Source organism: Rhinolophus sinicus, chromosome 1 (assembly GCF_057876585.1).
Source record: "Rhinolophus sinicus isolate RSI-liver-muscle chromosome 1, RSI-T2T, whole genome shotgun sequence".
Classification (NCBI taxonomy): Eukaryota; Metazoa; Chordata; class Mammalia; order Chiroptera; family Rhinolophidae; genus Rhinolophus; species Rhinolophus sinicus.
In genome coordinates, this window is record NC_142501.1 from 13,003,294 (window position 1) to 13,074,767 (window position 71,474).

The 71,474-nt window shown below is 48.4% G+C and overlaps 1 protein-coding gene and 1 pseudogene across 1 annotated transcript; both read right to left on the minus strand.

The window, feature by feature from the left end:
- Positions 1 to 6,343: 6,343 nt before the first annotated feature.
- On the minus strand, positions 6,344 to 29,495 carry LOC109445821 (polycomb group RING finger protein 6-like; annotated as a pseudogene).
- Positions 29,496 to 29,849: 354 nt separating this feature from the next.
- Positions 29,850 to 43,767, minus strand: ISX (intestine specific homeobox). Its single transcript, XM_019728487.3, has 5 exons — positions 43,764 to 43,767; positions 41,805 to 42,119; positions 32,822 to 32,973; positions 30,998 to 31,114; positions 29,850 to 30,089 (listed from the first exon to the last, which is right to left on the minus strand). The coding sequence occupies exons 1-5, from the start codon at positions 43,765 to 43,767 to the stop codon at positions 29,850 to 29,852; spliced, it is 828 nt and encodes a 275-aa protein (XP_019584046.3).
- Between the last annotated feature and the right edge of the window lie 27,707 nt (positions 43,768 to 71,474).

A 71,474-nucleotide genomic window follows, 5' to 3' on the forward strand; every position in this document is an offset into this window, starting at 1 on the left:
TGGTGACAGAGCTCTGGGCCTGAGTTCTGGTCCTGGGGGTGGGCTGTGTGTGCGGCCTTGGATATGCCACCTCTCTGGGCTTCGGCCTTCTCATCTGTAAAAGGAAGCGCATCATAAAATGTTGTCCCAAGGATGCAGTGGACAAATGGCCTGAAAGGTGCCTGTGGAGGCTGCAATCCTCAGTACGGGTTCGGGAGCTGCTGGGCTTGGGGCTCTGCAGTGCCTCTCGGGGTGCTGGGGCAGGGCCCAGGGGGCTTGGCCTCCCTGGGGCCCTGGAGACCCCTGCCTGAGCGAGCCCTGGATGCTCTGCCTTGGCCCTGCTGAGCTCACCCCTCCTCCAGGCTGTGACAGCACCACTTTATAAGCCCTGCGGGCGCTTTCCACCAGAGCTACACCCCAGGCACATGTTTTTATCCTGCAGCCATAAAGTGGGATGAGGGAAGAATTTACAATCAAGGCTATAAAGTAATAACAGCAAAGAGGCTGTTTCGTTGGGTTCAGGTGGAGGTGAGCGAGGAGTTCAGAAGTTCAAGACCTCCAGGCATTTCCTGGCAGCTGATAATCCTCCCTGGGCGCTGAAACCAGCTGGTATGCCAGCCACAGAGGCTTCTCGAGGTCTGAACAAGGGGGGTCATTGTTGATGGTTCTCAGCTCAGACTGATGAACACCTGTGGACTCGGGTGGTGCCCCCAAGGCAGGCACTGGGGGTGGGGTACCACCTTCTGGGATCAGGTGTACGCTGTCATGGTATGATGTCTTCTCTGGCTTCTGCTCTACTTTGAATACGTAAAAGGAGGGCAGAACACAGCCAGAGAAGTCAACCAAACCGTGCCACGTGGGGTCCCATGGCCTTAGGTTAGTGTCCTGATTTCCACTTACTGGCTGTGTGACCTTGAGAAAGTTCCTCTACCTCTCTGGGCCTGATTCCGCATCTGTTCATGGGGAGGACAATATCTTCTGTAACTGAGATCCCAGCTTGGCATGCAGTTTACGGGAAATGAAGGAAATTCCCTGGTCTTCCCTTTACCATCCTTCTCTTCTTTCTTGTGGGGCCCTCCATCTTCCCAGGACTCAGAGAAGTGGATCTCACAAGGCACTGGAATCATTCCTGGTGTGTGTGTGTGTGTGTGTGTGTGTGTGTGAGTGGTAGAGGCACGGACCCAAATAACTGGGTCCTAGTGCCAGCCTGGATACTTCCCAGCTCTGTGACCTCAGGCAAGTTTCTTAACCCCCCCGAGTCCCAGTTTCTACCTTCAGAGGAGGCAGATTTTGGTATGTGTTCTGAGGCTGTTCACCTGGGCATCCCACCGGCTGCTGCACCTGTCCTCCAGGAAGCTTTCCACAAGTACATTTATAGGTGGGAGAATGAGGCCTGAAGAGGCGGGGGGACGGTCCCAGCCTCTGAAGAAGGAAGGTGCTTGTTGCATGTCCAAACTGGGTTGACTCGAGTTTTAAAAGCCAGAATCGAGTGTCGGTGGCGAGACAGATTAGGTGGAGTGGTCAGACGAAGTGGCCAGTCACAGAAACCTTAGTGTTCAAATCTTGTTTCTTATCACAAGAGTCCGGCAGTTCTGGGACCCTTTGGGGCAGGGTTTAGCGGAAGATGGCTTGTGGGAGAAATCTGGACCACAGCCTACTTTTGTACCTAAAGTTTTAGAGGAACAGCCATGCCCATTCATTTACATAGTGTCTCTGGCTCCTTTTGAGCTCCAACGGCAGTTAAATAGTTGCTACAGAGACCATAAGGCCTGTAAAGCCTAAATATTTACTACCTGGCCCTTTATAGAAAATGTTTGCAACCCCTGTCCTGGTGGCTGGGGGCTCTGAGGCTGGGATCTGTGTTCAAATCCACTGTGCATCCTTCATTGGACAGGTGAGGAAGCCGAGGGTCAGTGACTTGCCCATCACCAAACAACAGCGAGATGGCTTCTCAGAGTTCGGGTACAAGGTGGTTAGCACAGTGCTGTTCTCACCCAGGGGTCACACCAGAGAGGGGACGTGGTGGCGATGGTGGAAGGGCTCTGCCAGTCCCAGCAGCTGCCCCACCATGTGTGAAACACTCTGCAGGTGGCGTAGCACGTTCCAATCCCCTATTTGTTTCCTCAGTCCTCACAGCAACTCTCATAGGCAAGTATTCATATCACTGATGCTGAATGAATGAACAGAGAAGGGAATCGCCCTTGTCTATTTCAGAGGGATCGCTGAAGTTCCCATGGGTAACCTTGCCACATTGGAACTGAGATCCTGGCCTGTTGCCTGCTGGCTTCTCCATCAGGGTAGAGCCCTCAGTGTCCCTCTGCACTGGACAGGCAGGCCAGGGACAGCTGGGTGCGTGGTGTGGGGTGGTGCTCTGGCTGCCAGCCTGTAATCTAATCCTGATCCCTCATCCCAAACTCTGCCCGAGAGTCTCCTTTGTTTGGGTTGTAGGCCAATGGGGCCCACATTGGCTTTATCCACTCGTCACACCCCGAAATGCAGAGTTTTACAGAACTCTTTATAGACACCTCCTTGAGTGAGTCATTTGAGAGTGTTTTCCCGTCGTAAAAGGAGTGTTGGTGGCGTGCCAGTGCTGGCTGCATGAATCTGAAGCTCTGGCCGGTGGATTCTGTCACTCCTTCCTCCCACACCCACCAAACTCTGGAGGCTCCTCGTCCCAGATGGCCCTCGGAGAGCACCTGGCTGCCTTTGACGGAGAGCCTGGCTCAAGGCCAGCCAAGGGCTCCAAGACACAGCTGGAGTGAGGAGCTGTTGCTTTGGGGTTTGCAGTGTGGGGCGGAAGATGGCAAATGCCACAGGGCCAGGCAGTCCTGGGCTGGAATTCTGACCTTGTCACTAGCTGTGTGGTTTTGAAGAAAGCTATTCCTTTCTTTATCTGTAAATGGCGTCAGTGAGGATTCTCCCATTGGTCCAACTTATGTATCCTGGAGTGTCTTCCCGATGCCAGCAGCTGCCACAGGGATTCAAGGCCATAATTTCCCCAAAGGGCCTCGGCCCAGCAAGCCCCCATTTGACAGCTGTTTGTCTTCTTGTTCTTGTTCTTATCCTCAGTCCTGGCTTCCTGATCTTTCCTTTCTCTGGGGCCATAAAAATGGCCGGGCTGTTGGCACAGACACCCCGGATGGGCCTGTGGGAGGATGACACATAGAGCGAGGAGTCTGGAGACCCTGGGCTGAGAGGAAACACAGAGGATCCAGGGCTGCTGAGCTGGGGAATACGAGGCTGCTGGAGACACAGTCCCTTCTGCTGGTGCGCAAGAGGGGGTGTGGGAAAGGAGGGCACGCAGAGTGGCAGCCAGCACGTGGGCTCTGGAGCCAGGTGGCCAGGGTTCCAAGCTCCCATCTGCCACCTGGTATCTCTGCAGCTCTGGGCAGGTGATCGCTCAGTGTCTCACCTTTGCACTGGTGATAATCTAGACCCTTCAGGATTAGACGCATGTGTCCATCAGAATGGAGTGTGGGAAGGATCCATAGATGTGAGTGTTATTCTAGAGTTCCCCAAGGGTGGAGCTTTGTGAGGAGGGCAGGGCGTACAGTGGTTAGGTCCATTGCAGGCCTTGGCCTTTGGGACAGACCGTCAGATTGAGGGTGTAAATTCACCATCTGCTCCTTGCCAGCTGGGTGAGCATAGAAAAATAATGTGATTTCTCCCAAATCAGCTTCCTCGGCTATAGAAGAGGCAAATGCTGACCATATGCTTGAGACGTTTTATTGAGATCATGTATGGGAAATACTTAGCAGAGAGGCTGGCACACAGTAGGTGTTCAATATATGGTTGCTATCATTATGACTTTTATTAATAGATGAATGGGCCAGGGAGATGAATTTCAGCTCTGCCTAAAGAAGGGCTCTGGATGGAATGTCACCTCCAACAGTGGGGCTGGGCTACCCTGCAGGTAATGAATGCTTTGTGAACAGAGGCATTCAAGCAGGGGCTGAGGCATCACTTGTCAGGACTGGAATGGAAGAAATCCATTAGTGAGGGGAGGCTGACTAGATCACACCCAATGTACCTTCCAGCTTGAAAGTAAGGCTCTTTACCAAGGCTCATTCGCTTGTCCAGCCAGAGAGGTTAACTCTTGGTGGGGTGGGGGGGTGGAGGGGTGTTACCTAACTGTGCGGGGGTAAATATTAACATGAGTCTCTAGGAAAAATGTTCTTAGTCAAATAAGCTTGGAAAGTGCTGTATTCTATGGTCCATCCTAGCAAGTCATGTGCATATCAGTGATTTCAGGGCTCTGAAAAGGGCTGCAAAAAAAAAAAAAAAAAAAATAAATAAATAACCCAAGGACTTTTATTTTGTTTTTAAATTGAGCCTCTATTCAGATATTGCGAGGCCACTGTGTCCAACATAACATACTCTAGAAACATGGATCCAGGAGACTTCCCACCTCTGGGGGGACCCACATTTCCAAGCTGTGGTTAGGTGAGTTGTCCAAGTTGGCGGCCCCAGCTCACACTGAAACCTGGACCCTCTCAGAAGCTCCTGGGCTAGTGAGGTCTCCTCTCCAACATCCTCCAAGAGGGTCTGTCTGCATTTGTAACCTGAGGTGGCTTCTGGTACTGGTTCCTGTGAGAGATGGTGACCCAGGGAGGTAGGAGCAGTGTCCTCCAGGCCTCTCATTCCCCTTATAAAGACACTCAGCTCCTTGGGGGTGGAGGTTGGCTCCCTCTGTGACGTCTGCCCTGCTTGTGCCCTGAGCTCCCAGGGCAGATTGCTTTCTGCATCACACTTTCACCTTCGTGCTGGTAGCACAGGGACAGTTTAGGAATTCCCGGAACTGCAGAGGAAGTTGTTTACGATCTGACTCCCCTCCCAGAAAGCCAGCTTAGACAGCACAGTGGCCACGTCCATGACATTTGCTGCCAAATCCCAAGCACTGGGGCGGCTTCTGGCACACAGTAGGTGCTCAGTGAGTGCTGGAATGAACGTGTCATTCCTGAGGGTCATCTGAAAATTGAAACTGAACTTTGCTTTAGGGCCTTACATGCAGTTTCAGAGATCACCTGCTGGATAAGAATACAACTTTGTCCTGGGCTTGATTGCATGATTGTGAAATTTTCAAGGAAGGACCCAAGCCCGGAGAATCAGAATCAGAGCGCCTGGGATTTCATACCCAACTGCTTCCCGACTCTGTCCCATGAAGGTCAGCTGCTGTTTTCCCACCAGCCTTCTCTTCCTGCCTCGGGTTTTTTTTTTAGGTTAAATTCAATTTTTATTAATTTTTTAAATTTAATATTAGAAGAGATTTATATACAACTCACAAATGCTTTACAAAACTATCGCCAATCCTTACCCAATTAATAATTGTTTCTATGCAGACTTAGAAATTTTGCAGTGAAATAGGGTCTACAAAATATTTCTTTCAGAAAGCTATCACGATGCTAATTTTAGGCAAAATAATGTTTAAAACTGAAATCTCTGTATGCAAGTGAGTGAGGTCTCAAACCCCCGTTCTTTATCCCAGTGACAAAGTCATGGGAAAATGAACATTAAACTGACTTACTGAGGAAACAGTAAGTGTCTGTTAACTTCTCAAATTTTTCATTACTTTCAGCAGCAGAAGTGTCATTACAAAGTACGGACAACCACACTATGTACTTAAATAAAATGAATACAAATATTGTTGCAAAGAGACACCCCTTGTAAGACATGAGAAAGACTCTATTACACCAAAGGCTTATGGTATGGGCCATAAACCTTACAGGAGACAGTTTCTTCACACAGAATAATGATAATTTATCCCTTTTAAAAGTGAATAACATCTCTTTAGTAGTGTTGCTGGTAAAAAAAAAAAATAGATGCAAGTTCAAGATAAAAAAAAATAGATGCAAGTTCACAAAAGTGGCTGATGGTTTTGGTCTTTGTCTGAGAGGTACATACAGTCTGTCGTTTAACAAAGACTGGCTTTGACTCTTCAGTTCAAAAGCATACTTCTTTCCCAAAAGGATGCCTGTTCAACCGATACTAGAGAGCAGAATCTGAACCACCAGCTTGAAAGGGATGTGGCTTAATGAAGAAGAGAATAGTAACCGATTTACGTCAAAGCTTGGGAAGCAAGATCTGGTCAAAATGTCTGAAATCACGACTCTAAAAATTCAATGCTTTGAAAATTTCCCCCTGAGCTATGGGTGCTTTTTCATATACAGTCTCTAGTAAAACAGACGCATTCTGTCATACCAAGTTGTACTTAGAAATCTTATGATGCTTGGTGCTGAAAACAGATAAGTTACGTCTCGCACTGCACAAAGCGGTAGCAATTCCGTTTCATGGTCAGGTTTGGTGAGATGAAATCCTGTAGAAGACGCCTTATTTTGTTTCCCTGCTCCTAATACCCCTAGAATCTTCAAGTAATTTTCAGAGGCGAAACCACAAGACCACAGTGAGGGCCCAGCAGACCATCCTGCATTGCTGCCTCACCTATTGCACGTGGCATTTCCCTTAGCGTTTGATGCCGCTTTAACGGGTCATCGCCTCACGTGATAGCTATCTGACAAGCTGGATCACTACCCACTTTTCTTCTGGGGAATTTTTCTACATGCCCCACAGTTGCTTTTTCTGAATCATGGACAAGCTTCTTTTCCAGTGGCTTACAATGGCCTGTGCCTTCATTAGTACCAATGAGCTCTAGGAATAAAAAAACGTATCAAGTTCAGGTGGAATCCAAAACACCGATTCTACGACTGGCTTAGATCTTCCTTTTCTTGGAGGGACTGGCTGTGGAACAGCAGGTTTAGGCACTTCTCGACCTCTTTGTTTTTAGAAATCATGCATTTGCTTTTTTTTCTCTTTCCTCTAGATCGATCACTAATTTGTACACTGTGTCTTGGAACTGCCCGCCCAACCTTATGTTGTAAAGAGGTTGTGTCTGGTGTACTGCTCTGTTGCATTTTGGACATCTGTTGCTACAGTAAAAATGTCTTACAGTGCAGCTTTTACAAAATGTATGAAGGCGTTCTGTAATGGTAGTTGCATCTACTAAGTAACCTTTGCAAATGGAACGCAAGATGTATGGGGTCAGCTCAGAGAGAGCAATCAGGTGTGGTTCCTGGTCCTCTGATTCCCGCAGCTCCCTCCAGCCTCAGCAATAAGTGGCTTATCTCTTCCTCCTTCTTCTTTCTTCTCCAGCTCCTCATCCTCTTCCAGCTCCTCATCGTTCTTGAAACAGCCCCTCAAGTGGCCCAGCCTTCACTCTGCTCCAGCTCTGGGGCTTAGGGCTCCACCCCTGCCCCTCTCTTATCCCTCCCTCCCTCCCTCCCCCTTTTCCCCTCCTCCTCCCTTCCCCTCCTCCCTCTCCCCTCCACTCCCCTCCTCTCCCTCCCTCTCTCCTCCTCTCCCTCTCCCTCCTTAGGAATCTACCCCACCTCTGTGAAACCTTTTCAGATGCACTCACCTCTCATCCTGCCCTGAACAACTCTGACACAGTTAATTTGGCCATACTTGTAGGCCCTTACCTTGGGATTTAACTGTTGCACTGCTTGTTTCCCCAGTGAGATGCCACATTTCCTGAAGGCCATGTATCACACCTTCTTATCTCGGAGTGTGGCCCAGTACCGGGCACATGGGAGCTGAGCACAATGCCTCTCGGTGCCATTAACTGAATGCTTGCTGTGTGCCCAGGACGATGCCAAGTTGCCTTATCCACGCCTTATCAAGCCAGCAGTTCCCTCACTGTCCCCATTTTATAGATGAGGACACTGAGGCATGTAGCAGCTCGCACAGCTGGGAAGGGGTGGTTGATCTGGGACACAAGCCCGAGACTTCCCAAGTCTGGGCGCTTATCACATTCAGTGGGTTTAAGCCCACAGGGACCACCCAACTGGGGATTGTCCTCTCCTTTCTTCATTTCTTGGACTAGGGCCACTTTCACACGAGGAAAATGTATACTATATTGGAAAGAACCAGGGCTTTGGAGCAGGGGGTCCTGGGTTCCTGACCTGGCTTCACCATGCACTGCCCTTTGACCCCAGGAGGCTGTGTTGCCTCTCTGAGAATATGGCTCCTGTTCTGTTAAGTGAAAACAACAATAGCAACCCCACAGGGCCATGGAGAGGAGCAGGGGAGACGGGATGTGTGGGGTGGAGCGCAGAGAGAGAGCCTGGCTCCCTGGGAACATCTGACACGCCTTCGTCCCCTTCCCACCCCCTCCCTTTTAATGCTTTAAGCACTTCTCAAATCTTTATCTGATTTTGATTGTGCTCTCTGCTAATTTTGCGTTTTAAACAAATTTCCAACTCCTAGCATATGCTAAGTGTCCCACAGTGGTTTATGAATTGATGCAAGTTATGTTCAGGAGACATGTGGAATTTCACCTACACACGAGACAGTGGAGGTAGAAAGATCCAGGTTTGACACGTACCCTACGTTTACCTCACACCGACTCTGCAACCACTGGCAGTTCATCAACTCATGGAGCCTCCGGCCCTTAAATGTGCCATGGAGGTCACAGAGCTCATTTCATTGGGTTATTTTTTTCCCCTTCCTCCCCGCCCCAACCCCCCGCCCCCAGCTCCTCAGCTTTATAGTTGGCATGTAACATTGTGTAAGCTTGAGGTGATGATTTGATAGGTATACGCGTATATATTGCAAAATGATTAGCACAGAAGAGTTCATTACCACCTCCATCACTTCACATGGTTACCACTGTTTTTTGGTGAGGACATTTAAGATCTACTCTCTTAGTAACTTTCGAGGACATGATACACTGTCATTCACTATAGTCCCCGTGCTGTGCATTAGATCCCCAGAAAGTATTAACCTTATTACAGGAAGTTTGTACCCTCTGACCACCATCTCCCTGTTTCCCCCACCTCCCAGCCCCTGGCAACCACCGTTCTACTTTCTGTTTCTTTGAGTTTGCCTTTTAAATAGCCCACATATAAGGGAGACCGTACGGTGTTTGTCTTTCTCTGTCTGATTTATTTCACTTAGCATTCCTTGAGTTATTTTAAGAATTAAAGGCGGTAATGAGGTTAAAGCAATTTGCTCAGTGCTTGGTGTATACTTTTTGGTAATACTAGTTATTCCTATTTTCCTGCTAATTAGTCAACGTGGGAGAAACTGATGTTAATGATGACATATATAGAGCAAACAATAAAAAAGGCATACAGAGGCATTCTAAGAAATACTACAGTAAAGTCAAAATGGAATTCTAACATATGGTCCAGTGACCCCCCCCGCCCCCACACCCAAAAATAAGAGAAAGAAAACAGAAGCGGCCATTGCCCTTTTGAGCATTCATCCCAGAGAAGGCTAAGGTCCAGTGAGAGGCAGGACCTGTCACTGAGTGTAGCCTTGGGCCCCCTGCCCTTCCTGGCCCTGTCGGCTGAGGACCCCTGGACATCCTGCCTTCATGTAGGGGCTCCTTTCCATGGCAGGAGACTGTGGGCTCTGGAGCCTAAATGGGGCTACCTGTCTGATGGAGCAAAGGCAGGAAGGAGACCAGCCAGCGCTGGTTGTGGGCAGCACCTCCCCGGAGTCACTCGCTGAGTGGTTTTGATGTGGTACCCAAGGCCGCAAGAGAGGGATTATCTAATCTTCTCTTCCCATTGTACAGATGGGAACACTGAGGCCCAGGGATGTGGGGGCTACTGTCCAGGTGCATCCAGCATGCGAGGAAAGCTCAACCAGAATTCAGAATCTTCCATTGCTAGCCCAGGACCTGTCTCCTTTGCCTTGGGCTGCATTTTCCCAGAGGGCTTTGGAACACCCTGGAGAATGAGCTGTGGGACAGTCATACATGTTAAGTGGTTGACCCCACATATGACCTGAAACGCATGACTCTCCAGCCACTTGTGAGCCTCAGGGTCATAAAACATCACACCAAACTTCCCTGAGGGCAGTGCACTCAAAGATCTGGGTCAGTGATTCAAGGAGGGAAGGCTTCATCGCATGTGAAGGAACAACTTTTAATTCTGGTTTTAAACTCATCAGAAGTGTACTTGGGTGGCATTTCCTGCTGCCATGGAAAGGACTATGAACCTGGCTACAGAGCACAGTTTGCATCTGCAGAATTGTGAGCTGTGCTCACGGCTGCCCAGGGATGCTGCAGGTGTAGCCTGATCTTTGCTTTGGGTGTAAAATTCCAGTTTCGCAGCACTTGAGCTGCAGAACTTCTCCCTCTGAAGGGGTGAAGAAGCCTGAAGTATTACAAAAGGAAAGCAGCCTGTGAGGTGGGGTTCTTACCTTTTTCAAACCATGGACTCTTTTGACAGCCTGGGGAAGCTATGGGCCCTTTCTCTGAATAATGCTTTGTAAATTGATGAAATAAAATACAAGATTGTAAAGGAAAGCAATTACACTGAAATTCAGCTACCAAATAGTAAAGCGTTTGTGATTCTGTGGTACATACATGTGCTCCTTCGTTAACACATTTAATGTTTTGAGAGATCTGCACTAACCATAAAGGGAGGAAAATGTCTGGGGGGACGAAGTCACAGATAGGTACTGTGAATACACCACTGTGTAGTGTCATGCTGCATCTTAGGGATTTGTGAAAACACAGATAGATGCACATGCCCACAGGATGTGGGGATATAATGAGGAAATAGTCTGAGCTCAAAAAAAGTTTAGTGTTTGGAATAAATTGATAGCAGTTAAGGTTAAAGGGAACGATATTAAATACTATCCTCGTGTGCTTTACAAGATCTTTTTTCCTGGATCCTTTAAAAACTTTTTAACATTGTAAAACGTGTTAAATATATTGTATAATGAAGAGCACTTTTTTTTTTTCAATGTACGAGGGAACATAAATTTATTTCACCTTCTCTTAAGCCACCGTTAAGGTATAAGTGTACTGTTTGGTTCTCATGACCTGGATGTATTACATTCCAGGTCCAAGACCCACCCGCCCCTCCCCACAAAGAAACGATCTCTTGAACGTTAGATGCCCTTTCCCCTGGGTCCCCCGAGAGTCTGCTTGGTGCAGTCAGAGGAAAGCGCTTTGGGGAATGAAGCTCTACTACTTATTTGATGACATTTAGTATTATTTTATATTAATTTCAGGCGTACAGCATAGTGGTTAGAAGTTTATATAATTTACGAAGTGATCCCCCTGACTAGTACCCACCAGTTATTACCATATTACCATATTATTACTGTCTTATTTCCTATGCTTTACTTTACATCCCCATGACTATTTTATAACTACCAATTTGTATTTCTTATCCCTTCACCTTTTCACCCTGCACCCAATCCCCCTCCCATCTATCACCCTGATAGACCTAGTACCCATCTGACCCCACACATAGTTATTGCAATATTATTGACTATGTTCCTTATGCTACAGCCTCATGATTACAGTGTAAAAACCAAATTGTACTTCTCAATCCCGTCCCCTTTTTTACTCACCCCCAACCCCACTCCCATCTGGCAACCATCAAAATGTTCTCTGTATCTGTGAATTTGTTTCTGTTTGTTTATTTTGCTCTTTATATTCCACGTGTAAGCAAAATCATATGACATTTGTCTTTCGCTGTCTGACTTACTCTACTCAGCACAATACCCTCTAGGTCCATCCATGTTGTCACAGATGACAGAATTCCATTCTTTTTTATGGCTGAGTAATATTCCCTTGTATATATGTACCACCTCTTCTTTACCTATTCATTCATTCAGGGACACCCAGGTTCCCTTCATATCTTGGCTACTGTCCAATGAATAATGCTGCAATGAACATATGGATGAGCACGTCCCCTCGAAGTAGCATTTTGGGTTTGTTTGCATAAATACCCAGAAGTGGGATTACTGGGTCTTTCTTTGTCTCTTGTTATAGTCTTGTTTTAAAGTCCATGTCGTGCAGGGCGGCCTGTGGGGTCTCTGGTCCCGCTCCCCACGTAAGAACGCAGGATATGGTGAGGCCAAAAAGGAACACCCACAGAGCCATAGGTAGGGGAGTCATACAACTATATTCTTGCTGGCGGCTGGGTTGGAGAAACAGGAAGCAGGAGCCACACAATTCTCAACCCTCACTGTGCCGCTTGCAGGCTCAGCCACCATCTTCTTGCTAGCCCCCATTTTCTGCTAGCTCAGCCATGGCAGTTATATTAGTGGCCAATAGCTCACTGGTTACAGCTGACGGCCAACTAGCCACAGCTGACGGCCATCCAATCACAGTTGATGGCCATTTACTACCCGAGCCAGCACCTTTCCACGTGAGGCCAAGAGCCTGGAAACTGCACTCCTGGCTCTGTCCCCACAGTCCATTTTGTCTGGCATAAGTATTGCTACCCCAGCTTTTTGTTGTTTGTTTCCATTTTCATGAAGTATCTTTTTCCATCTCTACTTTCAGTCTGTGTGTGTCTTTCTCTCTGAAATGATCCTCTTGTCGGCAGCATGTAAGGGTCTTGTTTTCTTATCCATTCATCCCTCCTGTCTTTTGATTGGAGCATTTAATCCACTTACATTGAAAGCAGTTGTTGATAGATATGTAGATATTGCCATTTTATTATTCATATTTTTGATTTTTTTTTTTTTTTATCTTAAAAAAGTCCCTCTAACATTCCTTGTAATACTGGTTTGGTGGTGATGAACTCCTTTATCTGGGAAGCTCTTTATCTGTCCCTTGATAACTTTGCTGGGTAGAGTAATCTTCATTGTAGATCCTTGCTTTTCATTGTTTTGAATATTTCCTGCCAGTCCATTCTGGCCTGAAAAATTTTGTTGAGAAATCAGCTGACAGTCTTATGGGACCTCCCTTGTAGGTAACTAACTGCGTTTCTCTTGCTGCTTTTAGGATTCTCTCTCTGTCTTTAATCTTTGGCATTTTAATTATGATGTGTCTTGGTGTGGCCCTCTTTGGGTTCATCCTGTTTGGGACTCTCTGCGCTTCCTGGGCTTGCAGGTCTATTTTCTTTGCCAGGTTAGGGAAGTTTTCTGTCATTATTTCTTCAAATAGGTTTTCAATTCCCTGCTCTCTCTCTTCTCCTTCTGGTACCCCTATGATGTGAATGTTGGTACCCTTGATGTTGTCCCAGAGGCCCTTAAACTCTCTTAGTTTATTTGGATTCTTTCTTCTTTTTGCTGTTCTGATGGGGTGTTTTATGCTACCTTATCTTCTAAATCATGGATTCAATCCTCTGCTTCATCTAATCTACTGTTGATTCCCTGCAATGTACTCCTTTTTTCAAAAATTAGTTTCAGGTGTACAAAACAATATAATGATTAGACATTCACACCCCTCACCGTCCCAAGTCTACTACCCCTCTGATATTGCACATAGCTATTTCAATACCATTGACTGTAATCTCTATGCTGTACTTTACATCCTGTGCTATATAAATATAAAATTTATTATAGTTGACATTCAGTATTATTTTATATTAGTTTCAGGTGTGCAGTGCAGTGGTCAGGCATCTACACAATCTATGAAGTGGTCCCCCTGATAAGTCCAGTGCCCATCTGGTGCCCTACATAATCTTTATAATATTATTGATTATATTCCCCATACTGTATTCCACATCTCCATGACTATTTTGTGACCACCAATTTGTACTTTCTAATCCCTTCACCTTCTCCCCCATCCCCCAACTTCCCCCTCCTATCTAGCAACCGTCAGTTTTTATTTTTTTAAAAATCTCTGTGTCTATTTCTGTTTTGTTTGCTTGTTTATTCTGTTCTTTAGATCCTGTAATGTAATCTTCATTTATGTTATTGTTTTCTTTATTTTTTGATTGGCTCTTTTTTATGTTTTCTACTCCATTTTTATGTTTCCTATCTCTTTGTTGAAGTTCTCCCAGAGATCAATGAGCATCCTTATAACCAGTGCTTGGAACTGTGTTAGTAGATTGCTTATTTCCATTTTGTTTAGTTCTTTTTCTGAAGCTTTGTTTTGTTCTTTTATTTGGGAAATGTTTCTTTGTCTCCCCATTTTAGCTGCCTCCCTGTATTTGTTTCTATGTATTAGGTAGGGCTGCTATGTCTCCTGGTCTTAATAAAGTGGCCGTACGTAGTAGGTGTGCTGTAGGGCTCAGTGTCACAGTTTTTCTATTCACCTGAGCCATGCGCTCCAGGTGTGTCCCTTGTGTGGGTTGTTTGTGCCCTCCTCTTGTAGTTGAGCCTTTGTTGCTGTTTGCACATCATTGGGAGGGACTGACCCTGGGGTTCACTTGTTGTGAGGACTGGTCGTGAGTACAGTGGAAGAGTTGTGGCGCAGGGGCTGACCCTACAGAGCACGATCTGCCTCAGCAGGGCTCTGAGGCCTGCCAATCTGCCCCTTGGGTGTATCATCCTTGGAGGCAGCTGGGTGATACTCCAGCTCGTTTGGAAGCTGGCCACTGGGGACGCCAACCCCAGGGCCACTTGGGAGGGTACCTGCTACAGGTCAAGTTCAGCTGCAGTCCATACCCCACCTGGGGCCACCTGGCAGGAACCACAATGCAATCCACAAATAGCCACTGCCTGTGCAGTGCTTGGAAGTACCTCAAGAGGCCAAGCTGCAAACCAAGGTCAGCTGCCGCTAGTGCTGGACTTAGGACTGCCCAGCCAGGGTAACGTGACATGCTTAAGCCAGATGCTACTTGTCTGGGTCCTGTGAACCTTTGAGAGACCCTAGAAAAGTCTGCAGTATGAGCCATGGAGGTGGTTTGTATGAAAAAGCCACTGGAAGTGGCTTGGTGGGGCAGGGTCTCAGGGAATCACTAAGGCGGGGCAGATGAAAGGTGATAGCTAGTTTGATGGAGACTCAGATGTGGCATCTGCCTGCATCTGCATGCAAGGAGGGGGAGGAACCAACAAAAAAACAATGCTTCTGTCAGCTCCTCCATCTGGAAGAAAGCTGCCTCTCTAGCCCTCATCCTGAAGCCAAACAACTCAGTTCCCTCCCATATGTCACTGTTGCCTCTCCAACTGCTGCCCCAGCACTGGAGCTCAGAAACAGTGATTCTGTCAGTGAGTAAGTCCTTGTGCAGTCCCTTTAAGAGGAGTGCCTGGGACTCCAGCCACCCTCCGTCCCATTCAGACACAATCTGCTGGTTTTCACAACCAGAAATTATGGGGACTTCGCTCCCTGGCACTGGAACCCTGGGCTGGGGAGCCTGGTGTGGTGCTGAGACTCCTTCCTCCTTCAGGGGGGACCTTTGTGGCCAATATATCCCTCCCGATTTTTGATGGTCACACACAGGTGTGGGACCAGCCTATTCCACGTCTCTGTCCCTCCTACCAGTCTGGAGGTGGCTTTTTTCTGTATGTCCTTAGTTGTAGGGCTTCTGTTCAGCAAGATTTCGGGTGAGTCTTAATGATGGTTGTTTTGTAGTTTAGTTATAATTTTGATGTGGTTGTGAGAGAAGGTAAGCATAGCATTTACCTACTCTGCCACCTTGACTGGAACTTCCAAGTTCAACTTCTTAAGATTCTACATATAAGTGAGATCAGACAGTATTTGTTTTTCTCTGTCTGGCTAATTTCACTTGGCATAATGTCCTTCAGTTTCATCTATATTTTTGCAAATGGCAGAGATTTCCTTTTTATGGCTGAATAACATTCTATTCTATTCTACACACACACACACACACACACACACACACATCTCCTTTATTCATTCATCTTTCATCCCTAGATGGTCACTTAGGTTGTTTCTGTATCTTGGCTTTTGTGAATAATGCTCCAATGAACATGGAAGTGCACATATCTCTTCGAGATACTAATTTGATTTCATTTGAATATATACTCAGTAATAAGATTGCTGGAGCACATGGTAGTTCTATCTTTAATATTTTGAGGCACCTCTGTACTATTTTCCTTAATGGCTGTATCAATTTACATTCCCACCACCTGTGCACAAGGGTTGTCTTTTCTTCACACCCTCGCCAATACTTGTTATGTGTTGTCATTTTGATAAAAGTCATCCTAACAGCTGTGAGGTAATCTCATTGTGGTTTGATCTGCATTTCTCTGATGATTAGTGATGCTGATCACTTTTTCATGTACTTATTGGCCATTTGTACTTCTTCTTTGGAAAAATGTCTATTGAAGTCCTATGCCCATTTAAAAATTCAGGTTATTATTATTTTGCTATTGCATTGTAATAGTTCTTTATATATTTTGGATATATTGGATATATTATGCTCAAATATATAACCCCTTATTGGATATATTATGCTCAAATATTTTCTCCCATTCTGTAGGTTGCCTTTTCATTTTGTCAGTGGTTTTCTTTGCTGTGCTGAAGCTTTTTAGCTTGATAGAATCCTATTAGTTTATTTTTGCTTTTGTTGCCTGTGCTTTGGGTGTTATATCCCAAAAATTTTTGCCAAGACCAATGTCAAGAAGCTTTTCCCCTATGTTTTCTTCCAGGAGTTTTTGTGGTTTCATGTTTTACAGTTATGTCTTTAATCCATTTTGAATTGATTTTTGTGAGTGGTGTAAGAGAAGGGTTCAATTTCATTCTTTTGCATTGGATATTCAATTTTCCTAACACCATTTATTGAAGAGACTATCCTTTTCCCATCGTGTACTCTTGGTACCCTTGTCATAAATTAGTTAACCATATATGTGTGGGTTTATTTCTGGGCTCTCAGTTCTGTTCCATTGGTCTATGTGTCTGTTTTTATGCCAGTACCATACTGTTTTGATTACTCTAGCTTTGTATTATAGTTCGAAATCCGGAAGTGTGATGCCTCCAGGTTTGTTCTTCCTCAAGATTGCTTTGGTTATTTCGTGTCTTTTGTGGTTCTATACAAATTCTGGGATTGTTTTTTCAATGTCTGTGAAGACATGCCATTGGAATTTTGATAGGGATGGCTGCAAGATTCTTGATTATCCTCACTTCTGGAGGTGAGTTTTATCTATCAGTACCACATGATTCAATTGAATAATTTCCTACTGAGAATTTACAAGGACATACAGATGCTCCCAAAGTGGGGGTGAGGGAGCAGACCACAGAGAATACTGTGTTTACAACTTTTAATCTAAGTATACAATAGCTCTGATGTACTTAGCACCTACTGTGTGTTAGACACACAAGGAGACTCCCTGTGTCTCTGTTTCCCATTGATAAAATAAGAATGCTAATACTATCTACCTCCTAGGGTGGTTAGGAGGGTTCAGTGAGTGATATTTATTGTATAACGTGTGTAGGATAGCACGCAGGACTGCATCTGGTCTTGCTAAATAAGTACGTCGTCACTTATCTCACAAACTAGGCTGGTGGCTTCCAGTTGTCGGATGAGGAAACCGAGGACTGACCCTGAGGTTGTTGACATTATTTTTCAAGGGAGAGGGACTCTGCAGTCTCATTCTGCTCGGTCAAGGGAGCCATCATGGATTCCCAGAACTGGAAGGGTGCGTGGGGTTTTGTAGGCCACGGGATGCTGGAATATGCTGTGCCTTTCTCCCTCATCCAGTGTCCTCCTCCCACCCACCATGCTCCACCACTCTGGCCTTCCTTCCATTCTTCCCACATTATTCCCACTAGATCGCCGTTGGACTTGCTCAACTGTATGCCTGGGACGTTGCCCCTCGATCTCAGGCCTGGCACCCTCCTGTTGCTTAGGTCTCAGCTCAAGTATTTCGATCCCATAGAGGTTTTGCTTGGTCACCTGAACTTAATTAGCCCATTATGATCCTATCACCCACTGAAGATCTGTATAGTTCTCTGAAATTATTACGTTTATTTTTGTTTCCTTGGTTCTTATCTGTTTCTCTTCTCTCCCCATCAGGGTATAAGCTCCAATACAGAAGGAAATTTATCTAACTTGCCCATCGTTATGTTTCCACCTTCAAATAGTGCTTTGAATGATATAGATGCTCAAATATTTACCAATTGACTGGATGCTACACTCCTAAGGAGCTGTTCAGCTTCAGCTCGTACACATGTGCTGTCAGGAATCTCATTCCTTCCTGAAGCCATCTGTTCTGCTGTCTGTGGCTGTGACAGCAAGAAAGTTCCTTCTTTCACTGGATCAATTCTGCCCGTTCAGTACCCACAGAATAAGTCTCTTCCTATCACCTTTAGAGGAGAGTTTTAGTTGGTGGTTCCATCTTTTGTTTGTCAAAAGATTCTCTTTGTCCTTTCCCCACTTCACATGGCCTCTCCGGCAAGACAGAAAAATGGAGACTGTCCCATCCTCCCATCTCCCAACGGTATCCACACAGGGTGGAGGGCCCACTGTCAAGTGCAAATACCTGTCTTAACCAGGGGCATGTGGTGTCATGGAACAGAAGTCCACTCAGTCTTTTAGCCTAAGAATGAGAAGGGAACTTGGATAAATAAATCCACGTTTCTAGAGGTTTATTGTGCTATTAATAGATTTCCTGTGGGGGTGAAAAGATTTCTTGGTCAAAGTCTGAAGACACACTAGGTTTCATTACGTTAAGTGTTCCTGTGGATCCCGGTTTCTTTCCTGTAGGTCTTCTACAGGATGCAGTGGGCTCTGTGATTCTCTAGGAGGGTGCCAGCGTTTTCAAATTTTCCAAATCCATTCACCCTAGGAATACATTTATTAAACACTTACGAACATCTCAGAACCACAGATGTCCAGGGTTTCTAATTTGGGAAATACTTTCCTAGATGTTTCTTTAGCCTTTCTAGCTCTAAAATGCCATTATTCTGGAGAGGAACCTTCTAGGGATAGAATGTTTTTCTCCTACTAAATGCACAAGGATAGGCCTGCCTTGCCCACAGCTGATGAAGGGAGCGGGCACACTGATGGAGCTTAAAATTGTTCTCTTTCCCATCGCCATGGGCAGCCATCTTTCTTCCTTGTCTTCCCTCTGGTCATTCCCCCACCCACCAACCAGGTTCCTAGTTTATGACCCTCTTCACATAACATCTTAGGATTCTTGACGTGATAAGAATCACCAGGTAATTGTTTGGGAGCTGTAAATGACTTAAATTGGTTAGGAGTCTAATTACCACGAAATGAGTTTATTGCCTCCTGGCGATAACAGGGCTGTAACCCTCCTCCCCTGGGGAGTACAGGTCCCCACCTCCAGGGGTCATGCAGCGGTCAGGGACCTGGCAGCCGGGGCAGAAGAGAGAGGCCTTCTTCTCCGAAACCCCCACACTCTGGCAGCGCCCGGAGCAGCCTGTGCTGTGGAGGAGACTACATGGGACCTTGTGGACTCCTCTTCTCCCTCTGTCACTCCATTGACTTCCTGAGGACTTGGCAAATCCCTGCTACTCTCGGAGTCTTCACACTTATCTGCAAGGACCAGTTTCCTATCCTATATGGAATGCTGGAGCCTAGTCCTGTTTATTCCAGCTGTTCAGAAGTTTACTGTGGTGGGGGGAACACATACATAAGTAGTCATAAAGCAGGATTTATTCATTCATCTATCCATCCATTCTCAAATATTTATTAGGCATTTATCATAGCTAGACAGTGTGCTAGAAAGGAAAATAGACACAAATAAGGAGAGGAATACACCCCCACCCCCACGCACGCACACACAAACACCAGTTATACGTTCACGTTATAACTTATGCACGTAGTGGTTAAAAGCTGTGGCATCAGGGAAATCTGCGTTCGAATTAGACCTCTGCTGTGTGACACTGAGTACGTTGATCCCCCTCTGACACTTGTGATGCCTGTGTCATAGGACTGGTGCGAGATTAAAGCATGTAGCACATAGTAGGCCCTCAATAGACGGGGACCACTATGATGGGAACGAAGGTGCACAGTATTGCAGGAGTGAAAAGGAGGAAGCATTACAGAAGATAATATATAATTTATCTTTGGGGTCTCTCTGTAAAGATAATATAAGCTCTTTCTAAACTACCAAGTCATATGCCTATAACAGCCACCAGTGTATTCTAAGCAATTGTAAGATGTTATTATTTCAAAGGGGAGATGGCGGGCAGGGGGAAGTAGAGGGCCACCTTTGAGTTAAGCCTTGAACTATGAGCGGAATTCCAATACCTGGGCAGGCGGTGGGGGCATTCCTAGCCAAGGAGAGCACAGGGCGAAGTGCGTGACCTAGGAGCCTACCTGTGTGTTCCAGGAGCCTCAAATGGTTTAGGGGGCTACAAAAGAGAGCTTAGAGCGGTGGGGGAGAAGGGAGCTGTCGTGCAGGGCGTCCGGCGGGGTCTCTGCTCCCGCTCCCCACATAAGAACGCAGCATATGGTGAGGCCAAAAAGGAACACCCACGGAGCCATAGATGGGGGAGTCATACCACTATATTCTTGCTGGCGGCATCTGCCTCTCTACAATCCGCTCTTGCTAGCTCAGCCACCATCTTCTTGCTAGCCCCCATTTTCTGCTAGCGTAGCCACAGCAGTTATATTAGTGGCCAATGGCTCACTGGTTACAGCTGACGGCCAACTAGCCACAGCTGATGGCCATGCAATCACGGTTGATGGTCATTTACTACCTGAGCCAGTACCTGTCTATGTGAGGCTGAGAGCCTGGAAACTGCTTTCTGGGGCTCTGTCCCCACACTGTACCCCTACAGGCTCTCGCCTCACAATCTACGCGACAAGCGTCTTCCGCGAGGGGCCCTGTGTGAGGAGCCTGGAGGTGAATGCAATATCCTGGACACAGCCAGGCTCTCTGAACACAGCCAGGGTTTCTCAGGGCACCACCAGTACTTCTAGGCACAGCCAGACTTCCTGGGCTTCTTAGGGTACCACCAGTCTCCCCGGGTACAGCCAGGGTTTCTCAGGGCACTGCCACTCTCTCTGGGAACAGCCCGACTTCCTGGGCACAGCCAGGGCATCTCAGGACACAGTCAGACTTCCTGGGCTCAGCCAGGGCTCTCAGGGCACTGCCACTCTCTCTGGGAACAGCCACACTTCCTGGACATAGCCAGGGTTTCTCAGGGCACCACCAGTACTTCTGGGCACGGCCAGACTTCCTGGACTCAGCCAGGGCTCTCAGGGCACTGCCACTCTCTCTGGGAACAGCCCTACTTCCTGGGCACAGCCAGGGCATCTCAGGACACAGCCAGACTTCCTGGGCTCAGCCAGGGCTCTCAGGGCACTGCCACTCTCTCTGTGCCTCTCAGGGTACCATGCTGGAACAACAGTGACTCACAATCAAGGTGCTTACATATTTTCAATGGCGGCCGGTCAAAACACAAAAGCAAACATCCCCCAGTTCCACTACATGGCGGTATGTTCCCAAACTAACAGTCAAGCTGTCCATTAAATTAGGGATGGAAGGCAATTCCCCATAGTCTATAGTCATTTGCCAGGGCTGTCCTAGGGGTGAGGGACGACCTTGACCTCACCCTCATCTCCCACAGAGGACTCAGCAAGCGTTTCCTCCTGGGACTACAAGTCCCGCATCCAGGCTGCCTGAGCAGGAACTTCCCAGCCCGCAGGGCTGCAACGACCTTTGCTTTCTCTGGCCTGTGCTGGTTGGGGAACCGTCCACATCTTTCCACCTCTCCACGGGGCTCTATCTCTCCAGCAGCTGCATGGCTTTTCCTGTGCTGGTGGGAGAACCGTCCATGTCCTCCCACCCCTCCACGGGGGTCCAGCTCTCCGGCAGCTGCTCCTCCTGGTCTTCCTGAGACTGAGTGTTCATACACACAAACTGCTCTGCCACTCTTCTGAGAGCCTTGGCCGGCACCATATCCTGCCGACTACGCCAAGTGTCGTGCAGGAGACCCTGCTCGCTGCGCCATTTGTCATGTGGGAGACCTAGTGGGGTCTCAGCTCCTGCTCCCCCCATAAGAACGCAGCATATGGTGAGGCCAGACAGGAACACCCACGGAGCCATAGATGGGGGAGTCATACCACTATATTCTTGCTGGCGGCATCTGCCTCTCTGCAATCCGCTTTTGCTAGCTCAGCCACCATCTTCTTGCTAGCCCCCATTTTCTGCTAGCGTAGCCACAGCAGTTATATTAGTGGCCAATGGCTCACTGGTTACAGCTGACGGCCAACTAGCCACAGCTGATGGCCATGCAATCACAGTTGATGGCCATTTACTACCTGAGCCAGCACCTGTCTATGTGAGGCCGAGAGCCTGGAAACTGCTTTCTGGGGCTCTGTCCCCACAGGAGCTTTGCGAAACCTTGCCTGCTAGATCTTTGCTTGTCTTCCTATAATTTCCATATTGGTCCCCATGTTGTCCTCGGAGGCTGCAGAGAGCAAGTCTTCCCTCTTACTTCAGGAAAGCCCTTCAGACATTTGCACACAGGGTTAGATCTCCAGGAATCCCTCACCTGCATCCCAAACACTGCTGGTTCTTTCACCCTTGGGAGACCTGGTTTTGAGAACCCATGCCTTCCAGATCGTTTTTTTTTTCTGTTCTGTTCTTCCTTATTATATTTTTAAATGAGTGGCTTCTGGATTAAAATTTCTTTACTGTGGAAATTTTCAAGCATATACAAACTAGAGGATAACTTACGAACTCCCACAGGCCCATCAACACATCTCACCAAATAGCAGCCCTTCTCTAGCCCCTCTTCCCTGCCTATGTTCGTCTGTTTCTTTACGGGAGTATTTTAAAGCAAATCCCAAACGTTATATCCCTTCATCCACAGGATTTTAGCATGCATCTCTAACGAAAAGGGACATTATAAAACCAGGCCACGTGATTTTGACCATGAACACAATTAGCACAAAGTTTCAATATCCTCTATTACTCAGTCCATTGTCAGCGTTCCTTGATTGTATCTAAGGACTTTTTTATGGTGATTTTTAAGAGATCGAGTCCAATAATATTCATATATTGCTGTTGCTGGTTCTATTTCCAAAGTTTCTTTTATTCTGTAACAGTTCCTCCCCCATTGTTTTCCATGTCATAGATTTGTGGGAGAAACTGGATCATTTGTTTCTGTCAACTATCTCCTATCCTGAATATGGCTGATGGCTTTTTCATGGTTCCGTGTTTCCCTGAAAATAAGACCTAGCCAGACAATCAGCTCTAATGCGTCTTTTGGAGCAAAAATTAATATAAGACCCGGTCTTATTTTACTATAATATAAGACTGGGTCTTATAATATAATATAATATAATATAATATAATATAATGTAATGTAATGTAATGTAATGTAATGTAATGTAATGTAATGTAATGTAATGTAATGTAATATAATATAATAATATAATATAATATTATACTGGGTCTTATACTAATTTTTGCTCCAAAAGATGCATTAGAGCTGATTGTCCACCTAGGTCTTATTTTTGGGGAAACAGGGTATTTAATTTGTTCTTTTATCCTCTAGACTTCCTGTAAATAGGTAGTTAACTCTAGAGCATGACTGGAATCAAGTTTAATTTTTTTAGGCAAGAACAATTCACAGGTGGTGCTGTGTGCTCCCCACTGCCTACATCAGCATTCATACAATGGCAGGTGTTCCACTTATAGCAAGATGAAGGCTGATGGGGGTTCAGGTGGTGTCAGCCTGATTACTCCACAGGTCATCATTCTGATCAGGGTCCAGTTGGTCTATACTTAAGGGGAAGTACCAAGAAGGGAATGCATCATTCCAGCTGGGGTTAGGCTAGAGAGGAGTATCACCTCCCTCAGTTTATACCTAATGCTTCTATTGATGCAGCTCAAGGCTCCATTAATTCATTTGGGGTTGCAGCACACTAACTCCCACTGAGCTCACCTTTGAATAAATCCCCTAAGCTTTTTTCACCTGGACTGTGCTAAGCTACCTCTCTTTCTTCATGAAATTTCCTGGTTGGTTTGGTTTTCGTATCCTAAGTGAACCTTATATTTATATTATATTCACATATACATTATATATAACATAATTTATGTATATAAATATTTGTATGTACTATACATAACATTTATATATAATTATTTTACATAATATATATTACCTCTATATTATTCAAAGTAAAGCTTCATCTTGTTTCAGCCAACATCTTCAAGGTTCATTTCCGTTGTGATTTTGTCATCATAGGAAGACTGAGAGGAGAAGTGCCTGCCAAGAGCATTGATTTTAGTTCTGTTACTTTATAGGGGACGAAAGTGAAGTACAGAGAAATTCCTTTTTTTTAAATTAAGTTGCTCAGGGTCATGCACCAGGGGGTAGATTGTTACACTGAAGACACACTTCCTGGTCTTCCCTTGCTTATGTTGTCCCCTCCCACATGGGTCCCATGGGTGGCCATGTGACTTTCTTTGGCCAATGAGACATTAGCAAGTAATGTTGACAGAGGCTTCATACGCTCCTAGATCCTGGTTTGTCGCTTTGGAACCCTCACTCTGGGCGTGCCCTTGTACTTTCTGCTTTGTGCTTTTGGACTCCTGTGACCGCTATATGAAGGAGCCTCGTGAGAGACACGTGACCTAGCTACCCTGTCACGTCAGCTAACAGCCTGCCAATCCCACACCTGTGTGTGAGTGAGGCCATCCTATTAGGTTGGTGCAAAAGTAATTGCGGTTTAAAAGGTTAAAAATCATTACATGTTACTTTTGCACAACCTAATAGATCACACAGCGGCCATAACTGAGCAGCTGACAACAGACCCATGTGGAAGCCCCGCTGAGGTCAGCCAAGTCAGCCAGACCAGATGAAGGACCAAGTCAAGCAGAGTCCTGAGCCAAGAAACTGTTGTTGCAAACAACTAAGGTTTTTGGAGGAATTTGTTATAGAGACAAAAGCTAATGTACGTAGAAACCATCAACACATAGATGATGTTTTTACATATAAGGATATCGTCCTCCTTTTGTTACTCAAATGACATCACAATACTGTTCTGTCACTTACTTTTTCCACTTAATGACATGTCTAATGCTAGTTTGCCATGAGGTACATTTCAATCTCTTTCATTATTCTTAACAGCTGGATGAATGCACTGTAATTGGCTCAACCAGTGTCCTATTTAGGTGGTTTCCCGTTTTTGTTATTACAAAGCCTCGGTGAACATTCTTATATATGGTATTTCTATGCATGCGTATTTATCAGATGAGTTCTTGCAATTACAACTGCTGGGTTAAAGAGATTTGCATTTAGAATATTAATAGTTGTCGAGTTATCTTCCAAAATAATTTACTAATTCATACTTCCGTATATACGAGGGTGACTATTTCATCAACCCCTCACCAACAGTAAAATATTTGCCAATCTGAAAGGTTAAAAAAATGTATTTCATTACTGTTGTATTTATGTTGTAGAATTATGGATGAGGTTGAGCATATTTTCATGTGTAGTATCCATTTATATGCTTCTTTTGTGAATCTTTTATTTCTGCTCTTTGCCCATGTTCTACGGCTTGTGTAGTCTCTTTAAAAATTGAACTACCCTCATCTACTACCTCCTTTTCCCCCTTACCCTCTGGTAACCACTAAACTATTGTCTGTGTCTATGAGTTTTGGTTTCTTTATTTATTTGTCTTGTTCCTTTGTTGTTTTCAGTTTTATATCCCACATATCAGTGAAATCATATGGTTCTTGACTTTTTCTGTCTGACTTATTTCACTCAGCATAATAATCTCATATAGATGATATATTACAGAATTGTACAACTAAAACCTATATAACTTTATTAACCATTGTTATCCCAATAAACTTTAATTAAAAAAAAAATGAACTACCAAAGGTCAATGGATATTGAAGAAATGTTACTGAATTTCTAAACACTTTCTAGATACAGACTTTTAAACTTGAGTTCTAGAGGAGTTTGAAAGGCAGTAAATAATAATTTCCTAAATTCATAGTGTTTGACAAATACAAAAACACTTTACCTGAATCATCTAACATAATCTCACAGCTAACTTCTGAAGCAGATCTGTTACCCCCATTTCATGGATGACAAAAGTGAGATTCAGAGAGATTAGTAACTTTAGGTCAGGAAACATTGTGAAAGACTTTGAAATGGGCAAAAAAGATGGCTGGGTGTTCTGTCTAGCCCACTCTTCTAGGATTTCAGCACCTTTTATTGTCTTTGAGCTATTTTTCAACTCTTCAAAGGACAGAAAACTGGTAATAATGCAAATGATTCATGTCTGTAGAAATGCAAATGATTGTGTCTGGTGGAGATGCAGTTGATTCTTTCCCTATGGCCATGGAGTCTTTTTTGTCTCTATTTGTAATTCATTTCAGCATTCTTGATTGCCTAGATAGGTGTCTGTTCTTTGAATTTTCCTTGGAACTCTTATGATACATTACTGGTTCCCTTATTAATTAGTGAGTTAAATAAAAATTTGGCTCTTGTTCATTTTACATTTGTATGATTTTTATCTTTCAAAAAATGACCTCTTGCTTCTCTCAATATGAGCCTGTCAGGATCTGACTCAGGGGTGTTTGACAGGAATTATTATTATTTTTAGCCCCAGAGCTCTTTGAAAAGCTGATGAAAGCAACGAACACTTTCTTTGAGAAAAATAAACACACAAACAGACACACACAATTTTGCATATACTTTTTGCAGAGTTCCTTGACCTCCTGAAGTCTGGTTTAAGAATTCCTGGGCTAGAGTCTAGGATCAGAATAGCTGCTCAAATTCAAAAATAAAAAGAAGTAGAAGGGAGAGTTGGAAAATGACTTTTATCTTAACACGTGTTGAGTGCTTACCATGTGCCAAAATGTACTCACTTATTTCATTGTCTTAGAAACCCTAAGACACGAGACACTGTTGTTCTGCAGGGCACATGTACACAGAGGGGGCATGTCATTTGCCCAAGTCACACAGCTGACAAGAGTTTCTAAACTGATTCCTTTGCCCCATAGATACACGGTAAAGGGAATAAAATAGTTCTTGGGGGGAAAAATAAATCCCTAGAGAGGAAGAGGTGGCCCCTCAAAATCACCTTTTATATCTGTACTGAAGCAGATGTAACGTTCTAGTCATAGGAACTTCTTACGGCTGGTTAAAGTCTGTTTCTAGAGGATTCTGGAGAAAGGAGGGTATATGACTGGGGACGGCGATGGTTAATTTTACACGGCAACTTGACTGGGCCACACGGTGCCCAGAAAACTGGTCAAATATTCATATGGATGTGTGTTCTACAGTGTTTCTAGATAAGATTAACATTTGAATTGGTAGATTGGGTAAAGCAGATGGCCCTCCCCAGTGTGGGTGAACGCGAGGCCTGAAAAAGTGGAGGAAGGAAGAATTTGCTCCTTTGCCTCACTGTCTTTGAATTGGGACATCGGTCTCCTGCCTTTGGACTCAGATGGGAGCTTATACTCTCCTGGGTCTCCAGGAGAGTTTGACGACTGCAGGTCACGGGAATTCTCAGCATCTATAAACCCAAGAGCCAATTCCTTATAAAAATGTCTATCTCTCTCTATATTTTTCTCTATGTCTTTGTATCTATTTGTGTATCTATGTATCTATCAATCAAATAGCTCCTCTCCTGTAGGTTCTGTTTGTCTGGAGAACCCAGACTTGTGCAGGGACCCTGAGCAGAGTGGACCCACCCGTGCCTCTCCATTCCACTTGGAAGTCTGGAGGTGGCCAGTCTGGAAGTGGCTGCGAGACACTTTGAAAGATAGCCTGCTGCCTGGCTGAGGGCTTCCACAGCCTCAGTGGCTGTTGGGAAGCGGTCAGCTTTTCCTCCTGTCCATGAGAGATGACCTGGAAGACAGAGACAGGAAGTAGGGGCCTTCACAACTGGGGTGGGCAGGCTGCAGCAGAGGATATAGAGTGAGCCCCCAATAGGATACTGAATGGGGTGGGTGGAGGGGTCACACCCCCGGCCAGACCAGCTGAGGCACACGAAGTGGATGCCAGCAGGGGCTGGGAGAGACAGAGGCTCAGAAGTGGACACCCCCTCCCTCGAGAGACTGACTACAGCACCATTTGTATAAACACTTTCCTAACCCCACCCTCCACCTAGTGAAGACCCCTGTAAGAAGAAGGGGAACAGTGATCTCAAATGTGCCCGAGTTTAAACCTGAGTGTTGGAGGAATCATAACATAGAAGCTACCAGAATCAAATTTCTGCCAACAACGTAGAAATCCAGTCGTAGCAAAATGATAAAAAGTTACATTTTGCACATTTGAGTTCAGGGCCGCAAAAGAGGTACCTGCTACCGGAGTCAATAGGTTAGGAGCTGTATTGTGTGTTAGGAGCCTTTGTTTCTTAACTCACTCTTTTGCTCCCCGAAGCCGTAGCCTTCTCTTTTCATCCAGAGTTTGCTGGAGACTAGGTGTCAGTAATACCATTCAGGGCTCGGGGCGATTTGGCACTTCTAAGTTTGCAAAGCACATTCACATCGTGGGCTGTAGGCTGTGGTTCCCGCATATTGCCTGCTTGAAGACAGAGCTACTGTGTTTCCCCGAAAATAAGACCTAGCTGGACAATCAGCTCTAATGCGCCTTTTGGAGCAAAAATTAATATAAGACCCAGTCTTATTTTACTATAAGACCGGGTATAATATAATATAATATAATATAATATAATATAATATAATATAATGCCAGGTCTTATATTAATTTTTGCTCCAAAAGGTGCATTATTGCCGATTGTCCGGCTAGGTCTTATTTTCGGGGAAACACAGTATTAATAGCATTGCTGCCTCCGATTTACAGATGAGAAAGCTGAGGCCCAGAGATCAAATGGCAAGGTGATGCAGCAAATGAGAGAGAGTGCAGGAGTACGACCCAGGCTGCCCTGGTCCCCATCTGACTCCTGGGGGCCAGAAAGCCTGGCCCTCATCCCACCATTGACAGCAGTTGCTTGATGTAGAAACGTCACTCTGCTTCTTAGATTGCAGGGGTTCTGGGAAGTGGGGCAGATTCCTAGGAGTTCCAGGAATGCGCACAGAGGTCATTCCAGTCTGCCCGGCTCAGGGTAGCAGGCCCTGTTCTCCCCCAGCAGGGCACTTCTCAGCAACACTCATGCTGAAGGGAAGGTCAGTAGACGCCGCCCTCTCAGCAGGAGTGACTGATCCCAGGCTGGGACTCGGGACAGCCATTTTCTGGTGGAATGGGAGACAACATCACTCTACAATGGGCCCGGCCCTCGCACTTGGCAAAGCACTTTTGCTTCTTTCCGGAGCCTCCTGACTGCTCTGTGAGGCAGGCCGGGTAGACAGGACATTTTACAGACGTCCAAACTAAGGCTCAGACAGGGCGTGTGGTTTGCCCCAGGCATCACTGCAAGGAAACAGCAGAGTCAAGTGAAACCCTAGGCTTTTCAGGATGGAGTGAGGCTGGCCTTGCCGCTGGGCCCCTCACACGAGTCCCAGGAAATTAACTCCGAAAAGAACTTGCTGTCCTTCTCTTCATTCGGATCAGAAATGACAACATTCCTCCCCCATTCAACAGAATAACCAAAGACACCAAATGCTGTTTAAAAGTTGAAAAAAATGTTCCTATATTTCTCTCTCTCTTTAAGACATTCACATCAGAGCCCTACAGAAGGAGTTAGACATAGGCCCATTGCAAGGTCATTGGCGAACGTTCTGCTTCCAGGGGAAGGTCAGCACTATCCCTTTGACCAACCTGGACTCAGCTTGTAGGGGCAGAGCCTCAGTTGTTCATGTCAATATCCAGTTCCACTTATGGAGCGCACAGTAGGCACTCAAGAAATGAGTCATGAATGAAAGAACAAACATCGTCTTCTTGGTTTTTTTATGCCTCTGCTCTCACCATGGTTCACTTCACCAAAGTACAGGCCAGAAGGGACCTCAAAAGTCATCTTGCGCAACTGTCTCGTAGTATAAATGAGGTCCAGAGAGGGTGAGTGACTGGCTGGAGGACACAGAGCAAGTTAGAGGAAGTATAGGTGCAAGAAGATGACCTCCTTGTTCCAGTGTTCATCCTGAGATCTGACACAGCCTCTGTCATTGAGCCAGGAGGGCCACCTTCACTGGCCACCTTGCTGCTGAGTCTGATGCAGCCTTCCATGGGGTACACTGGGGGTGCTTCCTGGGCTGTGGGCCATCATTGGATCATGAGATTGATTCCCTCGGAGGCCTGGGTGCCTTCCTGCCACGTACTTTCACCTGGAGAGGAGAGCGGCTCCATTGGGGAGAGAATGTCCATCTGGTCCCTATGTGGAAGTGGCACAGATGCTGCCCCATTTGGGGTGCAGAGGGGGAAGGCAGCAGAGTGTCGGAACGCAAGTCTGCTGGAGGAGAGGGCCTGGCAGAGGCTGTGTCTCCCATGGGTGGTGTGGGAGGAGGGTGATCCAGGCAGGGAACCAGGCGGAGGCCAGCTGACCCTGAGCCGATGGATAACAGCCTGGGGGAGGAGCCAGCCTGGGCAGTGCAGGGGGCAGCAGCAGGGGACCCTGTCACAAGGAGAGAGCAGGAGAGAAGTGAGTGCTAAGCTTTACCCTGGGCTGTCCTGCAGCTTCCCAACTTTCCCCCCCATGACTTGGGCAGCTTGGACTGGGTAGGGGACCAACCTGGGGAGAAGTGTGTGCCCTGGGGGCCAGAAACCCTGGTCCTCATCCCACCATTTACAGCAATTGCTTGATGTGGAAAAGTCACTTTGCTTCTCTGAGCCTAGTTTCTGCATTAGCCAAAAAAAAAAAAAAAAAAAAAAAAAAAAAGAGATTAAAAAAAATCCTGCCTCATAGCATCACTGCAGGTCTGCACAAACCTTTAGCCATAGGACTATTTTGTGTAGTGCTGTCTCCCCAGAGTGGGGCAGCTGGTACACACCCCAAGTATGTGTTGACTCAGTGGACAGCTAATACTGAGGGAGCACTTCCTACGTACCAAGCATGCTTCACCTCACATCTCAGTCATTTCATCCTCATCAAAACTATTACTGTCCTTTGAGGGGCACAGGGACTCTTCCAGGCCATCCTGCTGCTCAGCGCAGAGCTGGGATTCGAACCTGGGCAGTCTGACTCTGGAGCCAAAGTGCGTGACTTCTGTGTACCATGCTTTACTCCGTGACTCTATTCTGTAAACTGAAGTTGTGCACAAGTAATACAAGCCAGTCCCCAGAGGAGGAAGAGGCACTGTGATTGTCACTCCGTGGGTGAGAACGTGGGGACAGAATGAGACAGTGACTTGTCCCACGTCCCATGGACTTCTAGAACATCCTTGCCCATGCTCTTTCTAAAAGAATCCCCCTTGCACCTTTGACTGTAGACAGAGCCCCGAGGTGTTTCCTCCCATCTGAGTCTGTGTGGGATCTTCCCAGACAGTGGACCCCCCCAAACTCCTTGGTGCCTCAGCTACTCACACCCATGTCCGGATTTGTGGCCAGGGCTGAGTTGGCGTCACTCAGTTGCTGCGACACCCCAAGGCTGCCTAGCTTCTCCTGTTTCCGCCACTTGGCTCGCTGATTCTGGAACCAGATCTGGGAGAGGGAGAGAGAGGATGGAGATAAGCGACATGTGTTTTCTCCATCGCGTACCTCCCCAAATGTGTATAATAATGACATCTTCCAAAGGACGGGCCCTTTACAGTTTAGAAGGCTCCATGGCAGCCAGGGTTTCTTTGGCTCTGCAGGTCAACCTTCTGAGAGCGGAGTGGGGGGTCACAACTCTCAGAGCCTGCAGGGCTGGGGGCCCATCTGGGAGTGAAGCATCTGGGTGGTACAGGATTCGTAGTGGTGGGGTTGGCGGTGCACAGAACGTAAGGGGCCAGCCTCTCAGCTTCCATGTGGGAACGTGTGCCCAGCCTTGCAGGCTCAACCAATTTCTAAGGCAGAAATCTTGATTTTTATGTGAAAGTTCTGAGTTTTAAAATATTGTGCAGATCAAATAGAAACCACCTGTGGGCTGTTTCCTCCTGGTGGGCCACCCGTTTGCAATCCCCACGAGCCGCCTGGCGTCTATGGGAACACTGACAGTTCCCCGTATTCATGAGTGCCCTGATGGTCTCGGACACATGGCCATTTGGACTTGGTCATTCTGCTGAGGCAGCTGCTGACTTCTGAGCTGCGGGTGCCACCCACTTAGCTGGTGACTGATTCCAAATGGGAAGAAAAAAGGGGGAAGTCTAGGCCGGGGTGCTTTGTAGCCAGAAGAAAAGTAGGTTGGGTTAAAACGAAGAGTAGGGCCCTGGCTCCGATTTTGCATTTAAATGAGTCCATCATATTTGTTAAGAAACAAAAATGAATGACTTAAAAAACTGTGTTAGAGAGATGCAAGCATTGGGTCTGGGTTTGCTAGCATGGTGATTGCAAAATTGGGGAACTGCAAAGAAGGCAGGACATACACCCCTGGTGAGTGACAGGGGCTATTGTATCTCTAACCACAGATGAAGCTATAGATACTCAGGTGTGAAGAAATGAGAGGACAAATTAGGCAGTTGGTGCTTTAACCACGTCTCAGACCGTGGACCCAGAAGCCTTTCCACCTCTCTGGGCCGCCTCCGAAGTTATGCCCAGGTGGCCCAGATCAGGGGTCGGCAAACTAAGGCCTGTGGGCTAAATCTGGCCTTCCACCTGTTTTTGTATGTGTGGCTCATGAGCTAAGAATGCTTTTCACATTTTAAATGGCTGGGAAAAAATCAAAAGAAGAATGTTTTGTGAAACATGTAAGTTGTACAAAATTGACATTTTAGTGTTCATCGATAAAGTTTTATTGGAACACCGCCATGCTCATTTCTTTACGTATTGTCTATGGCTGCTTTTATGCTACAATGGCCGAGTTGAATAGTTGTGACAGTGACCATATGGCCTCCAAAGCCTAACATACTTGCCATCTGGCCCCTTACAGGGAAAGTGTGTTGACCCCTGGTCTAGATTGTCAAGACCTATTTTGCGAATGAGGCTGCATGGTGAATATGTTCTAGAACTGTGGTCATGTGGAAAGGAAGGGTGTGGAAGCAGATGTCGGGGACCATCACCGGTGCCATTTCCAGCCCCCAAGGAGAGAAACTGTCTTATAACTATGGTAACCTCCTTTCCTGGAACATGTTTGGCACATGTGACTACGCTCATAGGACAAAGCCAATGGAGAGTTTCGGACGGGGTATCCCGGAGGGTGTCGGATCCATCGTGTCTCACCCATGGCCCCAGGTGCCTTGAGGTGGGGGCTGAGGGTGGGGGTGGCTGTACCTGTACCCGAGCTTCTGGGAGGTTGAGCCTGGCCGCCAGCTGGCTGCGGATATGCACGTCTGGGTAATGGGTGAAGTGAAAGGTCTTCTCCAGCTCGTGCAGCTGCTCCATGGTGAAGGTGGTTCGGACCCTCCTCTTGCTCTTCCTCTCTTCTGATTGGAAGAGGGGCCAAGGTGTGTTAGTGACCTTGGTGTTGGATTTGTGTGGCCTTGTTCCACCCTTTCAACCTCTGCGACCACTACCGGGCCTTGGCCCCTCGCACTTGCAGTTGTGCAGTATTCTTTTTCCTAGAAACCCTGACCCTAGGCTGCCCCTCTTCCCGTCCATCCTAGACAGTGAGGCCAAGGTAACCTTCTAGAAACTCCTCCGATTGTCCTCCCACTGCTCAGATGCCTTCCATGTCTCCCCTTTGTCTACAACAGGGGATGGCAAGCTACAGCCTGCGGGCCCAATTGTCTGTTTTTGTCAGTAAAGTCTTCTTGGGACACAGCCCCACCCATTGGTTTATGTACCGTCTGTAGCTGCTTTTATGCTATAGCAGCAGAGACCATAGGGCCCACAAAACCTAAAATAATTACCATGTGGCTCTTTACAGAAAAAGTTTGCCAACCTTGGTCTGCAAAGTAAAGACTGAACTCCACAACAGTCAGCCCCTGGCAACCTTTTTCCAACCACGGGTCCAGCCTCATGTCCACTCAGGGCCAACTACATCCTATATCATGTGTGGGGCCTAGTGCCAATTGAAAATGTGGGACCCTTGTTCAAAAAGCAGGAAGAAAGATTTTTCCTTTCTTCCTTAGTCTTTCTGACCTGTCAGGGTGTGTTTGTATTTGCTAGTTAAGGCCGTGTTCCCTCAGGCATAAGGATACTAACAGGGACAGTGTGGACCCTCACAGGGCCCCGAGGACCACGCTTCCACTTGGTGCCTGGCTGTGTGTGCCTGACCTTGACCATCCTCACACACACGCCTGGCCCATTCCTCCACCCCAGGATGGAGGAGGCAGTAGTCACTGGCTCCAGGTAGGAAAAGTGGTGGCTACGAGCCCACCCCAAGGAAGGGGATGAGCATGAATCGAGGATCCAGGCCCCTGGTGGGTGAAGCCCAATGGTCTCGTTGGACGTCACTTACAACACACAGATTCAAACATAAAAATTAGAAAGAATTTCGAGATAGTGATCATAAGCATTAAACCATGAAATCCCTTCTGAGTGCACCTTGTGCAATTACACTGGTCACACACACGCCCATGAAGCCAGGCGTGTGTGTGTGTGTGTGTGTGTGTGTGTGTGTGTGTGTGATAGGGCGATCAGGTATTTGATTTGGGCGTGTCAAATCTGAGATGCCTATTGGTTGTTCAAAGGAAACTATGGACTAGGCAGATGCATATACATTTGGAATTCAAAGGGAAGCTCAGGCTGAGGTTCATATTTGGGAATCAGCACATCATTGACCTTTGCAGTGAGGGGAGTAGGTGAGATCATTTAGGCAGGACGTGTAGGTGGAGAAGAGTGTGTGTGGGGCCCCTCCACCACTCAGAGGTGCAGCCGCCAACGTGGGAGCCAAGAGAAGCCAAAGAGGGAGACCAAGAAGGCAGTCTGTGAGGTAGAAGGAATGCGAGGAAGGTGAGTGGCGGACACCCAGGGAAGAGACTCTTCCAGGAAGAAGGAAGGCTCAGCTGTGTCCAGGCTGTGAACAGATTAATTACAACGAGGACAGAAGAGTGGTCGTGGAACCTGGCTCTGCTGAGGACCTTAACGATGGCCGTTCTCACAGAGCAGAGGCAGTGAGGGCTCAGGTGGCAGAGGGCTCCGGAGGAGAGGAGGGGACGCGAAGCAGAGGAGGTGGCAGCTGTCGACAGCCCTTCAAGGAGCCTTGCTGGGAATCTGGAGGAAGAAGCACAGTTGATAGCTGCAGAGGGGACATACCTGTGGTCCAGGGGATTTAAGAAAAACGCACATGACAACATCATGTAAACTCCCCAGTAACCTTTCTCCCTGTGTTGCAATTTCCTCTAATCGCCACGTATCTCTAGGAGAGCGAGTATCCGTTCAGTCATGGAGCCGACTTTTTTGGCATTGGGGAAACTGGAAGTACAACGCCAGGAAGAGGAAGGGTAGACCGGCCCATGCCATGTCCGTGCTGGTGCCTGGGGAGGAGGAGGACGTCCGATGGAGAAGATGGTGCTTGGGAGCCCTGGCTGGTGACTCAGAGCAGAGTGGACCTGCCCCTGGTGCACAGGGCAGGGAGGGGTGGGGAAGGGCAGTGTCTGAACGGTCGGCTCAGGAAGTATGAGGGTCCGCACTTTGGTTTTCCCACCATATGCAGGAGGAGGCTGCACTAGGGACAGGGTAAGAGGGTCGGCAGGGCTGACGCTTGGGGTACAGACCACAGGGGGTATAAGACAGAGGAATCGTGGGAGGGAAGGCAGACCAGCAGACCGGAGTATGGAATCCTGCCCACAGAACACAGAACTCAGCCCGCAGATATTTGGACCTCATTAAACAGGGAGCTGGAAGTACCAGCTCATATATGGGGCACCCCACATACGAGATAAGATTCTTTCTTAATCATCAGGAAAGGCTGGGGTCTTCTGGGCCCCAGCTCAGAGAGGACGATGGGGGTGTTGGGCTCGGTCGTCGGAGCCCTGGAGGGAGCACCAGATCGGGAGTGAGAAGATCCTTGAGTTCCTGGCCAGGCCCGGCATCTCTGGACCAGGAAGAGAAGCCCAGAGCTGCTGACCACAGCGCAGCCCAACCACGGTGCTGACCAAGGGCACCCAGGGAGGCCACGTGGGGTGGCAGGGAGACAGTGAAGAAGGTGGTGGGAAGCTGCCCCGCTTTCAACTTGCTCCTGTCCCCCTTATTCACTGTGCAAGCTGTGATCTCACTTCAGTGGGTCTTCAAAGAGAACGAGTCAGCAGAACTTAATTAAACCTGAGCCGTTTAGCACATCGATCATAAGAAATACACAATTTACACAGGTGATTAGGCCACCTAATTATAAACCTATGTTTCTCCGTGCTCGGTTCCCTTCCCTGATTATACCTTCTCTGCAATCTGCTAATGGGCCCCGGCTGCTCAGCTAAAGGCCCCAGGGCTTTGTCACTGGGAGAAGTCTCTGGAATGCAGTGTCCTTGTCTTCCTAAGGCAGGGGGTTCGGCCTGGAAGAGATCCAGGGCACCCTTGGGAGCCCTCCTGCAGGCTGGGGACACCTGGACATGACAGGTGGGGTGCAGGGCAGGAGTGACCAGGGCAGACGTGCGCTGGCCTCTTCTCTGCAGCCTGATGGTGGATTTCCTGCAGTTCCCTCGTGCCCACAGCACCGGCCGTGACCTCCGGGAAGCCTTCGCTGGCCTCCCTGACAGGCCAAATCTCCCTTAGCATAGGCTGTCTGAGTACCGTGTCGCCCGCTCCCCAGCACGTACCCAGCTGTCCTTGTGCTTTCATTGGTGATTAGTGGATGGTTGTTTGCTGTCCCTGCGAGACTAGAACTAGATGAGGGCAGGGTTGTACTTGGGTGTTCTGCTTGCTGTGTCGTCTCCACTCCCAGCTAATACCTGTGGTGGCTTTAAGATAGAACCCTTTGAATTCTTTCCTCCTCTAATGTGGGGCCACCGCGGTGTCTCCCACAGCCGATGGAGGACAGTGGCAGCGCCGCCAGGAAGGTTCTTAGGCTGGGTCGTGAGAGGAGGCAGCTTCTACTTGGCTCCCTCCCTCTCAGGTCATTCGCTCTGACGGACGCTGCCATTTTGGGAGGACACGCAAGTGGCATGAGGAGAGCGTCACCTGGGGAGAAACTGAGGCCTCCTCCAACAGCTGGTGCCAACTCACCGGCCATGGGAATAAATCCCCTTTATTCCAGCCCAGACTTCAGGTGACTAGAGCCCCAAACAACATCTTTACTGTGACCTCATGAGGGACCCTGAGACAGAACCCCCTGACAAGTCACTCCCAGATTCCTGATCTACAGAATCTGAATGAGATGATACATGCTTATGGTTCTCTTAAGCCACTAGGTTTTGGGATAATTCGCTGTGCAACAATAGATATGCCCGTCAGTTGGCATCCAGCAGCGCACACTTCATGCCTAGATGCAGCGTACGTACGTACACGGAGGAAGCGAATTTCAGTTACAGCCAAGGCTTTAAGCCTCCTCTGTGCACTGTCCACTTGGATTTCTCCTGACACTCTGGGGTCCTATTATTATGGTAATGTTGTCACCGCCCTGCTTGCATCCCTCAGACCTATGCTCCCTGTCAACTTCCTCCTGCCAGCATGTGTATTTCTGGGCTAAAAAGCCCCGATAATTCCGAGGAGTATGTTTGCTCCATTTCCTACAGGATTTAAGCCTCAGTTTCTCACACTGGTCACTGGCTTCATCATGTACCCTCTTCACTGTCTTTCGTTCTTTGTCTTGTTTTGTTCCTTCCCTGCTGGTGTTCTTTGCAGGTCCCAAATTACCCCCCTGTGCTCAGGCCCTTCTCTTCAGGTTTGCTTTTTGGGGAACCCACACCAAGCCGGGGTCACACCCTGCACTTCCTTGTATTCCCACAGGGCCGGAGTCAGGTTCTTATGTCTAGAACTAGCCTCCAGGTGCCCCCAGCCCTGTGGGAATGACCCCATGGCCACCTTAGGTTGCGGCTCTGGTGGCAGAGGCTGAGAAGGTATCCTATCCGGTGGAGAGAGACCAAACCACACTTCTCCTGGGAGAAGTACAAGATTTTAGCTGTGTCCTTCGGCCCTGTCTGTTCTCTGGCTCTACAGGTCTGAGGCCCAGAGCCATTAATGATGAGCCACGAGACACGTTATAGGCTTTGGCCACAGGCTCAGCCTAGGCTCCCTCTCCCAGGCCTGGAGCAGAGCAGAGCCTTTGGTTCTGGGCAGTGGGGGCTGAGGGGGGTGCAGGGGGGGGCGGGAGTGGAGAAAGAGGAGAGTGACAGGGAAAAGAGAGGAGAGAGGAAAATGAAGAGGTGAGGGAAGGTGGGTTGAATTTTGTGCCTCCAAATCCTAACCCCTGGTACCACTCAGTTGGTGGTAATTTGTCCCAATAGCCACAAGAAACTAACACAGAGGGGAGGAAAAGGGAAAGAAGAAAAGAAGGAAGGAGAGGGAGCAGAGGCTTCTAAAGGGCGAAGGTTTGGAGGCATTTAGAGGACAGGAAAGGTTGGAAGATAGAGAGCTCTGTGTGCCTGGAGAGCAGAGTAGGGGGAGGGAGGGTGTAACGGGAGGTGAATCTGGGGACCAGCAAGAACAGTCTGGGAAGGACTTTGGATGTCACACCAACAAGTTAGGGGTTGATAAACTACAGCCCGAGGACAGATCCAGCCCTCTGCTTATTATTGTCAATAAAGTTTTATTAGAACATAAACATACCCATTCATTTACACACTGTCTCCTTTTCAGCTATGACAGCAGAGTTGAGGAATTGAAACGGAGACCATCTAGCCCCAAAGTGTAAAGTGGCCTTTTGTAGAAAAATTTTGCTGACCATTGCTATAGGATGTTCCTCAAATCCCAAGAATGTCACCGTGTCATCTCCACTAGACACGATGGGCAGAAGTCAGCACTGCCCCGAGGTGGTGTCCCCAGGCTCTGATTGCTGCTGACCCCACCCTGCTGCAGGTGGGCGGTCATCGTGTCTGGTTCTGTTCACCTTCACCGTGTCAGCCCCCAGTCTGGCCCAGAGAAGCCCTCTGCAATAATTCCCTGGTGACTGAATGGCTCACGTACAGACAAAGGACCATGTCTGGCCTTCCCACAGGCCAGAAGACCACACCGGTTTACCCTGAGGTGGTCTCTTCCTTGCCCACATTCCTCTCCCCTTTCCCCCGGGTGTCACAATTTCCTGGCAGAGGTTGTCGGTGGGAAAGGTACAGAGATGGTCCCCCTCTTCCCAGGGTCTGAGCCTCCCGTACAAAGGGGCTTTTTCCTGATTGAGTATCCCCTGACTTTGGAGGGTCCCCTGGCTTCAGGGGCCTTGCCTCTCTCAGGTGGAGTGAGCAGTCGGCTGGGCTCAGCATCCTTTCAAGTTGGGAGACCCTCTTGGATTTTTCCATTGGCTGGAGACCTGGGAGGGTCCAAGCCTTAGATTACGCGGGCCCCTGTGAGAATGGGAAGATGTGGAGAATGGTGTCCCTGGTCCCTGCCAAGACATTTCAGGGAGGCATGACTCGGGCTGGCCCCAGTCTTGGAGGTATCTCCTCTGTAGCTCGGGACCAGCCCCCCCAAGAGCGGTCCTTGGACCACCTACATCCGAATCTTTGGGGGAAGCTTGTTAGAATGTGAGTTCCTGGGCCTCAGCCTAGACCGAGAGTTTTGGATGCCATGTCTGGAATGTTGCAATTTCACAAGCTCCCTAGGTGACTGGGCTCTAGAGGTAATGCTCGCCAGTCAACCTCCATAGCTGCTCCACAAAGCCCTTCCAGTGGTAAGTGGAGACAAAGAGGAATTTATTCCTCTAGTGTTATTATTGGGGTGGCAGAGGACGCTGGACACACCATTTCTGGTCCCACTGCCTTCCATTCCCCGAGGGGTCCTGCATGCCAGCAGGAAAATGGGACAGAGATGTGGAGAGGCCTTAGCTGCAGCATCCAGCCCTGGGCTGGTGGGGGCTCCTGTGACGACAGGGAGAGGAAGAGGCTGGGGAGACGGTTTGCCGTCTGGCCTGCCCTTCCTGTCACCCTGCTCAGCCCTGCATGGTACGGAGACCCCCCTCTTCCCAGAGGAAGCTTCTGTCTTTGAAAATGACCATGAGTGAAACCACCAAGGCTTTTCAGCAACCATTTTGTTGTGGAATTGGTCACGGCCTGTCGGAGCTGGGAGGGACCTCAAGAATGTTCCGGCTCTGCTCTTTCGTGTTCCAGATGGGGAAACAGAGGCCCAGAGATGGAGGCGGCTTGCCTGAGGTCCTGCTGTGAATTGGTGCCAGCCTGGGGCGGAGAGGCCACGGTTCTGGAATTCCAGCTCCCATCTCTCCTCGCCCAGCGTCTCACACACTCCAGCTCATTTGCAGTTTCTGCCAGTTACCTCTGTCGTTTCTGACGTGTGGGCATCCCATCTGTATTATTATTTGCTCAGCATTTTCCCAAATAGACTTTTTGTTTACTTAAATAGGTTTATTTTTAAAACGAAACCTTAGGTCATGACCATGAATGGGTAACTGGTATCGTGCGTCCTAAGCAGAAGGTTAGTGTAGAAATAATTAGAACTGTTGACATAAATCGTCTTTCTCTGTGTGCCCTCAGAGTCATCTTGAAAACCACCAGTGGGCCCTGCACTAGTCTTGGAAATTCAGAATTCCAGCAGAGTGGGAGATGGATGGATTTACACCACCTCCGGAATAATCTAGGTGGATGCTCTCAGCCCTCCAGGGGGCCATTCTAGTGCTAACTACTCATGTAGTTTCTGCAGATGATTTGTCTTTTCTTCTTGGTTTATCATCTATCAGGTGACAACTGTGACAATTCAATAGAAGAGTAGTCATGAGAGTGCGTGAGAGCCGTGGGGCATTGTCCAATGTTACAGCTGCAATTTTGGCAATCACTTCCTGGGGGTCCACTCTGGGTGCAACAGGGTAGCTGATACGGAACATGCCAGTGTCTCGGGAGGTTTAGGATGAGTGGCCGCCTTTTTGCCTTCAGGCTAGGGCAAGGGAAGGCTCTGGGAGGTGGGGGAGATCAGACCTCTTCTCCCCTACCCTCTAGCCCACCCCCCTCTTTCCCTCTCATTAGGACAGAGAGGGCAGTTATGGATTTTATGTAGAGGCAGCGGGAGAGACTGAGGTTAGACTCCCAGAAGAATTGTTTCTGTGAATGCTCATTTAATTCACTGGAAGATACTAATGAACTTCTGAAAATTAACCTTTCCCATTGATAGACTCAGCTACAGGGAAACCCACCCGCTCCCTGGGGACATGTCGCCTTTAGGACCTTCCCCTTTGCTTTCAGCCGGGGACAACCCCCCTCTTGGGAGACTCGACTGGGAGGAGGGAGTGGGGCTGTTTGTGTGGGAAGAGAAGACATCACGGGCTCTTCTGGGCTTCCTTTCCAACCTTTCCTTGCATTAAAGGGGTGGAGAAGGGGAGAGAACTGGGAGCCTCATGTGAGATCCTCCAGACTCATTGACTGTCGGACACCAGTGGAGGCTTGAAACCACCTCGGTTTCCTCTTCCTTCACTCAACTGTTTCTCTGAGGATAAAGCTGAGGTCAGATGTGGAAAGGGACTTCCCTGCAGTCACGCAGGCCTGGGTAGAGACTGATGTCGTGGATCCCTGACTCTTGGCAAGGTGTACGTGTCCACCTCAGAGTCCTTCCTCAAAGTGGCTGTTAGGGAGGGGCCTGGGATCTGCTCATTGTTATTTGGGGACAGGCCCTGGGGTGCGCCACTGGCCTGTGGGGTGGTGGGGCTGGTGGTGCTCAGGGTGGGCAGACCCCAGGCAAAGCTTCAGCCACTAGGAGCTGAGAAGGCTGAACTCTGCTTAAGAAGGAGAATATTCCCGGCTGAGCAGGTGTCTGCAGGCAGCCAGAACCAGGCCCTGTTCTCAGGGCTTCTGCTTACTAGCTGTGGAACTTGGGGTCACCGTCCACCTCTTCCCCTTCATAGATGAGTTTCTGCATCTGTCCAGTTCTGATGATTATGTGTTTTCACTGAAGTTGGAGAGGCGGCTCGTACAGCCTCCAGGTCAGGGCCTACTGACCACATTGTAAATGCTGAATAAATAAATGGGAACTAGCATTCTCGGGGTCGCTGGGTTACAGGAACAAGCCCTGGGTCCTTGCATTCTGCAACTAACTGAGCCTTAGTGTCGCCTCTGAACCACCACAGTTCTGGCCTTGATAGTAAAGCACCAACCAGCCCAGCGCCTTGCATCTCTGAATTTTAGAGCCCTCTGTTCTGTTGGTATGTAGCCGCCTTCTCTCTGCCTGAGCCCAGCTGGGTCTTAGAGACCCAGGAATGGATAAGAAATGACCAGAAGACACTTACCCTGGGGCTGGTCCTGTGGAGGCCTGCCTGGCCTGGAGGCTGTAGCTGCTGCTTGGCTGGTGTCCTGTCCACCGGCCCTTTCCAGCCTGACTCCATCGCTGCTCTCAGCAGGCTTCTTTAAGATCTCTTCGATGGAGAAGGACAGGCCCAGCTTCTTTGGGGCCTCGCAGCACTCTGAGTCCTTCCTCTCCATGGCCCTGCAGAGAGCAGGCCCCCCCCAGCACTCTCCGTGGGCGGCGGCAAGGAGGGGCAGATGGGGCGTCGTGTGCGCCCAGGGTGATGAGGGTGGAGGGTGTACTTCCTTCCCCGAGACTCCTGGAATCAGGAGGGCAAGCGGAGGTGGAGAACCGGGGGCCTCATGTCGGATTATCCAAGCACGATTCTGTCTTCCCGGGGACTTCCATGGGCCACTTCACATTACCCCTGGGATCAAGGAGGCAGGTCACATGGGAAGAGCTGGAATGGGCTGTGCCCTGTACCCACGGGCTCAGAGACCTCGCCGGGGCAATGTCAAGGGAGTTGCCATTGCCAAATTGGGTTCCGTTTTACTGCAAAATGTCTTCTCCGGGTGGTCGGCCTCAGTCTCCCGCCTAGGCCAGGGGTCCCAAGGTCACTGCCAGTGGGAAACAGGGCATCGAGCTGGAAGGAGGAGAAAGCCTGCCCCCAGAGGGGCTCTTGTGTGTGGTCTTTTCTTGCTGGCTCCAGCCAGGCCTCTGGAAGGCTGCAGTGCCACCCTGGGGTCCCAGTGCAGCTTGAGGGTGTTCCCAGAAACCCTTCTGGACTTCTCTCAGTTCTGCTGCTTCCAGACTCCAGAATCCGCCCTCTGGAGTGCTCGTGCTTCTGCTGTCCTGCAGGTGGAGGCTCGGGGAGGGGTCACTGGGTCACTGTCAGGCCGCCTCTGTGATGGAGCTGGGCTTAGTGCTACGGTCTCAGCCTCCTGGGGTCTCTGGGCTGATGTCCATTCTCCTGTCCCCGACCTCCCTTCACAAGTTCCTCCACCGGCTCCTGGCCTGTGTGCGGTGCCTCTCCTTACTTTTGGGGATGCTTCCTGCTTCTCTCGTGCTTGCATACCCCTTACCTGCTTCCCGAGATAGCACTGAAAGGAGCCTGTCTCTCTGCCCATAAACCGTTGGCTGGGAGCTGACAGGCTGACCTGTACTTGCCAGGAGCTCTGCTCCCAATGACTGTGTAACCAGGGAGGAGGGGGCAGTAAAACAGCTGATAAGAAACTCTCCACCCTCCGTAAGGCTGGGGACGCAGGTGTCAGGGAAAAGGCGCAGGGGCAGAGGGGAACGAAAGGATGAGTTTGGGGGGCTTGGGGAGGGGCTGTGCTGGGAACTGGCCAGGCTGGAGCAGGACAAGGGAAGGTGGAAGCAGGATGGCAGGAAGTGTCCCGGCCCAATAAAATGTGTTTACTCAGCCAGGAGCGTGTAATGGGTCTCGTACATGCTGGAGGCTGGGCCAGGGCACAGTCTGCTGGGTGTTGGCTGCAGGCCGTCCCTCTCCAATGTGCTTGGAGAGGCCTGGTGAGGCCTTATGGCCTATGTGGGGACACTGAGGCCCAGGCCGCGGGGATGTAGTGGGTATCGTGGCACAGTCTGTCTGGAGTACCCTACTGGGGAGCTCTAGGACGCCATGCTGGCCACGGGAGCCAGTTTGCACGAGAGTGACAGGTACCCCGGGAGAGACCGGACACATGAATTGGGACATTACAACATAGCCTTCTCTTAGAGGCGGGGGTGGTGGGTGGCCGGTGAGGAGGCTGATTCCCTTCTCCTTGAGGAGGGTGAGTCAGGAGAGTGAGTCACACCCTGAGATGGGGAAGAGGGAAAGATCACATGGTCTGTTTTAGGAGCTGCGCCCCATGGAAGCGTCAGGCTATCGGATCCAGCCAGAGGACTCTGCGCTCTGGACGCAGGAGCAAGTAAACCCTAAAATCTTGGGAGCATCATTGCTCACCCATGTCGTAGTGAGTGTCATTGGGCATCCATTCAGGGACCCAGGCTCCTTCCACATTGGGATGCTTCCATCCCATCATGGGCTCCAAGTTTTCCAGGGAAAAGGAGAGAGTGGAAGAGGGAATTTTCTAAGTCAGAAGTGGATGTGGTTGATGTAACTTCTGCTCCTGTTCTGTGTCCAGGATGAGTCATAGGACCTCGCCTAGATGCAAGGGGCTGGGAAACAGGGTTCTCCTCTGGGCCAGGAGGAAAATGACCGAGCCTGGTGGATGCACAGGGAAGTGCTTGCTGTACACCCTTCAATGCCAGGAGGCCAGACTCCCGCAGAAGTCAGGCCCACTGTTGGTTGGCTAAAGGAGTTGTCACATTGGGAGACAGGGTTCCTTCCATTTGGGGCAGGTACAATTGTGATGGATACTTGCGGTGGCTGGGCAAGCGTTAGGGCAAAGACTTCAGGGGCGGAAGCTGCGGAAGCAGAAAAGGACGGGAGGAGAGGCGATGGAGCAGGGGTGGCTGCATCCACGGCTTCACTTTATCAGCCCTGTCACCTGGGTGTCATTCACGCCATCTTACAGTTAGGAGATGCGCCCAGGGAGGTGGGTGGCAGGTATAAGCCTACATAGCTAGCTATAGAAGAAGCAGTGTTCAATCCCAGGTGACGCCAGCTCTAAAACCTACGCTCTGCTCCCTCTTCCACCATCCCTAGAGACCATCTGGTCTACCTTCTCATGGTGCAGATGAAAAACGGAGTCAGAGAGAGAACTGAGTCAACCAGAGTTACACCTATCATTTTGAACATCTCGTTTGATTTCCTTTTTTTCCGTCTCTCTCCAGGGGGAGCCTTGAGCCCAGGCAGGTTAAGAAAACAGCCCTCGTGGTGTAGACCTGGACGCTCACTCTCTTTCCAAACCATCACCCCCATGGTTCACCACAGCCCTGGCTTTCACATGTATCTTCACTCCACAAATGTTTCTCGAGCACCTCCTCTGTGCCAGCCACTAGAGAGATGTAGATGAATAAGACACAGGCCCTGCCTTGAGGGACCCACATGCTGGGATGGGGGAGGGGAGAAGATGGCTGCAGACGTGCCAGTGAGACAAGGTAGAGAGTGGTCACTGGTCAGCCATGGGATCTTGTGGGAGTGCACAGGAGTAAGAGATTCTATGGCTGTTTGGATCAAAGAAAGAGTTGACGTGGAGGGAAGAAAAAGAAAGAGGAGTCATCACACACAAGTTCCCGAATTTAATCTGCTCTAAAACCCACAAGCACAAAGACACCTGCATGGTGTCCTGTTACTAGTTTCAGTGATGGGAGAGGGATTTCATTTTCTGAAGCGGTATTTAGGAAGAATGTTCTGGAAAGGTAGGTTGGAGCCATCTGTCCACTTATGCATCCATCAGATATTTTTTTAAGCACCCCCCACGATGTGCCAGACCGCAAGTGCAGTGCGGGAAAGACAGTTGTGATCAAAATAGACAAGCACCCTCTTCCTGTGGAGCTTACATTGAACATAGACAACAAGTAAGTTCCTAATATAATTTCCATTCTTGTTAATGTTACAAAGAAAACAAAACAGGATGAGGAGGAGACAGTGGCCAGGTGAGGAAAGGTCCTTTAATTTTCTTCAGCTTTGAATGTCATCCCACAGGCAACACAGAGCCACCGGAGTTTTTGTGAGCCGTGGCTCATGAAGATCAAGTGGGTTTTGCTTTGGAACATTATGTCAGGAAAGGCGTGAGACCACGTGTGTGTGGGCGGTCCTGGGAAGTGGCGAGAGAAGAGAGGAAGGAGAGCAGGGAGGAAACACACTCCCTGAGAGCCTCTCCTCTTTGGTTGTTTTTGAACTCGCTTCACATTGCTTCCAGCTGGACCATTTCCCAAGCCTTTTCATTGGCTTCGATGCTCATGGCCTTCACAGGAAGCCGGAGTTATTAACCCTGTTGTACGTTTGAAGGGATTGAAGCCTGGTGCCAGAAATAACTCACTCAAGGTCTCTCTGTTACTTGCTAGAAAGAGGCAGAATCACAGCTTGGGCCTGACTTTCTATCTCACCTAATCTTCACCTCTACCCACCACTCCACACTGCCTCTAAGAGTTGTTTTAAAATTCCGAGTGGGTTGGTGGTTGAGAGATTTGAGATCTGTGGGGCTCCCACTCTATTACTTCCCTCCAGAACAACTTTTCAGGGTCCCTCTGTGTATTTGGGATTCTGCGATAATGGCTTCCCATGCAGAAGAGGACCCTGGTTCTGTAGACTAGGTTATATGGGCCGAGGAATCAGGGACAACGGCATGAAAATGGCCTGTCATGGGATGGCCTGGTGAGAAGATCAGGAGTTCTCACTGTTTGCCCTTGAGACTTGCTTTTGACATGGCTCCCAGGGGGAAGCGAGATGCCTAGAACTGCCATTCTGAGCTCTTGATTCTTTTTCACCCCAGATTTTGTTGAGAGCATCACAGCCATCCCATCATCTGCCAAGTTCGTATGCCTCTTACTTGGGAATGAGAGCTTGACCTTCTAAGCAGGCTGGGCAGATCCTAGAGGCACCCAAAATGGAGAGTGGCAATATCTAGCACACAGGACAAAACACAGAGCTCTTTCCTTTCTGTGTTTGATAACCAGAGAGGCTGGACCTGGCGTAAAGTCGATTCACATCTCTCCGTCAGATACGTGCAGTCTGCTTGTGTGATGGTTAAAATCCTCCATTTACATCACATATTTAAAAGTACTTGGAATAACTTCTGAAGACCAGGATGTCAGGGTTGGTGTAGGGCTTGCAGGGTCCTGCCTGTACTGCTCTGGAGTTACAGAACTGATATATATATATCTATATATGATGGTTTCCTATATATAAATCACATCTCTTTAGGGACAGCTATATCAAGCTGAGGGGACAGTTCCTTATCCATGGATTTATAGAGTCCAGTATATCTGGGTGTTATTACATGGCAAGGATCTGGGTAAACATTTCCATTCAATCCTTTATTCAGCAAGCATTCATTAGGTGTGTACCACGTGAGACACACTAGGCTAAGTATTGACTAAGACCAACATGGCTCCTGCCCTGATGGGGTTATAGATTAGCGAGGAGGCACAATAAACAAGCAGACAAGTAGATAAAATAATTACAAATTATGGTAAACAGTTTGAAGGAGCTAGTGCTGTAAAATGTATTACAGTTAGCCTGTCTTATTACTGTGTTTAAGAAGGCAATTTTAGTCATAGGTGTGGCCTTGCCTAAAGCTATCACAATTCATGGCTGCACCTCAAAGGATGGGGGTATCGCAAAAAGAGGAATGGAAATGTCACACTGGTGGAAATTGCTTTTTTTGAGAATTGCTTGAAATGCCACAAGATGCCTTGGGTTTACCTCCTCACCCATTATCAGTGGGGCTGTTGGCAAATCAAAACGGGCTTTGTTGGCTCATTTTGATTTGGGTAAATGTGGATTTTGTCATTGTAGTTCTTGGTTTGATAAAGCCTGTCAGAAAGCAAAAAAAAAAAAAAATAAAAAGTATGTCACAGGGTTTCTGAGGTTCAGGAATCTGGGTGCGGCTTAGTTGGGTGGTACTGACTCAGGGTCTCTCATGAAGTTGTAGTCAAGATTTAGGTTGGGTGGCAGTTATCTGAAGGTTGGACTGTGGCCGGAGGGTTTGCTTCCAAGAAGGTGTAGCTACATGGGTGTTGGCTAGAGGCCTTAGCTCCTCATAATGTCCTCTCTGTAGGGCTGCTCACGACATAGAAGCTAAATTCCCTTGAAGTAAATGAGGAGAAAGAGAGAAGGAGGGAGAGACCGAGAGAGAGAGAGGATTGAGATTGGGATTAGGAAAGAGACCAAGGCAGAAGCCGCAGGGTCTTTTATAACTTAATTTTGAGTGACACACCATTACTTCTGACATATTGCGTTGGTCACACAGACCAATCCTGACACAATATAGGAGGGAACTACAGAAGGGTGTGACTATCAGGAGGGGGAAAATCATTGGGAGTCATCTTGGAGATGGCCACCACAGTGCATGTGCAAGTAATTTAAAATTTTTTAGTAACCACATTTAAAAAAGAAAAAAAAAAGCGGCATTAATTTTAATAATATATTTTATTTACCCAACACACCCAAATATTATTTCAACATGTAATCTATATAAAATTATTTATGAGATATTTTGCATTTTTTGGGGGGCTAAGTGTTAATCTGACATGTGTTGTGTATTTATAGCTTATCTCAGTTTGGATTTGTCACATTTCAAGTGTTCAACAGCCACGTTAATTCTACACATGTGATCTTGTCTGAATGGACCCAAAGGGTAGATTACCCCACTTTGTAAAGGCTCATTCTCTATTTCCCCCCAAATGATGGACCCATTGGTTTAATTGATATTATAACTAAACCATCTGTCACTTTTCTATTATAAATTGTCAGGCTAATATTTTGTGTGAGGAAGCCCTTGGGTTTTCAACACGTTTATTTTATACTTTTGACCTTTTTATGCCACTTGTGCAAAAATTTGTCAGGAACAATATAAGAATTGCAATAGCAATGACTGATTTTGGCCTTTGACTCAGTGGAGGGAAACTAATTATGTGGAGAGAAACCAATTATGGGCTAAACTACAGGGGCTCAGTATTAATCCCCACCCTGCCACAGGCACTGACAGAACCTGCACCTTAGCACAGCGTGAGGGCCAGTGTCAGAAGAAATTGTGTCCCGAGAAACCAGACCACAATTTCAAGCAGAGCATAAGAACCACGGGCTTTGGTCCCTGCTTCCTTTAACAGGAATTTTATGACTTGAAAGAAATGTTGGATGAGTTGCATGAATTTCCCTTTGTTATGAGGAACAGAAAGTTAAAAGTTTTTTTTCTAGGTGAATGACATGGTTTTATTGTCACCAACCTAGAATGGCCTCATTACTGTCAGAAAAAAATGGTCCAGGGTGAACTGCTCCAACCCTCCAATTGTCATGTTTGGCAGACGTCTTCCAACATGGAGTTGGCTTTTATTCAACAACCTATGAATTGCATTCATTCCTTTAGTCACTTAGGGTTACATTTTCCTACTGAGACATTTGGGGGACTCACCAGGAGGTGATATTTACTTAACATTAGGAGTCTGTATTAGGATTTTCCTAAGGCCTTCTTGGGAGATTTGTAAAATGTACTTGGAAAAAACTTTTAAGCTAAATTTATGGCTGGGCATGGTAGACTAGGACATTATTTCTTGGTGTGGGAGCAGATAAGGAGCTGTTCTTTTAAAGAACTCAGCTCTCCACAAGGATTCCCACAGGTGTTCTTCGAGGCATTCTCATAGGCTTTCCTATAGGTGGCCCCACAGGTGTTCCCACAGGGATTCTCACAGGCATTTCCAAAGGTATTCTTTTTTTTTAAATTGGGGACTATTGGGGGACAGTGTGTTTCTCCAGGGCCCATCAGCTCCAAGTCATTGTTCTTCAATCTAGTTGTGGAGGGCGCAGCTCACTGGCCCATGCGGGAATCGAACCAGCGACCCTGTTGTTCAGAGCTCGCGCTCTAACCAACTGAGCATCGGCTGCCCCACCCACAGGTATTCTTAAAGGCACTCCCACAGACATTCCCATATGTATTCCCAGAGGTTTTCCTTTAGCTCCTCTTTACACAGAAGTTGGACTACTTAATTGACTGTTAATACACATAGATCTTCCCCGGGCTGGTAACATAGAATGTCTGTGCGGCAGGCTGGTTCTCATTAGCAACTGTAACTTCAAACTGTCTGCTCTCCACATGACATCTCTGAGGAGACGGAGAGAAATATAGTCCCCAGAATTCCCCTGATGAAGGGAACTGGATCTTGCTGAGGCTCACATAATGTTTCTGTTAGAACAGCCAAGCCAGGAAAGGCCCACTTCTCTTGAGCACCTGGACAGTCTTCCAAGTTTTAGGATTCCTGTCAGTCTGACCACTTGTAGGTGATTGTGTTTCTGTTTTCTTCATGGCTCCTAGGAAGCTCCGTGTAAAAAACTTGTTTGGCCTCTTGGATCTTAGACTGTGCTGGGCGTCCTTTCCCTCACCCTGGTTTCTCGATCTGTTTGTTCCTCTAAAGTATGTGCTGGGTTATCTGTATTCAAATAAGCCTCCTCAAGGCTTTTCGAGCATAAGGCAGAGATGTAAATAAACACACGTATGAAGAATGGGACTATCTATTAGCCTAAAACAACGAATGAGTCTTGCGAAGAACCAGAACCCAGGTTTGCCGAGCTGGTGCTTTCCTATCAGCACATGATTTTCACAAGAAGAGTTTAGCTGTTGTGAAGTCCACACATTCGTGCTCCAAACAAACAGAAATCTTGGATAAAAGGTAACCATAGATTTTTGGATACTCTGGTGAACTTCACACCCAGGCTGCTGAAACCAGAGGGACCTCAGCAGAGGCAAAGAAGAAATTGCTTGTGGGGCATTTCCACTGCTCCGGGGCACAAAAATCAGCTGAAGGTGAGCTCTTAGTGAAAACCTGCAAACCATGTGGAGATGGATGCTGTGAGAGATAGGGGGCAGCCCCCGCCCAGAGGAGAAGGGGTACCTCCAATCTTGCTCACCAGAAAGCTGGTCAAGGGGAGGGGCCGGAGAGTGTTCTCTGCAGAGGGAACAGCCTGGGCAAATGCCTGGCAGCAGGAGGGAGCCTGGAAGGTTTGGAGCAGGGCAAGAGTTTCAGGATGGCTGCAGTCTGTGTGCATCCAGGTGTGTGCACACGTATGCATGCGTGTGCATGTGTGTTTACACATGTACTTGTGTGTACGTGTGTGGTGTGCATGTGCCGACGTACACTCGGGTAACAGATGCCAGGTCCAAACCTCTCGGCCTGGCCAACAAACTCTTCTTTACCTGCCTTCCATCTCTGCTTCTATCTCTGCCCCAACCAAATCCAGCCGAGTGAATCCTTGATCTTAAACATGCAGCATGTCCTTGGGTGTCTTTCTCTGCCCTCCCTGGCTGGATCGGGTCCCCTCCTCTGTGTTCCTCAGCTCTCTAACTTTCCCCCGGTTGAAATAAAATGGAGACCAGGCTTGAAAATTCCCCAGGGAGGGACAAAACCATGTAAGCCATGGAAGCAGAACGAAATCTAGCTTATTTCATGAACACGAGCGAAACTTGACTTAGATTATGTCTTGTAAATACCTCCGATAACCATAAAACATATTTAAGTCACCTTCCTAAACTCATATAAGATGATCACTTTTAATCAACCCCTGCCAGCTGGAAACCCCCCTTGTAATAACCAATCCCTGTGAAGGTCAGACGACTTCCTCATTTTCACTTTATAAGCCGCCCAGGAACGTCAGGCCTCCGGGCTTCATCCCACTTTTGGATTTGAAGTCTCTGTGTTTGCGAAGAGTTTGTTTCTCGCTCAGTGAAATGTAACAGGTAAAGCTCTCTGAATTTTCCTTTGGACGCGACGGTTATCGTTTCCTTGTGGAATCCCCCGCCCTGCGAGGCCCTCGGAAGCAAGGGCCGTGGCCTCTTGGTCCTCATACCACACACCTAACACAGTGGCTTGTACACCGCAGGTACTCAGTGAGGGTCTGCTGAACGAAAGCAGTGCGTTAGCACATTAGTTAGCATTTTGTTTGACGGCATGTCACAGAATACGGAAATAAAAGGCTTAAAAATATCAATGTATTTTTTGCTGTCATGTAAATGGAGACCTCGGGTCGTAAGGCCAAAGCTATGTTGGCAGATGCCTTATCATCAGGGTCTGCCTGCCGTAGTGCCAGCTCCATCCTCACAGTTGCCTCACACTCCACGCTGGCTGCTGAGGCTTCAGCCATCAGGTTGGAATTCCAGGTGGAAGGGAAACAGGACTAATCTCTCAGCTCAGTCAGCCCCTTTCTCAAGAGCTTTTCTGGAGGGAATCTCACCTAATGACTTGCTCTTTTGTGTCACTGAACCTTCCCTCTTAGCTGAAAGTAGGGCTAGGAAATGTAGTCTTTAACCTGGGAACATTGTCACCCTGAATAAGTTGGCGTTCTATTGGTAACAAGAAGGGAATCATAAATATGGGATACATCTGTAGTGTAGCCTGTATGACAGCTCGTAGTGGGGAGTTATCATGAGCAAGTCCCCTAAAAACCTGGAGAAAGGAAGTGAGACGGCCTTTTTGGTGACAAATGTAATGAACACATAACACGCTGAAGGCAACTTAATGAGATGCAAAACCTGTAGCCTGCCAAGAATACATCAGTGTGAAAGGTTGGTCAGCTCTTAGGGCCCAGAGAAGGCCTCACAGGCGCAGATGTTGGGAGTGCTGCTTCCTGCCCATTGGGGTCCGGGAGTGGGCCAAGGGGAGAAGTTAGCAAGAGAATTTCAGGTATTTTGATACTGCTGGGAAGACCACACCCTGGAGATGTGTGTGTGTGTGTGACCAATTGCATTTGAGGCCAAGTCTATATCACCATCTTGGGGTACAAGCTGGTATAAAATTAAACAGCTCAAACCCTCAGCTCACAAAAGTGAACATGCTGGCATTCAAACAAATCAATATGTAACATGGCAGGTGATCAAGGCTATGAAGGGACAACAAAGCAGAGTAAGGTGATGAGAGTGGAGGGAAGCTGCCAGTGAGTCAGAAAGCGTCTTAGGAAGAGTGAGAGCATATGAGTAGACATCAGGATGCTGGCGTCCTTACCCCAGCTCTGCCGTTGACTTGCTTCTGTGTGGCAACATCACGGGGACTCAGTTTCCACCTCTGTGCAATGGGGGCATTGGACTGGTGTCCAGAAGAGTGCAGTGATGAAGAGCATGGAGCATTGAGTGGCTACCTCTCGCCTCTGCATCCCAGCTCAACTATTGCACTGAGTAAGTGACTTAATCTCCCTGAGCCTTGGTTGCCTTATCTATAAAATGGGCATGTCTCGAGGTGGCTTGAATGAGGCAGTGCAAATAAAGTGCCTGCGCAAAGTAGGTGCACAACTAATAGCCCTTTTCCCCCCCACTATGCTCCCTGGACCAGGAAATGCTGTCCTTTTTTTGATAATCTGTTTCCAGCTGTCACTGCCACCAACTCCAGATTCCATTTTGCAGTCCCTCGCCCTGGTGACGGTTGCTATGATTGTCTCAAAAGTTCAATAGCTACCACCCATCGCGTGGAAGGCCCCCTGCACTGCTGTCTGGAGTCCCTTTAACCCACAATTTATTTGGTTTGTCATCCCTGATGACTTCTCAAATGAGCCCGTAAATTAGAAATATTAATAACGTTTCCCTGGGTCTTAAACTGGTAATTGTGTTATGGGGTCCATTTATGGACCAATTATGATCAGTAGATATTTCTGTCTGTGTCACTATCCATCAGGGTGCAAATAGGTCTTGTCCTTGTTTCCAGGGGATTGAAGGTGCTGAGGAGTGGAGGGCTATGTAGCTATGGTGATGTGGGTCATTGATTCTCCTGCACCCGCAGGCCCCATCTATTGTCAAGTGTATCACTTAAATACGCTTCAGGCCCTCTTGCTCACCTTCTGCACTCTAGAGCTTTCTCTGGGTAGATGATTCATTCATTCATTCACCCCATCCATTCACTCCTTCCTTCCTTCTTGCCTGCCTTTCCTCCATCCTTTGTTGACTGTGTACTGAGAACCTCTTATTTCTTTGGGTAAGTCTGTAATTGTATCAGTAGTGATGTTGAAGTATGATGATTAAAAAAAACAACCCTTCCTGTTTTTGAGTATTAATACACGCCAGATTTTCCAGAGAAGCAGACTGGGGCACACACACAGTAACATAACTTTTCCATGATCAGAGAGGTTAGTTGACTTGCCCAAAGCCACATAGCAAAGGAGAGGAGCCAGGGAACTTAGGGCAAGTTACTTCAACACTCTGTGCTTCAGTCTCTTCTTCTGCAAAAATGGGTTCATTGAAAGAACCCATGTCACAGGGCTGCTGTGAGAACTGAACATAAAGGACTTCCAATGGTGCCTGGCTTATGGCAAATACTCAGGATGCAGTAGCTGCTGCTATCAGCCCTATACGTGAGATTGATCCTTTAGTTGAAATCTCCTAAAAGCCTCATGAGGAAAAGGAGAAGGGTCTCTTGCCCAAGGCCACCCAGTGAAGAAACGGCAGGGGTGAGATTTGAATCCATTTCCCTCTTGCTCTATGTCACCATTAGAAACGACTTTACCTCCCAGCTCTCATCCTAAAACCCAAAGCTGAAAGTGACTATTGGCAGACACAGAAAGAATAACAATGCACCATCTCACTTAACATGTGGAATCTAAAGTCGAACACACAGAAGCAGAGAGTGGACTGGTGGTTACCAGGGGCAGGGAGGAGGGGGAAATGGGGAGATGTTGATCCAAGGGTACAAAGTTGCAGTTACACGTATAAATAAGCCTAAAGATCTACTGTACAGCATGGTGATGTTAGTTTTATACCATAACGAATGCTGGAAATTTGCCAGGACAGTAGATTTCAGCTGTTCTCATCTTTCCCTCTCCCTCTCCTCTCTCTCTCTCTCTCTCTCTCTCTCACACACACACACACACACACACACACACACAGTAACTATGTGAGATATGTTAATTAGCTTGACTGTAATAATCAATTCACTACATATATATATATATCAAATCATCATGTGGAATACCTTAAATATATACAATTTTTATTAAAAAATAAAATAAAAAAGGAAGGTGAAATAGCTTGTGTAGTTTCAGTGGAAGGTGTTGCTGCCCCTCCCCAGAAATCAAGGAGGACTTCCTGAAGGCAGTGGCACTTGGGTGGAACTGGAAGAAATGACCTGTCTGGCAAGGGGTGGGAGGCAGTGCCACACAGTAGCTAAGGACACAGGATATCACAGTAGCTAAGGACACAGGCTATCAAGTCAGACAACCCCAGGTTCACTCCTTAATTGTGTCACTTGCTAGCTGTGTGAGCTTTGCCTAGTGATGTCTCTGGGCTCAGGGTCCCTCATGTCTTAAGTGGAACTAGTGATGCCTACATCCCAGGCTTGTTGCACGTATTCAATGAGACTACACGAGCAGCGTACAGTGCCTGGTGCCCAGTCAGCCCCCACTTGATGGGTGCTGTTGTCATTTCCAAGTCCGCACAGGGTGGGTGGCATGTTGTGGCCGACTCCCCACCACTCATTGCACCCTTGCCCTGTTGGGTGGCAGCACTGCAGTTTGGGGAACGGACCTTGGCTCCAGGCCTGGGCCCAGATCGGCCAAAACCAAACACCCAGGAATTATCTAATTCTTTTCCTCACATCTCACATCGAATCCATCAGCATTCCTGTAGGTTAGACCTTTTGGCTGGGTCTGGAATCCCCCCTTTTCCTACGACCTTGACTGCCCCCTGGGATGAGCCGTGTGTCCCCACCTGGGACAGTTACATGGGCTTTTGTGCCTTTCTTCCTTCCCATCTGGCCCATGTCCACACAGCCACCATGTCTGGTCTCCTTGCTCCAGCCCCTGCCCTGCCCTTCCATGAATCCAGAGGAGAACCAATAGCCTGTGAGGCCCTGTGAAATCTGGCCCCATGGCCTCTCTGTGCTCCAGCTACACAGACCTCCTGGAAGTTCTGTTAAACACACTTTGCATTTGCTGTTCCCTCTGCCTGGAATGCTTTTCCTTACACAGTCTCATGGCTCACTCTTTCATGCCTTCTAGCCTGCTCAAGCACCCCTTTCTCAACTATCCTTCCCTGCTCACCCCTGCTCTGACATCCTGACCCTCCTTTTCTTTTTCTATAGCACCCAGCTCCTTCTTATGTGCGATGTGATTTAATTATGTATTTAGTATGTGTGTGGCTGGAGCTTATCATCTGTCCCTCCTGCCAATTGGACTGTAAGCCTAGGAGGGTTGGGCGATTTTGTCCATTTGTTCATGGCTGTCCCCCAAGCATCTAGAGCAGTATCTGGCACAATAAATATTTATTGATCAAAAGAGAGAAAGAAAGTCTCTTGCTTCCGGTGTCTCCTGGCCTGGCCCCCTCTCCAGCCACGCAAACTCCGAACCACCCACTTGGACAGCAGTTCCATCTCTGCCCAATGTCAGCCCCGTGTGGGTGAGACCAACCTGTCACTGAAACATAAAACTAAGTATAATGAAAGTTAGTAAATTGTATCTTATGCTTAACACTATTTTACTATAATGAAAATAGGGCACTATTTTTTTTTTTTTAGAAAGAACAAAGAATGAATCACATTTTCCTCTTTTTGGTGGAATTTTTCTGACAAGATGATATAATGGTATGTCAGGACAACCTTCACTTCTTATTCGATTTTCATGGCACAACTATACAGAGCGTCAATTTTGCAAAAATGCTTGAGGGCTTCCTAAGTTTTCCTAAGGGCCTGTCTTAGCACTTTGATATTTAAATTATTCTCTTTTGAGGTGCTTATTCATTATCCTCATTGATTTCCTCTTTGTTAATTATTAACAGGTCTAACCCTTTGCATAGTACTAATAACTAGCATTTTTTGAGGGCTTACCATGTGCCAGGCTCTTTGTGTGTCTCGATGGATTGATTTTTACTGCAGCTCTACGTGGCTGGACATCCAATGCATGTGTTATAAGGAAACTGAGACCCGGAGAGGTGAAGTAACTTGCTCACGATGGTGCGACCAGGAAGTGGAGGGGGGACTTGGACTGCAAAGCCTGCTTGTTAGCTACTCGTTTTGTCACAGTCGCTGCCTGTGATTTGAGCCAGGCTCTAATGTCCCTTTCTTCCGTCTCAGGAAATCCTGCCTCATTTGTGAGATTTTCGGTTTCAAGCGAAATGCATCTGCATCTCACACATCATGGGGTGCGAATGTCCCTAGTCCGTGAGGTTGACTGGTGTCTGACCCGATGGTGTGTTGAGTCGTGACAGACTGTGACTGGTGTGAAATGGGGTAGGACATTCAAGCAAGGCTGCCTTTAGTAGGGGGCCACTTCACTGGTGGTGGTTGTTTTTGGCCATGGGTGGAATTGCGTGAGAATGGCTTTAGGGACAAGTAAACTCACAGCTGTGTCTTTAAAGCGAAGAGCTTAGGGATCCCCTCGGGATATTTCCAGGATTCTTCCTTTGACATAATGAAAGGCCAGTCACGGCAGTCTGATGGGGTGGGTCTAGATGATGATGGGGTCTAGAGCAGGGGATAAAGAGGGGGTGCTGTCAAACTGACGTTTGTTGTACATCAATGCTGTGACAGACCTTCTGGGAGATTTAATTGGTCTTTACCACAAACCAGGGAGAAAGGTATGACCTGTCCATTTTATAGATGAAGTAACTGGGGCATGGGGAGGTGAAGTCACTTGGCTTAGGTACTCACATCTCGATCAAATGTGAATTTGTGTGTCTCCCAAACCCAGATGTTGCCAGGGGCACTGCCTTCTTGCTGGTATAGAAAGATTAGCTGAGGGGGACTTTGGGGACCACTGGCAGAGTTGGGCTGAGAGGCAACTAGGGCGATGGTGGTGGCAGGAAGCGGGAAGCTGGGCCGGCAGGAAGTGAGACAGCCCTGGGTCAGTACGGCTGGGCCGGTTGGCCAGCGTCTGCTCCCATTGGCTGCCTCCTGGCTTCTCTATTTCCTTATATTTGGGAAAAAAACTCATTCTCTAGCAACCAACAGGGAGGGTGGCCCTCCGATGATTTGATTGCTGCCACTTACAAAAGCCAGGGACTATGTTACTCCCTAATTCAGGGGCTGCAACAAATACCTTCTCTGCCAGCTCCAGAAATGCCAGATTGACCAGCGGGAGCAGTGCCAGAGCCAGGCAGAGGGACACAGGGAGGATTCCACAGCGCCCCATGGAACATAAAAGGAGTGTGTCTCTTGATTCATGTACCAATTACACACAGTGTATTCCATTACAGGGCTAATAGGAAATAAACCAGGGGAGCATCTGTCCTCGCCGAGCCCACGCAGGCCGGCTTGCCACCTCCCGGCCTGGCCCCTGGAGGCTGATGAAGTGGATAATATCTTTGGCACATCCAGGAATCATTGGAGAGGGGACCACCCACATCTCCCGGTCAGTTTGCTTAGGCCAGGAGGCCTCCTTTTCTCTCTTAGTTTTCCTTGATGGTTTTGTGTGTGTGTGTGTGTGTGTGTGTGTGTATGTGTGAGTGTGTGTGTGTTCCAACATCATCCTTTTGGGCCAAATCCTTTGTGTAGGGTCTTGGCTGAAGAAGTGAAAGATGGGTCCCCCTGCACCCTCCTTTCCTCTGTAGTGCCAGCCACACAGGGCCTGTGGACAGTCAGGAAGAGGTTTTCCTCGGGGCCGTGTGGGAGGGTGCAGAGAGCCTGGTAACAGGGAGAGCTGGGTTTTAGTGGCCTTCTCTTTAGCAGGCATAACCTGTACAATGACAGGGTCCTGGTGATGGGGGTGGGAGGGGGGAAGCCGAGGGAACCTGCTCTGCGGGAAGGTAAGTAGTCGGGCTCCCGAGGCTGGCATTGGACTTGGGGCTTCCCTCTGCCTTCCTCCGCTCTCTTCCTCATCCCTTGCTCTGACTTCCTTCTGTTTGCCTTCATGGCTCCCTCTAGGCCCTGCTCTGTGTTCAGATGACTCCATTAGGACTTTGGGAAATAGTCTTGGAGTTCAAATGGATTCCGGAGGAAATGGAAATGATTATTAACATTACTAAATTATTAGCCTAAAGAAAAGGCTCTGTCTCATCAGTAACCCAGGACGTGGGAATTTAATGGACAGCAGGATACCTGGGAAGTGTTTTATACAAGGGAGAGGTGTGGACAGAACGCTTCTGAGGCAGTCATCTTGGATCATTTCAATTTTTTAATTCAGCATATGGCCCTCTGGGCATGTCTTAACATGTTAAGTGATTCAAATTTTGTATTTTTTAAAATACTGGAAGATGTAACACAGAAACTTTCGATCACTGGTGGCCAGTCCCCAAGCACCAGCACCGTGTCGGGCTGCTCTGGGGCCCGAAGGCAGAGTTGGGGAAGTCATCTCACAGTCTGGGGAAAAGACACACCTGGGAACCAGTGTTACTGGGCTGGTAATGAGCGGAGCCCTGCAGGCTGGCACACCTGGGCAGAACCACAGGTGACAGCCCTGAAATGGGAGCCGCCGAGCTCTAGGGGAGGGGAGACAAAGGGGAGAGTCCTTGAATCCCAGCTCTGCTCTTTACTCACCTTGTGACCTTGTGCTGTGTATCTTACCCCTCTGAACCTCAGTTTCTTTGCCTGTGAAATGGGGCTATTTGTACTTCCTCAACGAGATTACCATAAAAGATTAAATGAGACTGTGTAGGAAGACGGCTTAGACAGGTGGGGGTTGACTAGGAAGAGGGCATCAGGTTCTAGGCCGTGGGTACAGCTTGAGCAGAGGGAGGCATTGGGAAGCTTAGCTTGGTGGGGGAATTGTAAGTTGTGCACCAAGCATGCCGTGAGAGGAAAGGGTGGTGAGAGGTAAGAATGAAGAGGTGAGGGGCGCTAGACCACGCAGGGCTTTGACTATCACGTGGAGGAATTTCTTGCTTCCTTTGCTCTGGGCGTGTGCCAGTTATCAGCTGTCTCTCAGCTCTACGCCACCTTCTTGGCCCTTCTTTGTGAGAGTGGAACCGGGCGCTGGAAAAGTTTCTCCTTGAGCAGCAGCAGGTGCAATGTTAGGCCTTGGCAGTAGAAGGCGCTGGCGTCCCTCCCTCCCTCCCTCCTTCCCTCTCTGGGCCTCGTCATTCTGTGAAACGAGCGGTTTGGACTCGGTGAGCCCAGACGCCCCTTCTAATTTTGCTTGGCTGGCTCTAAGGCCTGGATGGGTTCTTCATGTCTTTAAGAATCCACTACCCTGGTGGCACAAATGGGGGGTCAGCCTTGGAGAGGGGTCAGAGAGGTCAGAGGGACAGTCTCGAGTCACATGGCCCGCCAATGCCCTTGGCTTCTCTGAGACTCAGTTTCATCATTTGTGAGAGTCTTCATGGTCACCTCAGACTCTGGGAGCAGTACACCCCGAAGAGAGTTGAAGACTCTTTATAAATTGTAATTACTGCTGAAAAGTGAACGAGGCAAGCTGTGTAGTAGAGGGAGTTAGAAATCCTCAGGTCTGGGAGGGACTGGTCCTGGCTCTTCCTCCTGGTCCTGGTGTGACCTTATCCCCAAGGCATTCGCTGTCTGGGCATTCCTTGCTTTGTAGATGCATCGCTTCATTCTCTGCCTTCATTGTCACATGGACTTTTCCGTGTGTGTCCGTCTCCATGTCTCCTTTATTCTTATCAGCTCACTGGTCAGATTGGATCAGGGCCTGTTCTAATGAACCCATCTTAACTTGGTTCTAGCTGCAAAGACTCTTTCCAAATAAGGTCACAGTCACAGGTATTGGGCGTTAGGACTTACATGTATTTTTTGTGGGAGACACAATTCAGCCCATAACAGTAAGTAAAGCAGTTAGCTTGGTGCCAGAGCCTCATAACTATTCAATAAATATTCACCATTGTTATGACTTCTGAGGCTCAGAGGAGACAAAGTACACAGTCGCTTGCAAATGATAAAACACCGGTTGGCTATTGGTGTTTTCTTTATTTGTATTAATAGGAGGTGCCTCAGACAGAGGCAGAAGCCGCAGAAATCTTCAGGGAAGAGCTGGAATGGGAATAATGAGCAACGCCATTGGGTGTTAGCGATGGAAGGCAGGGAGGGGAGGGAAGAAGGAGAAGGTACAATGTGCCAGTGCAGGAGGCATCCACCCAAAGTCAGTGGCCGCGTGTGGGACGACTGGCAGACACACCGGAAGCAGGGCTCAGAGTGTGGGCGGCTCAGGCAGGGCCAACCCAGGACAAAACTGGAAGGAAAATAGCTGCTTCTTAGGCCTGAGTCTTCATAGCTGGGACCCCTGATTACCCTGTGAGCCCCCCAAAGTCTTGTTGTCTCCACTTCCAAAATAGATCCCAGTCTATACTTCCTTCCACCTCCACTGCCACCGCTCTTGTTGAGCCAGCATTACTTCTTACCTGGACAACCACGAAGGTCTCTTCACCCACCTCCCTGCTTCTCCCTTTGCCTGCTCCCCTCCTCGAGTCATTTCTTAACACGGCAGCCAGATTGCTCTTTTGAATACCACATGTCAGATCACACTTAAAACCTGCTTAAAATCTCCAACGGCTTTTCGTTGCACTTTGATTACCTTGACCTACGGGCTCCTTCACGACTGGCATCGCTACCATCCTTTTCCCCTTGCCCCCCAAGCACTACCTCCCTGTGTCTTTCAGTTCCTCCAGCACATCAAGCCTGGTCCTGCCTCAGGACCCTTGCACGTGCCACCTGTTCCCTCTGTGTGAAAAGTCCTTCCTCACGTCTTGGCCTGGCTTCACGCTCTCACCATTCATTCCTATCTCTGTTCAGGTATCGTCCCTGACTACCCCATTTAAAGGAACTCCCTGCCCCAGTCTCGCCCCACCCTCTCTCTTTGCACTTTCATTTTCTTCCTAAAATTTACCTGGATCTGAAATAATTATCTTGTAGTTTATGCGTTTCTTTGTGTGTCTGTGTCTGCTGCTAGAACACAACAGGCACAAAGAGATGAGGAATTACGAGTATCTTGTTTACTTCTGTATCTTGAGCGCCAGGAACACTGAATGGAGTATGTTAGGGGCTCAGTAAGCTTTCTTGCATGGATGAAAAATGGCTCTGGGACCAATAGGACCTGGCATGTGTGTGGGAGGGGGCATTAGGACATGCAGCCCTTCTCATCATTTCATTTGTCCCTTGGCCCCCAGTTTTGATAAGCAAACTGTCTGTTTTGAAACCCAGTCCCCACTTCCTCAGCTGGTTCTTTCATTCCCCCATTCATTGAACAATCACTGACCACCTACACTGTGCCATGTGCTGCAGTAGGTGATAAAGAGTCAGACTGTAGAAGCTCCATAGGACAAGCACAGAGAAGACATCTACCCAGACCTGGAGTGGGAGGGACACAGGGAGGGCTTCCTGGAGGAGGTGATGCCTAAGGTTGCATCTTCAACATGTGCACAAGTCAGACTGGCAGGAATGGAGGGGAATGGAGTGTGGGAAGGAATGACCCAGGCAGAAGCCTGGGGCGGGGGGCAGATGATAGAGTATTATATTCATAGATGGCATTTTTTCTGACATCTTCAGACATTGTACTAAGCACCTGGCAAGGATGATTTCATTGGTCCACCTGGCAACCCTAGAGGCGGGTGCTTTACCATCGCCTTGTGGCAGAAAAGGGAACCGAAACAGAGGGGTTCAGTTGTTTGTCTCAGGGGAACACAGCTAATACATGGTGGGGATCAGGCTGCTGTCTGGGCAGTGTCACTCTGGCTGGTATACTTACCTTTTCTGTCACTTGCACAGCGGGAAATGGCCTGACGGTACATCCTGAGTCCTCGCTCTTTACCCAGTTCTCCCACACGGGGTCCCACCCGACTTTATGAGCCTCCCACCCCCACCCCTTTCAGGGATCACGAAAGACTTCCCGGTGGTTACAGCCTGGCTGCCAGACCTCTTTGATGCTCGACTCTCCTAATCTTGGCTTTCCCTAGATTCCGGGCTGTTCTACCCTTGACCTCGTGCCAGGCAGACCCTCCCTATATTCAGTTATGATGCTTTTGGCTGCAAGTGACGGAAACCCCAACTCAACCCGCCTTAAACAAGGCACTTTCTTATCTACAGTGACAGGTGTGGAGTCCTGTGTCCATCCTGCTGCCAGCAGCCACTTGCTGCATCCAGGAACCTAACTGTCTTCATCCGCATTAGACAGACAGGGGAGCTGCTGAGGCTGCTCACTGAGGCCGTCTGCTCAAGGACACAGCATTGGAGTGACTGAGGAGGGGAACATGGAGATTCAGGTGCCCGGGAACACCCCGCTTCCTGGCTCTCATAGCCCAACAGACGCCCAGGACGAACCCAACACTCTCACAGCCCTGTGTGCAGCAGCCGCCATGAGAAGCCAGGACCTCGTGTCATCATAGCGAAACCCAGAACAAGGCAAGGCCACCCAGGGGACCCCTGCACAGACTCTGTAGCAGTGGCCTCAGTGGGAGCCTCGTCCCTCCCACGTGGAAGCTATGGACCTTCCAATACATCACTTACCTCTCAGTGCCTCAGTTTCCTCTTCTGTAATATGGGCTAATTACCGAGCCCAGCTCACAGGGTGGTTGTAAGGATTCAATAAGTCATTATGTGTGAAGCCCTTGCTTAGCAGACGGCTGCTCACATGGGGGGTTAGCTGCTCTACCCTCTACCCCCAAATCTCATCCCCTACTGCTCTCAGTGTACCCCGACTCAACTTCACACATCTCCGACCTCCCCAAGCCAGAGGCACACCCAAGGGAGTCGGAGGCAGTGGTCTGCCCGGTTCCAGCAAGAAGGGCTGTAGAGAATTTAAAAACAAGAATAAAACCAATAAATGGCAGCCTGCTTTTCGTTATCACCAGAGCCCACGATTCTAGACAACTGGTGATAACATGGTCCTCCCCTCTGGGGCAGACAGTCGCCCTCCTCCTGCCCGAGGGACGCCACTGCCCAGGCCCTCTGCTATGCCCGCTCGAACGGAGCTGCCCCGTCAGCAGAATCTCTGCACACAGCCGCCTCCGCGTGCGGTCCCTTTGCCCTCTTGCTCTCGGGGACACGTGGAGCTCCCCTGAGCACACACGTCCCTGGCAGCCTTTCAAGGAGGTTTCCCCCCTTTCCCACACTGTGTGCTCCATGGGGACGCCTTGCCCATCCCGGCTGCCCAGGGTAAGCCACAGATGGTGACGAATACTTCCTGCCACCCCTTCTTCCTTGCCGTCATCTCTAGACCCTGAGTTGGTGTCTCAGAGACAAGCTTTTAGCACCTGCCTGTCTCCGACATGGACTTCTGGGGTCCTAATTTGGGGAAATGTTAGTATCTGCAGAGAGGATCCCTCCAGCAACCCAGCCTCTTGGTTCCTTGGACTCCTCTCCTCCCGTGAACTTGTCCTCATCCTTACTTCAGCCAGTCACCCCCATGGCGATACGCTGGACCCTGTATTTACCAGCCTGTGGGAGCGGCTTCTCCCCCATTGCCCGCCCGGTTCTTTGTTTTCACCAACACCTCCCGTCTTCCCCTCCCACTCCCTGTAGTTCTCTGTCTCCATGGTTTTTTGACCCCACCTAGACCTCCATTCCACCTACACGGCCTTCACCCACCATGCCCTCAACTCCTTCCTTAGCTCCTATGACCCATTAGTTCTTGCTGGGTGGCACCTGCATGGGTGGGACCCTGGTCTTGGTTAAATCCAACTTTCTTTCTACTCCACACCTGTCCCCGGGTAGTCCTTTACATGGATGGCCACCAACGCCAGCCAGCCCCCGTGTGTCTGCAAGCTAACCATGTTTCCTTAGCCCAGTGTTTTTCAACCTATAGGTCGAGATGCATTTCTGGGTCATGAAACCAATTTAGTGGGTCCGACAAGCATTAAGAAAATGAGACGAAATAGAACAGAAAAGGTCAGAGCCCACCGAATGTAATCAGGTGAAATGCTGTTTTGTGAAATGTATTGCATCCTGGGTCTTAATGAAAAATGTATTTCTTCCTGCGGAGAGTGGTCAGAGTTTGCATACAGAGCCGGACTCAGTCCCTCACACTTTCCTAGATGATTGTTTCACACTGACTCCTCTCTCTTCAACCTCAAAACAGTCCCCCTCCCTCCCTCTCAGGAATGCCCTTGTTTCCCATTTCACTGAGAAAGTCATTGCCATGCCAAGAATTTCCACATGTCTCCGCCCATAAATAGGGGTCTTTGTTTCCTAACAGCCTCGGTGAACTGTCCTCCCACAGAAAGCCAACTCCTCCCACCCTCTTGCTGCTCAAGGACACGCCTCCTGCAAATACTCCCCTTTCTTTCCTGCCTCCTCAACTGTCGGTTCTCTAGGATTGTTTCAGCAGCCTGAAAACAGGCGGCAATAATAAAAACATACCTGCCTTGATTCCATCGTGGCTTCTGGATATTGCACCGTAGTTCTGTTCCTCTTTATAGCAAACCCCTCCCGAATGGTCTACCTGCCAACGCTACTTCCTCGCTCCCTTTCTGCCTGAACCCACCCCAGGAGCTGCTCTTATCCAGGCCCGCAGTGGCCTCCACCTTGACACATCCACCAATCAGTCTCACTCCTCATTTCCTCGACCCAGTTAATCAGTCTTTTTCTTCTCCTTGACATAGTTGGTTTTTTCTCTTGGCTCGGGGACTCCATATTCCCCTGGTGTCCTGCTTCATGGACGTGTGACCTATGCATTTGCACTGGGATTAACGCTCAGAAGGCCCCAAGCTTTGCTTAAGCCTCTGCTGCAGCCATCTTGAAATTCTTATCAATAGTTTGGAGCAAGGGGGTCCTGCATTTTCTTTTTGCACCTGTACCTGTGAACGATGGAGCTGATCTGTTGACTGGTGGATCCTCCTGTCTTTTTGGATCCTTCCTCCTGTTCCTTCTCATCTATCTGTCTGACTCTTCATGGGGGAGGGCCCCAGGCTTCAGCCCTCGGAGGAGTCTCCGTCCCACAGAAACCCACGCCCTTTGTGATGTCATCTAGGCTCCGGGGTTTGGTCGCCATCTATGTCCTCATGTCTCCCAGGGTCTCTCTCTTTTGAAATGCAGAGCTGTCCATTTGCCTTTCTTGGTGGGTCCCCACTTGGCCATCTAATAGACATTTCAAACTCAGCAAGTCCCCAATGCAATTCCTGACTTTTCCATCCCTCTGTACACGTCCCCATCTCAGATAATGGCGACGCTCGTCCTCCAGGTCCTCAGACTAAACCCAGACCATCATTCTTTGGTGTCCCTTTTCCCCTAATACCTACGAATACTTCCTACTCATTAGCAATCGTTTCAAAATATGTTCAAATTGTGACCACTTCTCACCAGTAGACAATGGTTTCAATTTTGAAAAGTTTATTATTCGTATCATTCTCCCTGTGCCCCACTTTCCAACATCTCTGAAAGCGGGATGTTTCTTAAAAATCACCGCTGGCCAGGGAGCAGTCACAACGTAGCTGTTACAGCCTGTATATTCGAATCGAAACTTCCAGGTCGGGTGTCAGCAGCTGGAAAGAAAATCCCAAGATGATGGCGAAGCATGCTTTTAAGAAATGCTGCATTACACAGAGGCACGGAGGATGACATTGTGTGCACAGGACAAAAGTGATTTTAAGTCAAAAAGCGATTCAGAAGAGTTAGACTCTGGATTATGAAAGTGTTTTCAGAGTACCTTAACCGATTTATTTTGCATACGTTTTCCTTTTGATGTATTCTAAGTGTGATATGAAGCAATGTTTAAATAGTCTAAAATAACTTCCAGTAAATGTAAAATAATAAAAAAAATCTATGTAATGTGAAAGCATTGTTGTATAGTTTAATTGGGCAGCATTTTTCTTATTAGTGCATCTTGTAAATGATGCACTAATTGTGATGCACTTAATTGTGCATCTTGTAAATGACGAAATGGTCAGGTAAGTATCTTAGGTTTCCCAGGCCACAGAGTCTTCGTTGCACCAGCAGCCATAGGCGATCCTTAAAATGAGCAAGTGTGGCTGCGTTCCAATAAAACTTTATTGATGGAATTTAAATTTCATATAATTTTCACGTGTCATGAAATATTATTCTTTTGATATTTTTTCAGCCGTATAAAAATGTAACAAACAAACAAACAAACCCATTGTTGGCTCCTGGGCTGTAGAAAAACAAGCCTGCAGGCTGCAGTTTGCCGAATCCTGTATGAAATGTAAAAGGTAGTAAACCGGGTTTACAGAGGGGGAGCCAGGCCCAGAGCGTTATTGAAATGTCTTGCTCAAGAGAAAAGACTGCTACATCTGGGAGGTCTGGGGCACCAGTCCCATTGGTCCCTTCGCCTCCACAGATGGTCATGCCAGATCCAGGCGCGTTGTTCACAGTTGAGTTCTCGCAGTTGGCATTGCTGGGTCAGGATGCTTGGTGTTGCATTGCGTTTTTCAGACACGATAATGGGTGTATAAGTGCAAGGCACGTATGAAATTCATATTAAGTGTTACCCCCCCCCCCACTAGGTCCCCCTTTAGCCAACCTCCCATCCTTTCTGTAGGGGAGGGGTACCCCCTGCCCAAGGCTGTGTCTCAGCCCCACCTGCGCTGGGCCACTTCCTGCCCCACGCATGGCGCCAGGGGCTGAGCGGGAGATGTGTCAGGAGTGGGAGGAAAAGCTCAGCGATCTGAGTCTCCAGCCGCCTCCCCCTGCCCCCTCCGAAGCTATTTGTGCTTCTTTAAGCCATCACCTCTGTGCTACCTTCCTCCCCTCACCTCTTTCTCGCTCACTCCGCGCTCTCTCTCTCCACTTAGTGGTTCATTTACTGCTCAATCTGTGATTAATTAAAACAATTTAAATAACTGTGCTGATGCTAAATTCATTTACAGCCACCTCCGTCGCGCATGGCTGCGTGAGCACAGGGGAGCCGCGATACGGACTCGGGTCCGCCGCCAGGGGGCGCTGTGGTCTCAGGTTTGACCGTGGCAGGTGGCCTTGGCTTTGGGCTGATTCCTGCGCTAGGAAAAGGATGAAAATGGGCACACTTCCCTTCCACCCACCTTGCCTTCTTCCACGTGGGCTTCTACCGTGCTCTGGCAGTCCCCAGAGGACCTCTGGGCTAATCCAGATAGGGAATGATAGGGAAGCGACTTCCTGTCTTCTGCTATAGGTCAGCCCCAGGATATTACCTGGACACCTTGGGCCAAGAAAGCAGGAAGGTCTTTTTTGCAGGAGGGGAAACGGAGGCTCAGACTGTGTGAGCCAAAGACCCGCTCCTGGCCTTTCTTGCGGGGGGGGGGGGGGGGGGGAAGGAGCAGAGGTACAGGGCAAAGAGATGTGAACTGGGTTTGCATAGTGTTCCCAAAATTCATGTCCACTGGAAACCTCAGGATGTGATCTTATTTGGGAACAGGGTATTTGCAGATGCAGTTATCAAGGATCTCAAGGTGCAATCATCCTGAATTTAGAGTGGGCCCTAACTGCAACGGCTGGCGTCCTTATGAGAGGAGAGGACACAGAGACTCACATGCATATGGAAGAATGCCCTGTGAAGAGAGAGGCAGACACTGGAGTGATGCCACCACAAGCCAAGGAACCAGGAACGACCAGGAACTGGAAGAGGCAGGGAAGGATTCTCCCCGAGAGCCCCTAGAGGGAGCAGGGTGCTACTAACGCCTTGATTTCAGACGTCTGGCTTCCAAAACTGTGAGGGAATGAATTCCTGCTGTTTTAAGCCCACCAGGTTTGTGGTACTTTGTTGCGGCAGCCACAGAAAACCAATACAAGGTGTTAAGACAGAAACCAGAATGTGAGCATATAAGAAGAGCCTACTGTGTGCCAGGCACTCTCCTGGATGTGTTCACAAATGTTTTGCCATGTGAGTCCCACCGTAGCCAGGCAAAGCAGGCTAATATCAACATCCCCGCTTTGCAGGGTCACACTGCTAGGAAGTCCCAGCCCAGGTCAGCCTGGATCCACAGCTGGCCACCCAGCAGTCTCCCTGCCGCCATGCTCCATGGCCTGTAGTCTCTGGGGCAATTGCTTTGAGAGCCATGAGACCCATGATATAGAAGTTTGTTGATGGGTGAGGGACACATGCTCAGGATACTATCGGGGGCGCAGGCTGGGTGGTGGGACCAGGGACGCCAGGAGGACACCTTGTATCTGGGTGTGCCCTGCTGTTGGGAGCACAGCTCAGTCCAGGCTGGTTGCACATGCAGGACTTCGGGTCTCTGCCCTCGGGCCAGCTGCCCACTGCTTGCGGATGTACGTGGGATGAGTTCGGGATGAGGCAAAGGGACCTTGGGCATGTGACTTCACCTCTCTGCATCTCAGTTCTAAGGGGGAGGGTGTGATTTTGCCCCCAGGGGACATTTGGCAATATCTGGGGACATTTTTTGGTTGTCACCACTGGGTGAGAGGATGCTCCTGGCATCTAGTGAGGAGGCCAGGGAGGCTGCTAAACACCTTACGATGCATGGGACAGACCCCAGAACAGAATTATCCTGCCCTACATGCCAATAGTGCCAAGGCTTCTAGGGCCTATTTCCCCAGCTCCTCCAACGTCCCAGGGGCGCTCAGTGGCTGTTTGGTCCTGCAGGTATTTGCCTGGCCCACTCATTCCACGTCTTTTACGTCTTTGCTTGAATGCTGCCTTCTCAATGAGACCTATTTGGAACACCTCATTTAAAACTGCAACCCTGCCCTTCCTCCATGGCCCTCTAATTCCTTTCATTTTGTTTTTCAAAATAAATCCATAGCACACACAACCTTCTAGCATCCTATGTATGTTACTAATTTCCTTTGTTTCTTGTTTATTGTCTGTCACCAATAGGTATTCTTTTTTTTTTGTTTTGTTTTGGTTTATCTCAGCTGGTGTATTCTTTTTTTTCTTTTTCTTTTTTTTTAAGGAGGGCACAGCTCACAGTGGCCCATGTGGGGATCGAACCGGCAACCTTGGTGTTATTAGCACCACACTCTAACCAACTGAGCTAACTGGCCACCCTAGCTTGTATATTCTTAATGCCTAAATAATGCTTGGCACACAACAGATCCTCAATACATATTTATTGAATCAAATGATTCCCCCTAAGTAGATTTCTAATGGACTCAAGTGAAGAAGTCTGATAGGGAAAAAAAATGATTCATTTGAAATGTGATGTTGGAGGCGAGCCCTACAGATACCCTGGACCACCAGGGAGATGAACAAGGGGATCTTAGAGCAAATTAAGCCTGAAACATCGCTGGAGGCAAAAAATGACAAAACTGAAGCTGTCCTCGTTCGGGCACATCGTGAGAAGCCAAGGTGCTTCGGAAAAGACAATAATACCAGAAAAAACACAAGGCAGCAGGAAAAGAAGAACAAATATGAGATGGATTGTCTCCATAAAAGAAGCCATAGGCGTGAGTCCACAGGAGCTGAGCAGGGCTGCTGAGGACAGGCCATCGTGGACGTCACTCATTCATTGGGTCGTCAGGATTTGCAGCTGCCCCAACGCCACATCACACACACACACACACACACACACACACACACACACACACACACACGACCCTGAGAAGTTTGACAGCGAGAAAACCAGTGTCGCTTTGTCTTACCCAAGTTTTCTTATGTTTTGTCCCTTCCTGGGGATGTCTGAGGGCAAAGATCCTGAAGAAAAGAGTTGGGGAGATTTGGGATGAAGTTGTGGGGGCATAACTGCCACCAGGACAGCTCCGTGGGGACACAGGAGCCAGGCCGGGCCCAGATGGGCCGGCACCAGGTCTGGAGCCTGGACGCCTGCCAGCTGGGAGGGGAGGCTCAGCTGGGCAGCGCCTCCCTTGCACCTGTGTAAACATTACATTTTATGAGGCCTGGAAAGAGCCAGACAGCATATGCCCAGGGGCATTTTTTTGGAGGAGCTGGGAAAATAAGCTCTAGCCTAATTTGCCTGACCTAACAGAAAACTGGCAATAGTCCTATGAAAAATCAGGGTGTGTATTTAGAAGACAGTGGCCAGTCTGCCTGTCTCTTTTGACGCTTTTGAGGTCCTGTGTGTCGGGAGGTGGTATCTGGGGAACCAAGGCCAGCTGGATTTGAAGGGGTGCTGGTACTCCAGCCTTGGCCAGAGGATGGGGAAGAAAGGGTGAAGGGCCCGAAGTCCCCACCGAGGTCGGGAAGGGGTGCTGAAAGGAGAGAAGAGAGCAATCATGGAGTATACATGCTGCTGGTCTGCACCCTGGGGTCTGCCCTGTCAAAGCCCAGAACCCCATTCCCACTTTCCAGAGGGATTCTGTAGAGGACAGGAGGGTGCCTTCACTGGGAGGGAGACTGGAATAATGGTCTCTGCACTCCCTTCCAGCTTACGGCACCTAAGGCTGCTGTCAGCTCTGCCGCCATCTTTTCCAGCTCCCATAACTGGATCTATGGATACGTCAGATACCACTGAGTCTGTCTTATCTGGGACAGCATCAGCCCCAGCACACAGAGTCTGACAATTAAGTCAAACTGCTGCCCAAGCTTGGGATCTAACCCTCTATCCATCCAACAAACATTAATTGAGCTCCTAATCAAGATAGGCTCTGTTTTAGACACTAGAGATAGATTAACAAACAAAATGAGTTCCTAGCCTCTGGCAGACTGGTTACTGCTTCACCAAACTCCACTTCTCTTCCTGGAGAAGGATCATACCTCCCATCCCATTGAATTCAGGAGTGGCCAGTGAAATCTGAATGGAATTATATGTATCAGCTAGTTCATGCTTCGCTGCCTTCTCTTTTCCATCTGGCAAGTCACCTGCAATGTTCTAAGATAGTGGCTCCCCACTGGCCTATGTCTTAGAGTAAGGACGATGGTAACATAGTAGGCCTGCAGCTGACCCATGTTGGACAGGGTGTGAGAGATAAACTCATGTGCTTCCAAGCCACGGAGCTTTTGGAGTTGTTTGTTACTGCAGCAGAACCTTGCTTATCCTGACTGTTCTCATGAAGATTCCATTCTAGAAGAGAAGAGAGACAATAAATGATAAAGAAACATGTAACATGTCAGGCACGGTGGGGGAAAATATAAGGTAAGACAGAAGGATAGAATGTAATGGGGGTGCTATTGTAGGGGTGGATGGAGAAGGCCTCATGGAGGAGGTGACATTTGAGCTGAAGGAAGTGAAGGAGTGAACCAAGTGGAGAGTAGAAGGAAGAGCTTTCTAGGTAGAGGGACCAGTAAATGCCAAGCGCCCAAGGTCAGCATGTGGCCGGGGTGCTCAAGGAACAGCAGGGGACCAGTGTACCTGGAGCA

Excerpts from the sequence above, each read along its gene's own strand:
- ISX (XM_019728487.3), bottom strand. Across the intron at positions 32,974-41,804 it reads TCCACAGGACCAGCCCCAGG|AAGAGAGGAAGAGCAAGAGG; the intron begins GTAAGTGTCTTC and ends TCTTCCAATCAG. Across the intron at positions 30,090-30,997 it reads CCACAAATCCGGACATGGGT|GGTCCCCTGCTGCTGCCCCC; the intron begins GTGAGTAGCTGA and ends TCCTTGTGACAG.